Here is a 72089-nt window from a genome sequence, read left to right on the forward strand (position 1 = left end):
TCCTTTTCCTTTCAAACTAAAGACCAGCATTTTCTTTTTATTTCTTCTATAAGCCACGAGGGAAAGTTCTCTTAATCTTTTATTACTTTCAGTATGAGATTCAAGTGTTTTTTATGACACGACAGGAAGAGTTTTATCATTCATTTGAAATGTTACCCATTCAGGATCACATTCATATTTGAATCGTGTTCATGTAAAATTCCCTCACAAGCACTCCGAAGGAAATTCATGAAAAACACCGACAATCTGGCAGGCTTTTTATAACTTTTCAAAGACGCAACTCCGCCATATGAAAGAGTTCTGAAACTGCATGTGTTGTGTGTGTGTGTGTGTGTGTGTGTGTGTGTGTGTGTGTGTGTGTGTGTGTGTGTGTGTGTGTGTGTATATTTAAATGATATAGTTGCATTGGAAATGTTTTTTTCAGCTCCCCTCCAACATCTCTTGCAGGAAGAGATGAGAGGAGTTGCCACACAGAATTAAAAATACCTCTCAATAGCACTCCCACACACACACACACACACACACACACACACACACACTGCAACCCAAGAGGCCACACACACATTTACACATTCACAAACTTTAACACACAGCCGACTGCTGAAGACTCTTTTTGTGTCTCCCTCATCTTTTTCATTTCTCCTCTTGTGCATATGCGTGCATGCGTACAATCGGCTGGCTGTTGTACACACAAAGGTACAGAGGTGTCAAAGACTTTAAAGGAATTTAAAGGTTTTGTTCATTCGCGACTCCTTTTGACCCCCTATTGTAGTCTTTTTATGCATGCTAACATCATGTAAAACCTAGGAGTAAATCCATTTAGCTTTGCACAGTGATTATGTGGACAATGCAGTTCACAAGGTCTTTTAGCGGCTCTATACATATCAGTGTTTATGCATGAGAGCTGGTTTCTGTGTTCATCTATTCCTGTCTTCCACAGGAAAGGCATGGAGCTAATTGTGTTTGTATGAATGGCAGCAGGCAGGTTTATTCATGAATGCAAACAGCACTGCAGCAGCTTCCTCAGCCTCGACAGAGGGCTTCTATTCATGAATGTGCTGAAGAACCCAGTCTACTAAGGTGCCATTTATCTGTCTCTGTGTCTCCCTGCCAACTGGCTGCCATCACACACACACACACACACACACACACACACAGGTCGGGTCCATGAACAGGAAATCACCTGGCTATGATTACGAGAGCGGGACGCCTGACAAATTACAAAATCTCAGGGTCACCTCGTCTGAGGTGGTGCTAGACTTGGTCTGACGTTTTTAAAGTGTATCATAAATGTATGGATTTACTCGCTCTATACACAGTATGCGCACACACACACACACGTACCACACACACACACACAGCTACCATTGCATCTCACGACCTTCTGTGTTCTTACATGCTGGTGGGAAAGGGCTTCGTGGTTTTGTGGGGTTCGGTCGCCACCTCTGGATCTTTCATCTGCACACCGCCCCGTCCTTGATGTCGGAGCCTCAATTTGGAGAAATGTCAGTGAGCACAATGAGCCGGCAGGGCAGGGCGCTGTGTCACCGATAGAAACTCATTGGCTGCACTCATCATCTCAAACCACCTGAAAGAAAGTCAGAGAGACAAGAGAGGGAGAGAGAGAGAGAGAGAGAGAGAGAGAGAGAGAGAGAGAGAGAGAGAGAGAGAGAGAGAGAGAGCCAGGGTGTCAGATTGGGATACACCTCAGCAGCATATCAGTCACAACGGCTGGCCTTACTGCCTCTGTTGCCATGGCAACGGGGGACCGTCAAGGCATCCAGGAGGGAGGGATGGTCCGAAAAATCTGCAGCTGTCACTTACTTTCAGAAGAGGGAGAAATGGAGCCCGTGTGTTTGTGTTGCGCTGCCTGGCCGCTGCGCCCCGTCACGTCGCTTCACTTCACTGGTGAGACGCTCAACGGGAAAGATGAGACACTTTTGAATGGAGCCGGTGGGGATGTAAGATGGGAAATAATGCTGCAATCCAGGCTTCAAAACAACTTGAAGCTGCCAAAGGTGTGTTTGTATAGCGCCACATATACAAAAGGAATGTTTTTCACGATGACAAAATGTATGAGAGAGAAGCCAAACGGCACAGAACACATGTGGACCTAAAAAGATGAGTTCAATCTACAATTTACAAAAGTAATGAAAGCAAATTAGTTTTAAGATGTGCTTAAAAGTCTCAGTTGATGATTCTGTCCTCTTGATCATTTATATATGAAATAACTACTTAGAAATGCTAAATATTAATAAAGTGTTACCTTTAATTAATGTCAATCTCACACTCCAATAACTAACTATCTTGGCTGTTATTGGAATTTTAAACCAAATTCATTCATGTTTCCTCACATATTGCCCCACTGCGGGCCATCCCATTCTCTGAGGTTTTGGTACGGTGGGCAGCAGAAAGTGGACTCTATAAGAACCACATCTTTGCAGCTTATCGACTACATTTAAGTCCATGGAGAGATTTCTACAAGTTCGGAGTTTTAAATCTTCAGACCAATTGCACTGCATTCTGCATTCAGAGCTCTTCTCACCATGAGACGAAACCTTATTGGTCAGAAAGCCTTTCTTCTTGATCTCATCACCTTATTGGTTTAAGACACGCCGGACGCTAGTGGCTATTGACCACAGAGTAATTGACTGCACACATGTAGAGACTTTCTGCTACAGGGCGCTCAAAGTGCTTCACATTGACTTCTCCATCGATGACTTCCTCAGAGACCTTAGCGATCTGAGACACACGTGAATAAGTATTTCAGTATTTTTGACTTCCTGACAGATCAAACCATTAAAACTGATGTGACACTGGGATAAGAAGGCAAGTATCAAACACAAACTGACACAGGATTGTATTATTGTGTGAATTCTTGTCTATTTTTCTGTTCTATAAGGTCTATAAGGTCCTTACATAGAACTATTTCTGGATAGCAAATTGGGTAAAGTTGCCCTAAAAGAAGCTTTTGTGATGAGAGCCACGGTTTATTTGTTTATCTTATTGGATCCCCATAAGCTTCAGCTATAGCAGTTGATAGTCCAACTATTGAAAATGTTGAAATAAAACATTTATCAAATAATGAAAGCAAGGTCCAAACCTTCCAATCTATAGGCCCTGTCTTGAAAACCTTCCTTTGTCTACCTGAGAAAAGACACTCCGAGCTTCTCTGCTTTGTTTACATCTTGATCCCAGACATGCTTTTGCTGCATGTGAGTCTCTCTGTCGTCTACTGGCTCTTTGCCGGCACTCTGCACCGCTCTCATACAGTGATGATACTCCAGCACATATAATGGAGAGACAAGGGGTACTAGTCCAGCAATGCCCCGGGAACCCAAAGAGTGTCCATCAAACACATCTGCTATAAACATTACTAATTAGTTTACACAACAATGTTTGAGTGTTTTATTTTTGATATGTAATTCTTATTAATTTCACATTCTAATCTCATGCAGCCGATTCTTATAAGGTGCATTTATTGATCTTTCTGAATTATGTAACGCTGCTGCTGTAATTTCTGCCATTTTCTATATTGATTGTTTATATTCCTTCTATGAGTATTAATATGAGACAGTTATATTCTCACATAAATAAGCTTTTATTGTGTTACTGTTTGTTCTAAAACTTCTGATGTTTTACTTAAACTCACATTCAATAACCATGACAATGAACACTATTTCATATATGACTCATCTCCATTTTGATACAAGCCTATTTTTGGGATATCCTGAATATTCCTGCTCATTATGTTCTTACATAACATGATCTTTTTTCTTCACTTTTCTTCATGTCAATTATTGCACTCTTCTACTGCATCCTTCGTTTTTTCCCCATACTTTATTCCACAGTTCTTCTGAATGATTTGTGTTGAAATTGTCACTTGCATATTAATAACATCAGTATTTGTTCTGCAACGACCGGATTAAAATCCTCCTGGATGTTCAATTTTCAACTCAACGTCAAACCTACATAATGCAAAGCAATGCACACAGCCTATTATTTGCACAAATGCATGCACACACAATTAGAATATGCATAAAAAATGCCCTCAATCATAACAACGGTGCATCAATTGTCATTGTTAATTCGGGAAGAGAGCTATTTTTAGCCTCCGGCACGATTATATACCATCCATCTCCTACGTTTTTTCTGCTATACTTCTTTGCACGAAATGAGCACTTGACTGTGTAACAAAATATGTGAGGGGAAGAGATGCGGGAAAGACCAAATTGTTGCTATATTGGACCATCCACCGGTGCAGCTGTGCTATTTTTAGCGGGGAACTACATCAGCTCTGACTGCAGACACTGTGAGAGGAAATCACCAGCGCTGCTCTGCTGCTGCCTTCACCCAAACACTGACATTTCACTAAAGAGAATAACAGCAGGAGAAGGACACACAGCAGAACATAATATTTACTGTGTGTGTGTGTGTGTGTGTGTGTGTGTGTGTGTGTGTGTGTATGTGTGTGTGTGTGTGTGTGTGTGTGTGTGTATGTGTGTGTGTGTGTGTGTGTGTGTGTGTGTGTGTGTGTGTGTGTGTGTGTGTGTGTGTGTGTGTGTGTGTGTGTGTGTGAGAAGGAGAGAAAGTAAACCAGGAAACATGTTTGTCAAAGGATGTTTGAGCAGTGCTCGCCGAGTCTCGTGGTGTTTTGATTATCATCTCACGCGCACGTGATCCTTCCAATGAGTCCGGTTTAGACGCAGCATCACTGGTAACCCTGTGAGGCACCGCAGGTGGGCCGAGAGAGAGAGAGAGAGAGAGAGAGAGAGAGAGAAAGAGAGAGAGACAGACAGACAGACAGAGAGAGAGAGAGAGAGAGAGGAAAGGAGGGTGGGAGGGAGAGAGGGAGAGAGAGGCGTGCTGCACATTGGTCGGGATACTTTTCTGACGACAAACCAACAATCCTCAACCTGTGGATAGGACGCGCACGCGGTGCTCTGTTCCCTCCACTGCCACCCTCTCCCCTCTGACACCGAGCCCGACCCTCGGACATCCAGGACGCATGAACAGGGAGAGGGTGCCGGTTCGATTCCCGACCGGAGGAGAGGGACCGAAAAGTTGAGGGGGAGTCGTGCGCCATCCCCGCTTCATGAATGGCCGGAACATGGAGGAGATGCCATTCGAAAGAGTCAAGACCCGGCGGAGGAGGGGTCACTGCCCGGCCGGTGGACCCCTGGGCGCCATAACCTGCGAGGACGAGTTCACCAGCCAGGAGCTGGAGGCTCTCTTCCAGAACTACAACCTGAAGCTGGAGCAGACCGCCACCCTCAAAGCGCTGGCGGTGCTCATCGTGGCCGCGTCGTCGCTGTCCCTGGTGGAGCTGCTGTCCAGTCCGCATCTCACCTTGTCCAAGGGCTCCTACCCGGTGCACTGCGTGGTGTTCCTGTCGCTGTTCATCGTCACCAACGTCAAATACCTGCAGGTGACGCAGCTGCAGCAGATCGCGAAGCTGGCCCTGCTGTTCAGCTTCACCTTTGCGCTGCTCTGCTGCCCGTTCCCGCTGGCGCTCGGCACGTCGGAGCTGCTGAGCGCCGCTGCCCCTGAGCAAGGCGTGTGGCAGCTCATGCTGGTCACCCTCGTGGCTTACGTGCTGCTGCCGGTGCGGACGCTGCTGGCCGTTTTTTTTGGGCTGATGCTGGCTACGTCTCACTTTATTGTCATAGCGACGTCGTTCACGGGGAGGAAACAGAAGCTGTGGAGACCGGTAAGTGGTGCACCTCCAGCCTGGTCCTCCGAAGTCACTCAACCAACTCTGTCTTTCACTTAAGGCGCCCTCTTTGCAGTATCTTAAGTGAAAGACAGAATTGGTTCCTTCCCAAATTGCTTGGGGTCACATGTTCACTCAAAAACTACAGTCCAAGTGCCCTTGAGCAACTTCTCCAGACTAGTTTTAGTGGGAAGCTCCAAGCTCGGCGTAAATGTAGGAAGTGGTGATAATGACCAACATGCTTACGCATCCGACTTTCCCTGGAGAAGAAAAGGTTACAAAACAAACACCCTCAGTGATCGATATCAGCTGCAGGATACTGTGGGTGTAAAATTGGAAGCCAGCAGACAGTTTCACTTTAGCGCACCTCAGTAATAAAGCAGACGAGGAGCTGTCCAGCTGCCGGTGCTGAAACAGGATCCTGCAGAGCCACACACACACACACACACACACACACACACACACACACACACACACACACACACACAGCTTATTCTTGACTGCTCCTTGTGCCCCATATTGTAGGTTAAAGTAATCATTTTAGTATGTTTTTGTGGGGGGGGGGGGAGGCATATGTCTACTTGCTTCCTCTTCTCATGTTACAAATTGCTTTCTGCCAACGACTAATTATTCCTTCTCAAATTGCTTTGTTTGACATTTTGGTGTCTTAAAATGTAAAAAAAAATGCACTAAATCAGCGGTTCTGAAGCATCTAGTAACCACTGATCAACAAACGTGCCTAGTTCAACCAAAGGGTAATCCTTTTCTATATATTTCAGCTTTAGAGACCTTAAAACTGCAACATCCATCTGTGTAACAGACCCCCATGTTTATCCTTTCACGAGTCCTCGGGTTTATTCCGTAGGCTCTTTGCATAAATCCAGATCCTTTAGTTGGGAACGACTGCGCTGGAAGTGTTGGTTTTGCTCTAGTGTGAAGTGGAGTGAGGTCTTATTTAAGTTAATGAGGTGGTGTGTTGAGTCATCCATCTTGCTGTGATGGATTAACATGTGACCTTTCACCCCTGACCTTTTAGGAAACAACGCCACCGAAAGGTCACAGAGTTCATCCTCAAAATGAAGTGCTTGGCACGACCAATAGTTTCAAATCATTAACCAATAATGTGCTTTCTCTGCCAGCCATTTCCACTGTATGGCTTTTTTAAATTCTTTATTCCCACCCACAGTGTGATTCATGTTGTAACCAATCTGCTGAGTTGGAGTTTCACCATTTAATCCATCCTATGGATTAATCAAGGATTGGGAAATGTAATCCAGCCGGATATATGATTGCACACAGAAATGCACATATGGACATGTGTGTTCCCTCCGGCTCACACGCAGCATGTAGATGCTGCCAGCTTCATGTCTGTTCTTGTTTGCGTGCAGCTGGTGGCCAACGCGGTGCTGTTCACCAGCGTCAACTTGTCCGGGGTGTTTGTGAGGATCCTCACCGAGCGCACCCAGAGGAAAGTCTTCCTGCAAGCCCGCAACTCCATCGAGGAGAGGCTGACACTAGAGGACGAGAATGAGAAGCAGGTGAATTTTGCACAAACACAGAAACATGCACAGATAACCACGATTAACACGACCACACATTCAACCTCGCCTTGAGCGCATATGTTCACGCGATAAGAGTTATCATTTATATCTCTTTTAAGTTGTTTTTTTAAAGGTTTCAGCTGCCAATGTATTCTAACAACCTGCCCACAGGCACGCAGTAACTATGACAGCGGCTATTTAAGGAAGGAACAATTACGGTGGCACATGCACCAGCGCCACACGTTCCACCCCCTCTGTGCGCACCTACGTGGAGCGACTCGCAGTCGCAAAAGAACAATCAGGCAGCTTTAACACAGAAACACTTTGTTATGAGCCGCACCCTCCCCTCCTGCCACAAAACCAACCTACAGTTGCTACACAGTTGAATTAATTATCCGATGTATGTAATATGCCTCTACACATCTCACCTTCGTTCTACACAACACCGGTGAGCGCACACGCACACTTAGCAGCTGTGCTTTGGAGATTAGGTGATGATATGCTGTGTTTTCTGCAGCAGTAACAGGCTCCCTACTGACAGGTAATTACACAAGCAGATTGCTTTCTTGCCCTCCCTGCCCTACTCCAGTAAAGGTCACAGTTTATCTGGGTGAGTGGAACACACACACAGACTCCTGATTGGGATCCATCAACAGCCTGCAACTAGGCTGCAACCAGGCTGCTGCTCATGTGTCCACCAACAAACGGCTCGGATTTGAATTTACACTAATCCAACAGGTCTCTGGTTATCACTCGGCTGTTTGCTCGGGCTTGAGCCGGATCCATACGTTGATTCTTCAACATGTGTAGACTGCGCGCTGTGCGTCTGGGTGGTACATTGACTTATCAGTTCGATGGTAAACTCAGAATGCAGAGGCGATGCGTAGATTCCTCTTTACTCACGAGAAGTGTTCAGGAGCAGCACAACCACTGTTCCAAATGACATTCCTCAAAAAGGGATATTGTTTTACTTTTAGGACTTATCATTCATGTTCTCTTAAAATGTATGGCCACAAAAATAGTCCCATCTCAAGGTCCACTTCAGCAGCTATTGAGCTTGTACTCTGATGAAGATTGTGTGTTATGGAAAGAGGTAGTATGGCGTAACTTGACTTGTGCTTGGTTTGTCGACTATTTCCAAAAACAAGAATTACAATAGCAAAACTGATTAATACGAACATCCCCTGATCGGACACCTTATGTGACTAAAACTAGGATTATGGGAAAGTCAAAGGTCATGCCCATCCAGCCACCCCTATTCTCTGAGATGTTTTGCGGCACCATAACGTCATCCTTCCATCTTTGGTTTTGAGAGAGTACAGTCTATCTATAGATGACCAAAAAGTACTAAAAAGAAACTAAACATAGCTCCTTTGTGAAAAATATCTGAACCCAAGGTCCTGGCTATTTTTAGGACTTTGAAAAACATCTCGGAGTCTTTGTTTGGCTCAGTTGTCAGAAAGTGACTTCGGTTTGGATACCTTGTGCTTTTCTTCTGTGGTCTAGATTCTTCTTTGTGTTAATTTGGTCGTCTTGTGACAAGAGTAAAGAAAAACAAACTTCCACAACTTACCGACAAAGCATTTATTTCCCACGTTGGATTCCTTCAGTTCAGGGTTCATTTCAAAGATGCTGAGTTTTTGTGGGAATTCCTCTTGAATGGATCTGGAGGGCAGGGAAAAGGGAGAGAACGTGAGCCAGTGGTTCATTAATAAACCACTTTGAGGAGAGCCATAGTCAAACAGAGCACACAGTGAATTAAGCCGAGGGCAGATCAGAGGAATGGGAATTCTAACACGTTTAGGGAGGAGGAACGGAAGAGATTAATAAAGCAGAGATGAATTATTCCTTCCCTTCACACTATGGTTATCATGACTTTTACACCTGACACAAGTGTGTATAAGAGAAACACAAGTTCCATACACAGCCTCCAACAGGGAGTGTGATGGCTGTTTCTGGTTTAGTTTTTCATTCACGGTCAGAAGCAGCTGTGTGAATGGATGGATATTGTGAAACAGCTGGAGGGAGACACAGGAGAGCCCCGGCTGCTTTTATAGCCTGCCTCTCAGCAGCTATTCAACAGAGCCGGCGGATGATTCATTGTGCATTCACAATCATTTGACATCTTGCGGGAGTTTCAAGAGCAGTCTATATGCTGCTGCAACTAAGACGATTCACTCACACAAAACAACAACACGCTGATGCGTGAGCTGGAAAAAATAACCCTATCTCGCTACAGATCATCAAAATAGTTGATAGAAATAGAAATACATGTTCTGTTGATCAATTAATCGATCAATTGACGAATCACTCGCTCTATTTCAGTTTTTACAGTGTTATAAAAGAGATAATCCTCACATTCGAGATGCTGGAACCAATACATGTTTAGAAATGATGCATGTCTTTGGACTGTGGGCGGAAGCCGGAGAACCCACGCTGCCAGGAGCACAGAACATGCAAACTCCACAAGGAGGGACCGCCCGGGATCGGGGACCGAACCCCGGTCCCTCTCGGTGTGAGGTGACAGTGCTCGTCACTGCAGCCTGTCGCTGATTCATTTTCTGTTATGTCCTGTGTGTCATTTTGGAATTTTGTTTACGCCCGAGCGAAGAGCTAAATGTGTCTGCTTACAGCAGCGTCAATACAAACACACAGTACATACATGCATGTCCTCCCAGTTAAAAAGCCTTCTTCTGTTTTACTCCCGCTCTTATTACTCAGGAACGTCTGCTAATGAGTCTACTGCCCAGGAATGTTGCCATGGAGATGAAGGAGGACTTCCTGAAGCCGCCTGAACGGATCTTTCACAAGATCTACATCCAACGCCATGACAATGTCAGGTACGGGGGTGTCATGACAACTGTGGGCCGCAGAGGTGTGAGGAGCGGCCGAAAGTCGCTGTGGAGACCAATTAAAGTTCGCCAGTAATGCAGACGCAATCAAACCACGTAAAGGGTAGGAAGAGGAGAGGGACAGAGCACTGTTGCCCTCAGCGACCGATTAGAAAAAGCTCCTCAGCCATTGTGTGTTAACCGAAGCAGTGACTGCGATGGTATTTATTAATTGTTGTTTAATTAAAAGCTATTTACTTTACTCAAGGTTCACTTACTATCACTGTAATTAACTGAGATGACAAACTGACAAACTGATACGACGTCTGTCTACATCTGACCACAAAGCACACTGATGAAACAGGCTATATTGAGCAGAAGCAGCTTTGTGGCTGAACCAAAGTTAAATAACACATTTAAAGAGGATACAATTGATATTTATATTATAAAGGTATATGAAATGACAATGTGAAAGATCTCATGAAACTGGAAGCACTCGGAGAGCGCAGATCTCCGCCAAGACCCTCTTCGTCAGTAAAATGATGTGTGTATTCGTCCTGTGGTTCCGATCCAAAATGTAACGGGTTCGTCTTTGGCCCACGATACGCCCTTCCACCAAGTTTAACCTTTTAAGCCCCGTTAAGCCCCAAGGCATTTTTTAGGATTTAGCTCGAAATAGCATAGCCAAACTAAAAAGGGTGTATCTCTGCAACCACAAGGGCTATTTGAATAATTTTGGTGTTATAATAAAGGCAACCCTTGTGAGCTTTTGGCCAGATGTGTAAATATTAGTATATATGTTGCTGGCTAAGAGTAAGTAAAGATTGAAACACAGAACAAATAGAAGTTCCAGGTCCGCCTATAGAAAAAAGCACTTTCAGGATGATTATCTCCTTGAAATGATGCTTCACTAAGCCCTGAGGCTCTCCCAAATCATAGCACAATATGTGAACAGTCTCTCTGCACTGTTTTCACTTGAAAAAGTGAAGCAGAGCAAAGTCAGATTGGGTAAAGTACAGAGAGAATTCAGGCGAGGTTTCCAAAATTTGCATTTCGGCACATTTGCGCATATTTTCGCGCATCTGTGACATTTGAATTTTTTCATGTAGCAAACCTTATATTTCACTTTCATATGACTTATGGTGTTAAATAAACTTGTATCAGTGTGGATTTACTGGGGGAAATGCATTTTTTCAACAAAAAAAATAAAGTTTCAAAATGTGCTGACTCAGCGATTTATGTTGCTGTGTTCTTTGGTTCGTATCTCGGTGATGCTTTGCAGCAGAGGGATTTGGTAAATAGATTTGGAATCTGTGTGGAATTGTCTTGCTTTTTGCTATTTGTCTTTTTCTGATAGCACCAAGCTACGGGCTGCTAGTTCCGGAAACCTGCAGAGTGGGCTGACTCGTGACAAAATTATAACTATTTTATTTTAATAATTATTTTAGTTGGTGTTTGAGTTGTGTTGAAATGGCTGACTAATTATTGTAGCCCAGGTTCTCTTGTTTAATTTGATGTGTAGCATCAATATATTTGTACATGATTATTGTAATGTTTTACACAGTTTAATTAAAATGTTAAAAAAAAGAACCTATATAGGTCCATGCGGGGCTTAATTAATGAATCTACCCAGTCGTCTTTCTGTAATGACAATCAGACAAACACAACCAACAAACCGAGCCGGAAACATAACCTTCTTGGCGGCGGTACCGTGGTCTGAATGGAGCTTTTGGTTTCAGCTCACTGCTCAGCAGGTCGGTAACTTAACACTTCTGCTTCACTCGCTTTCAAGGCATTTTGGTTGCAAGGTCTTATTACTGCTTCTCTGCGTTTTATCCTATTGTTGAAAGAAGGTTTTGGACTGTCAGACAAAACATTTCATTTGAAGATGCTACGTTTGGCTCTGGGAGACTTTGATCAGCATTTTTTACTATTTTCTAACATTTTAATGATTGAATAATCGTAAACTCATTGACCAGTTGCTGAAAAAACATTCACCTTGTCTAGTGTTTTGATGATTGATCCCAGTTTTGTACCACCGTCCAGTAAGTTGAATCTCTTTGGGTTTTTGATGGCTAAATGCACAAAAAAAGCAATGTGAAGACATTCCTTTTGGTTCTGAGAACTAGTGATGGCCATCTTTTAAAAGCATTTGATATAAGAGACAATACATGAATTAGTAGTCGTTGAAACAATCATTGCTGCTGCCCTATCCCTGTAAATTCCATCAGCCTCTTCAGCAGCCACCTCTATTGAACTTGTAATGAGGAGAATATTACAGAGCGTGAGAACCCTGCCCGACTTTGAGCTGATTAGGTTCCAACGGGCCGGGAGAGAGAAATGGAGAGCGGTCTCAGTGCTGCTGAGTGTGGGAGTGGAGGGCTACGTAGCATGTCAACAGCTCTCCTGTCAAGAGACGGTCCTCTCCACTCTCCGTCTCTCTCTCTGTCTACCCGCTCGGCTCCCACACAGCTCGGGAACATCGTTCACCCGCCTTGCTTCTGAACCGGCATACGGCCAAACATCACGCTGCTGCTGCAGCCAGCTCCCGCCCGTCTTCAGGGAGCCGCTTCAAACACAGACACACACAAGCAGCCGTTAACACGTGGAGGTGGGGGGAAAACAACAAAAACATCACCATTAGTTCGCTGAGCAGGGGCATCACATCTCCCTGATCTGGCCCTCCTTTGATGTGGCCCCGAGAACGTTTGATCCGTACCTATTGAGCTCTGCCGCCGCTCTGCTCTCCCCCGCCACCGCCTCCCCTCCCCTGCCCTCCTCTCGCCTCCCCTTCCTCACCCACCAGCACGACCTGCAGAACGGCGCCATTCAAAGACAAATCACACAACAGAGCTCTTCTGTCGAGCAGCTGCTGTGATCCCGGCTTTGCATACATCAGGATCCTGAGCAACTATACTGCCAAAAAGAGCATAGCAACTCATTCACAATCCAGAGGAAACCAGCCCTTGTTATGCTACGAGGGCTGGTTATCGAATATCAGAAAGTATTGGGTTTCTCTTAACAACGAGTATCAAAAGTACAGCTACATCTTGTGTGCTTATTCTTCGAGGTTCCCAATTTAAAGTAATTTTGTGTCCATGTGTTGACGATATTGTTGAGACAAACTTCATGTACGGTTGCTGGGTTTGGACAACATTTAGTGAGACTGTTCTCACAAGAATACACAAGCATGTATGTTAGCATGCTAACATTTGCTAACTGGCACTAAACCAGAGGTATAGTTACAGAAGTGCTGATGGGAATGCTATTAGCTTGCCATTGCAAGTATTCGGTCCTAAACTAACCAAAGTACTGGACAAATTCATATTTTGACTTGATGGCATTAGATGAAAAGTTAATGGATCACCGAAATGATTACAATTGATCCTTTGAAGGACATAAATGTCTGTAGAAAATGTTGTGGTTTTCTTTCATATTCTTGTTGAGGCATTCCCAGCCCCCACCTTCAGCCAAGGCAGAAGCGTCTTAAAACTTGCATTTGCTCTTCTGACCTGCAGGGGGCGACTCTTCTTCTTGTATGGAAGTCTCTAAGAAAAGGACCCGACTTCTCTCTTGATTTATTACCTCATTACACATTGTAAACACGATGGTCTCAATTGTTAGTTTCAACTCTTCTTCAATAAGCATGATGTTCATTGAGTAAATTACGGTCCAGTTTAGAGTAAAATAGACCATAAAGCAAAATATGCTTCAGGGCAGGCTTCCTGTCCAATTAAAAGGACATTTAAATCTGTCTAAAACAGGATTTTTGTATGTATTGAATGTCGCAGATGAACTGATACACTATCGTTAAAACATTCTCGCGATAGTAAGCTGTATCGAAAAATCATAGGCTATATATTTTTGTAGCGGTCATTTGTTCACACATTTTGTGTATTTTCTATTAGATCAACTTTTTTTGCTAAATCAAATTAACAGTTTTCTATGGAAATTATCTGAGTAAGACATTCAAAAAATGTTGTTTTGGTCTCATATCAGCCATAGTATGACATATTTGTTCATCATGCTCTCTACACAGCTCTAGCTCTGTTGCCTTTTCTCCACTGGAGGCAGTGATATTTTTCTTGGGACTGAGAGTCAATAAGATCCATAACACGTCGTTGCCATCTGGCCTCTCAGCAAATGAATGAGGGGCTAAGTAGCTTTCAACACCTTATTCATCCCCATTAGTGCAGCTAGCCAGCAGCAGGCATTTCAGCTCAGTAGCTGATTTAGTGGTTGGCCTAAAAGATGCTTTTACTTATCCAGGATTGGATTATGGTGTTGTTGCTTCACGTGTGATCGCTATTAGACAATTTCTCTGCTGCGGTGTGATCTGTGGGTATTTAAAATACTTGTTTGTGTAGTCAATATACCCTGTCTGCTTCTGTAGCGTGTAATTGCTGAGTGTTCTGAGAGGTGCAAAGTGTTTCCTTCCTGGAGAACAAAAGGAAATCAGCTGCAGGACAAATTGAGCTTCACATCAGATTATAATTTGTCTTTCTCTCTCCTGACAGCATCCTGTTTGCAGACATTGTGGGTTTCACCAGCTTGGCTTCTCAGTGTACTGCTCAGGAACTGGTCAAACTGCTCAACGAACTCTTTGGGAAGTTTGATGAGCTGGCGACGGTAAGTGCTCTCCCTTACTGCTTACTGCTACCCCTCAGTGGATGTGCTTCATCAGGAAAATTATGGAATGAATAAATGATCCTCAGGAGCAATTGTTGGATCTCCTATAATTAGTGATTATTTACACTTGTATACAGGTGGTCATCACAACACAGTCACGTTTAAATGAGACATATAATGAAAAACACATTTTTTTTCAATGCTTTTGCACAGATATTTTGTGGGCTACTCAGATCAGAAAACATTTTAGATTGGGCTCGTCTTCCTATGTCGCATGCAGGTTTGTTAGGATGAATCCGACAATCAAAGTATCTCCAACCAAAACCAAAACCACCTTTGCAAAGAGGGACCATATTTTTATGGCTAGCCAATCAGAGCAGACTAGGCTATTTCAGGAGGGGGGCTTAAAGCGACAGGCGTTAATGCAAAGCTTTTCAGACAGAGGTTGAATACAGATATATTCAGACAGACAGTATGAGAAGTAATGTTCTGGTAGAAACCAAAATGACAAGCATGAACCTGAAAATGACCATGGGATGTTAAGTTTATATAGCAAAAAAATAGAAAATGATTGCCTATTTACATATTCGGCAGACACTGTGACATTATTCTCCTTTTAGCTCAGTGTTTGTAGGGAAATATCTGTTTTTTTAACCTCTATGTTCACCAGATAGTACCAGACATGTAGCGCACAGTGGGTCTAGAGTACATATTTATAATGAAACAGCCGCCTGCTGCTAGAGAGGAGAATGCTGACAGCGATAAGACTGAACCGAAGCTGTAGATGTGCAACAGTGAGCTGAAGTGGACTGCAGAGTTTAGCAAGGAACCCTTTCACATTACACAGAGCCGTTCTGTCGTGGGTTTACATCCAAAAATACAGTTAATATCAGCTTTAAATGTGGGTGTTAAAGAATTATGACATAACCTTTCAGTGTTCTTTGATGAACACAGAATGTCATAATGTTAACATACTTTGTCAGGGATCTAAAACATATTTTTTGGGCATTACTGCATTGTCCTGATCCTCATTTTTGCTTCTATGATTTTCATTTTGTATATATTTGCTGGAAGGAGCCTGAGATCTAAGATTTCCATTGCCAATGATGGCTTTTCTGCAATTGTTGTGCATACAATAAATAACGTATCAGCTGATGAATATGCTGATACTGATATATATGTTTGATAGAAAAATGTACTCGACACCTGGTGGTAAAATCATTGATCAGGACATTTAATCTTTGCAAAGAGGAGCAGAGTCAGAAACACAACATGATATGTCAATTGCGTATCCTGGACTGCTCCATGAATGAGCAGAGAGTTACCTCTTAAATACATTAATGACACAATCACAGAAGCTCCCATGACGTCTTCAGATTCGCTTGCATCGGCATGGTCATATGATGACAAGGAACACCACGTTCTTCACACAGAGACATGTAGGCATCCACAGTCTCAAGACTATCAGAAGGTCACTGTTAAAGCATACGTATGTTTTAACAAGAGAGTAGGTCAAATGAGAAGCCACAAGCCTTTACACATTATATGATTAATAATATAACTGTAAAACAGTACTTGATTAAGAGTAAATAAGTTTTTCTTCTAACAATGTTTTATCGGCGATTTCTAGTGTATTCGGTCTTGGTTTCAGTGAGTTTAGTGTTCAACAGCTTACAAAGAAAATAAGTACATTTAAATCATACCTTCTGTTAATGATGTCATTGAGCCGTCACAGTGAGGAGGCAGGCTGGCAGCAAGTGACACCAAACAGTTGGTCAGCCTGTTGTTTCTCGAAAAGCCTCCAAGAAAATGAAATGTATTATTTAGTCTTGGAGCTTATTTATTATGCAAAGGCATATACAGTATTGGTCCAATAGTCAAATTAAAGCTGGAGAGGTTGACTGGTGAGGAGGAGGAGGAGGAGGAGGAGGAGGAGGAGGAGGAAGAGATGAAGGTCAAGAAGAGGAACTGGAAGAGCGGGAGAGATGAGTGAACTGATTTTTAGACAGAGGAGAGATAAGGGCTGAGAACAAGTGTTTCTGTGTTTCTGTGTGTGTGTGTGTGTGTGTGTGTGTGTGTGTGTGTGTGTGTGTGTGTGTGTGTGTGTGTGTGTGTGTGTGTCATGCAGTATTAATGTTACAGTAACCTATCACCTATCGTCTTTCCCGGAGAACAACGCTACACAGGCTTACTGACAGAAAGTGCACTCTCTCTCTGTCAAGTGTAGACTTGACATACCCCCCCCCCCCCCCCATACACACACACACACACACACACACACACGCACACACACACACACACACACACATTTTAATATACTTTCCACCATATCTCACGGTCTTCATCAGCCGATGGTGTTGGATCAGCTTTAATCATCGGGTGACCGACAGTCAAGTGTGTAAACGTGGTCATAACATGTTGTCAAATGTTCAAAGATGATCTCTATATTTCTCTGAGCAAACTCCACGTATGAAGACCGTGAGATATGGTTGAAAGCCCTGGAAAAAGCAAGTATACGCAGTCCTTGAGCTAAAGGGACAGTGTGTAAAATTATGGGGCAGAGATTGAATATAATATTCATAACTATTGTAATCACTGTTTAATCACCCGAGACTAAGAACCATGATGTTTTCGTTAGGTTGAAGAGAACCAGGTGAAGTGAAGATTACTCAAGTTGACGGCAACTATGCTTGCTACTGCTACTTAATCAATACACCTGTGAACATGTAAAACATTTTTTTCATAGCAATATCTAAATTATAAATAACCTTTTTTTAATCGGAAATATATATATTTTTAATAATTATTTAGTTGCACTAAATAATTACCTGTAGGCCACCAAAGTTCTCTGACACGCTTAGAAAGGGAGGGTCTGAGAATTATTATGAATACTGCAGCTATACAGAGCATTTTTAGCATCTAAATGATACTAAAAATGCTCTTTATAGCTGCCTCACATTTCGGTTTTACTGCACATATATGCTCTCAGCTATCTTGTTCCCAGCATCAGCAGTCAACCAGCTCTTACAGTAATTGTTTGCTAGCATGTTAACCACAAGAACCTTTTTAAGTAATTGTATGTCAGGGAGGTGTGATTTCCGCTGGTTGTGGAGTTCTTCTGCCCCCTATTGGCCAAAACAGTACTGACACAGCAGAAATTGCTATCACTTTACCTTTTTTGAAAAAACAGACTTACTGTGTTTTCCTTTCTTTTGTTTTCTACAACAGTTGTGGAGTTTGAGTTGTTCGTTAAATTAGATTTTTATTCAATGAAAATACATTTTAAGGATACATTCCTAATGTTAAGCAACTTTAAAACATCTTTTAACAGTTTGAACACGACAGTGTTTCAATAAATTTGCAAGGTTACATTTAAACACAACACATTTAAGGTACAGTGTATAACGCATATATTTATTATCCTAAAATCTTGCCAACAAGATTCAAGCATTTCGCTGCCACCCAGCAGCTACACTTATCAAGTGCAGCCCACACTTAACCTCTCTATGACACACGGCAGTAGAGAGTGTCAACTGAAATGAGAACATTTTGCTTTCAATCATTTTAGTCATTATACAGGGATTTTAATGATTTTTAAATTATTATGTTGCGACCATCGGGTAGATCTCATCAGGATTGCCGTTTTAGATGATCAACTATTGCCCAATAATTGATCATCACATTCGCTATCAACGCTCAGCATGCCACTCGTCTCTCCTCATCTTCTACCAGGCCAAGAGATGTCTTCACACACTTTACTCTCTCCTCCTACATGCACACACACATACACATATGCACACACACAAAAGTCACATGGTCAGCAGGATTATCCCTCTTGAGTTCATTCTGCATCTCAGCAATCAGTCATGGCTTAACATGGGGGAGAGACAGAAGGGGGAGGGGGAGGAAAATCAAGATACAAGGTGATATGTGGCTCTCTATCAGTGTGCCAGCACTCAGAAAGCCATTATATGGAACTCATGTGATGAGGATATATTGTGTGTGTGTGTGTGTGTGTGTGTGTGTGTGTGTGTGTGTGTGTGTGTGTGTGTGTGTGTGTGTAGCTGCAGCTGCATCCTAATTGAGATTTATACCCTGTCCTGTTAGCGAGGGATAAATTCACTTTCAAACCGGCTCTGTCACAGCGACTGAACCCGTCTGACTGCTGTATGCGACACAACACATTTATTCCCAGGAGGCTCGCCCTAACTCAACCACAACAGGCAGACACCTAACTTAACCCTCACCTTCAACGTACCATGATGAATTGAATCAACCCAAATTGATGACACAGATTTTGCCCCCAATTAGACAAAAGTCAACTATCAGCTGGTTCAAAATCCAAAATATGTCTCCAAAAATGCAAACGGAGACCTTTCTCCTGAGACATGGCTTGCAGTCAGCTGATCTGTTCTCTCTCATTTCTGTTCTCTCACACACACACACACACACACACACACACACACACACACACACACACACACACACACACACACACACACACACACACACACACACACACATTTCTTTTCCTAGCACTGGGATAATCATCCACGTTCTGAATTCTCATATCCTCCCACGCCAGCATCTTTCTGCTCCCATGAGCAGAGAACCAGAGCACCCCGTCTCCTCTCTTCTCATCTCCGCCTCTAACCCTGCAGTTGTCATGAATTATCTGTATTTGTTTGTGTGTGCATGTGTGTGTCTGTGTGTGTGTTTGTGTTTGTCACTCAGAGGCTGCCTGCAGGCTAAGATTTGTAGGGTCTACCATTACGATTTTCTGATGACTGTGAGTGATACAGCGCCAAATGGAAACCCTGTGCGCGTGTGTGTGTGTGTGTGTGTGTGTGTGTGTGTGTGTGTATGTGTGCGTGCAACAAGACCAAAGTACCTGTACTGTAAGTCTGCATGTTTGGGATTTTTCCACAGGTATGCTTGTTTGTGTGTTCATGTGTCATAAAGGTGTGTGCGTGTGTGTATGTGTGTGTGTGTGTGTGTGTGTGTGTGTGTGTGTGTTTGTGTTTTTGTCATCGTCGCTGAGTTTGTGCACAATGTGCACAATGACAAATAGCTGATCTGTCTGGGAATGTGTGGGCGGGATTCTACTTCAAGAGCATGTCAGAGCAATTAGAGTTAGCCTCAACTACAAACATACACATGGCTGCACAAGCACACACATCTGATTTGCATGAGCAGCGATGTATCCACGCACGGTCTGTACAGTTTGATCTCATGTAACAGGAGTAAAAGTACACTTTTTCTCAACATCGAGTGTGACCGACTTTCAGCTGGGACATGAAAAAAATGGCCGACGTTATAATTTCAAACCTTTGCTTCTTTCCCAAGAGAAACTATTTGGAGTCATCAAGTGCTTTTCATCAGCAGCATGGGTTTCAAATAGCGATGGTCCTGTTATAATAAGTAACTTTTGGCGAGGCATTAAAACTATGTCAAAATTTTGATCCAGATCCAAATCCAGAAAATTGGATCCTACAATCTATGTTGGGCTATTAGTTCTACTGTTTAAGACCAGACTTAGAAGTCTACAGCTATGCTAGTGGCACAGTGATGCTCTCAGCTAAATGCTAATGGAATATTGCTGACATGCTCACAATGTCCATGGTAACATGTTTCTGTCATGCAGGTATACTTTTTAAACATGTCCGACAACTTAGTTTTGTGTGTTTGCATGCTAATTAGCAATTTGTTTTTTGCAGGTATTTAATGATCTTTAAACCACAGTGTTGATATAAATTGTAATTATGACCTGATGATGCTTGAGGGACATCCATTGAATTAGTTGTTGAGATATCTCAGTCTGGACTAAAGCGATGGACCAACCGGCCGACTCACATTGCTATCTGAGCCATTAGCGTAGCTAAAAACCAGTGGCTATCACTTTAGTTTCCTCATTCAAACTAACATTTTCCACCTGGTGGACTCCAGTACGTTGTTTCAAATAATCATCTGTCCGTCTCTTTCTTTGTGTCCGTCTGCAGGAGAATCACTGCAGGCGGATAAAGATCCTGGGGGACTGTTACTACTGTGTGTCAGGCCTGACCCAACCCAAGGCAGACCACGCCCACTGCTGTGTGGAGATGGGTCTGGACATGATTGACACAATTGCGTGAGTCACGCACACCAACACAAAAACACACACACACACACACATACACACACACACACCTACGTCTTCTCTGCATCTGGGCGCTCACACATCTGTTCAAGGAACACACATGGTTTAATTTGATTGACTGCTGTTACCTCCAATAAGACATATGTGTTTTCAGTCCACCATGTTTGGTTGGCTGTTGGTCGCAGAATATGAGAACATTCATCGAACTCTTGTAACTGTTTTCACACTAAACGCCTATCAGTTATTGCTGACTTCTCCTGCAACGGTCAGTGCTGGAAGATGTACTCTATTGCCTCCACACGGCTCTCAACATGGTAGCGGCTAAGTTGGTGGTTCTCAGCTAATAAAAGCTCTAACAGTGTTGACCTGGGGGGAAACAGAAGGGTGGGCGCTACGCTTCTGTGATGGGACGCTGTTAGGAGCCGTATAAATGAGAGCAGTGCTGAGCGGCGGCCTGGAGGGAGCCAGCGGGGCACGCTCACATGCACTAAAAGGCACGTGCAGCCGGCCCAGCATATTGAGGAGCTTGGATTACAACACACTGAGGGGGAGAGCGACTTCATTCTCTGCTCAGGTAGACATGACTCCACTCTATCTTTATAATACCGGCAGCTGTTTGATGCTCTAATAATGCTCTGAGAACCTGCACCTTGAAGTAAAAGAGTTGGGTAGAAACACTCTGTTAGAAGTAAAGGTCCTGCATACAAATGTTTGCTTAAGGAAAAGCATCAAAGTACTGGCATTGAAATACTGTATACTTCAAGTGATGTACACGTTCCACATAATGTACTTTTACTTTGGGGACTTTAATGTTGCAGCTGGTAACGATGGAGCTAATTTCAAGTCCTATACTTTTGGGGAGTAACCTCAAATGTGTACAGTACTTGAATAAATGTACTTAGTTGCTTTCCAACACTGGCAATTATTAGTGAACAAAAACGATCTATGTTCAAAAAGTGAAACTGGTGAAATCAGTGCAGTGGACGTCTACTTCATACTGAATTGATCGCGACAACAGTTAAACATGGAGGAAGTTTTGAGTTTGCATGAAACATAATTCGGAATAAAAGCCTCTGTCAATTATAACACTGCAAATAAAGGTCTGATTCTCTCTGCCACATGTACATTTAACCGTATTTACCATATGTAAATGTAAAAAAGTAGGTGGTTTATAGTCATGAATCAAATATATTTGTTTGTGTTTCCAGTCTAAGAGATATTTTGATCAGCTTAAAGTAAATTGAGCATTCTTCTCCCAGTTTTCTCTCACACTGTCACAGAGTAAACAACTCCATATAAATGCAAGAGGTACATTAAGTATTAAAATTGACAACAGATATTCTACAAGCTGAGACAAATTCCACTTGTGACAAATTTGCAATCACAAGGACACACATGCTCACCCTAACCCCCCAGCTGCATGTTGACTCACACACTCACACACACACACACACACACACACACACACACACACACACACACACACACACACACACACACACACACACACACACGCACGCCTTCACCTCATTTCCTTGTATGAGTCCTCGCCTGTCATGTTCTTTCCCTGCTGCTCTGTCTGAGTGGATGGATACTGCTGTAGGAGTCCTTTATCTCAGGTGCTGCCATACACACTCTTCCACCTGTCTCTATGTGTGTGTGTGTGTGTGTGTGTGTGTGTGTGTGTGTGTGTGTGTGTGTGTGTGTGTGTGTGTGTGTGTGTGTGTATAACATTCCTCATACACACAAACATTGTGGCTGACCTTTCACTGGCGATGCAGAGCTTTGTGTAGGATTCACTGCAGAGGAGGCGTCCCGCTCTACCCCCTGTGCATTATAGAGTTATATAATGATAAGTCAGCAGGCGACCAGATCTGCTACCTTGACTGAACAAATTGTGTTTGTTTTGTTCAAAATGGAGAGCGTTTATCCCACATAGTAGTTCAAAGAGTTTAAGGCCTTTTGAAGAAGAAAAGGAAACCAGAAACTACTTAGAGAGAGCTTATCTCCAGCTAGGCGTTAAAAAAAGTTTTACAATTCTTTGTATATACATTTGGATCCAGCGCAGCATAAAAGCAAGCAAAGTGAAAACAACTCATCAGATAACTGTCAGAATATCCTAAGAAAGAGCAACAATGTTAATACCGCCATGATAGCGGCCCTGTGAGGCTGTTAGGCTGCTTTGAGATAAATGACATGCTCACTCGCACAACACTAACATGCTGGTGTTTAGCCGGTATGGGGTATACTATGTTAACCATCTTTGTTTAGTGTGTAAGCATGTGAATTTGTTTTAAATAGTACGAAATATTAAGTACAATTGAGGCTGGTGGATGTGTCATTAGGTTTGTATTAAAAACAACGTGATCTGACATAAATAAGTGAAATGACCACGACCTTTTAACAGGTTTTGGCACGTAATATGTTAAAATGACGTGTCGGCAGAACTGCAAAATAATGGAACTTTAGGTTTAGGCAACAAAACCACTTAGTTAGGTCCAAGAAAAACGTATAATTACGATAACTAAACAACCCTTTGGGACTCAAACACCGGTCTAGTGGTTAAACGTCCTGCGCTCACTGTTTATACGACGTCACTAACTCTCGATATATTTCAGTCTGGTCCAAGGCAGAGGACCCGCCACCTGACGGTGACCTGGATTCTCACACATGCCTGGATGCACACCTGGTATCAGAGCAGCACCCTTAACCCATGAGAACCCGGACCCATTTCTCCTTCAAGGAACATGATGGGGGAGATAATACAGACTAAATAAACCACATAGAACACATTTCTGACAATGTTTTCTAAATAGTGTCAAATATTTGAATTGTTACATTCTTAGATTCTTTAGTTTACATTTGTTTTAATACGCTTTGGATTGAACAATATATTTTCTTTTTAGCTAAATATCATTGAATCCTAATTATTTTTCGTACCACAGGAGACATACATGTTTTGTGAAATGTTTAGGTTAAACTCCAGATGTGATGTTTCAGTTTCTTCAGGTTGTGACAGTTTCTTCTGTCACAACCTGGATCAGCCATCTTGGAAAGGTTGTTATGGGAACACAAAATCACAGGACCTGTCACATGACCCACCAAGATGTTCAGTAGGTGTCACTCAGGGACTTCATGAGTTAAAATCAAGGATAAAACTGTACATGGAATTTTCCAGAACATTTAAAGGACGTGTGACACGTGTGTTATTGTGGGTCCTTATGGGTTTATTACTTTTCTCTGATCCATTGCCTGAACGTCTACCAAGAACATGGAAACGTGCAACGGTTTTCAACAACCTGCTGACAAACAACCAAACATGAATAAACCATTTATTTATTCATATGATGAATAAACCAAAAGGTTCAATTCTCTTGGCCTTGTTTCCATTTTAGAGACTTCTAACCTCCTCGGCCCCCTCTGCAGGTCGGTGGTGGAGGCGACCGAGGTGGATCTGAACATGCGTGTTGGTCTGCACACGGGACGGGTGCTGTGTGGCGTTCTGGGCCTCAGGAAATGGCAGTATGACGTCTGGTCAAACGATGTCACACTGGCAAATGTGATGGAGGCTGGAGGGCTGCCTGGGTCAGTGCTGACTCCTACACCCACTGGAACTGGACTCTTAGCAGTCACAGTGCTGACGCACACACACACACGCACACACACACACACACACACACACACACACACACACACACACACACACACACACACACGGTATCCCAGCAACTGAGATAGAGACTTATACAGACTTATAATGTATGCATCCAATCACAGTAGTAACGGATGGGAAAATGCAGTCTTTCTGCATTTGTATGTACACCATGTTTTCTTTTTGACCTGTCACTATGTCCATCATATAGTATAAGCCTTTATTATTATTATTATTATTATTATTATTATTATTAATTCAACAAATATATATTAAATCTACTGAAAAGACAAACAACTGAAATGAGTTGAGCCACCTGACAGGTATTGTTCATTTAGCCACAGCCTGAAGTACTTTAAAAAAAAAAAAATGCTTTACAGAAGTACATTGCATTTACCAAAGGAAGAAAAACTGGATACATTATCTTGTAATTATGAAGCTGTCTTATGATATAGCATCTCCATTATGATTTCATAATCACTAGATCTCTATCTAAGACTGATGAGATCTGTATCATATAATTATGAGCTGGTTTAAGAGCTGGAAGAGTAAAGATGTAGTAAGGATATCATAATTACGACATGAGATAATTATGAGATCTTTTCACCTAATTATGACAAAAATCGCAAAAATAGCAGTATATCGGAAAGTAGATATATTTGAGCTTTGGCTAAATTTTTTTATGTCATTTTTTACAGAAGGAGGACTGTGGATTTTGTCTCTTACTTTGGAACCTCATTATGAAGGGATCTATCTACGGACATTTCTGGACCACAATTTCTTGTTGTCATCTGATACTGAATTATATCTGCAATACGCTAATGATCATTAGTGAGAGAGAGCACTTGCCATGCAAAGAGGAATATGTTTTCCAAATGCAGTGCCATCGGTTTCTAATAGTCTTTGCACAACGATGAAGTTTAATGACAGAGACATAAGCTGCATTAGGCTTTAGCTACATATGCAATTTGTGTTATGGGATGAATTCACTGTTGGCTTTGCTCTTCTTATGTGGTTTGTGAATAATAAATAAGGATAAAATAATCACCTTATCTCATATTCAGTCTTAAAAGGTTATGTGCTTATGATTTTTTTTATTGCATTTTTGAAAGGACAGTAGCTTAAAATAAAACAGACCCTGAGTATTAAATTAATACCTCATTCAAGAAAACCCATGTCCCGTAACGAGCTGATTTGCATTTAAGTAGAAGCAGTGAAATGAGGTCACCTCATTGGCTCACTTTGGTCTTGTTTCAATGGAAGTTTAGGACTCGCTATCAGATTAAATGAGTCATTGGGATGAAAATGTCTTTGCAGTGAAGGATTTTGAGCCAGCCGAGGGCCTATTAGGCCGCGGAAAATAATGAGGGTGATAATGAGACTTTAGTGTCGGACTTTTCTCACAAACTGGCCTGCATGTGTCCTCTGCTCTGCTTGTGCTCTCAGCAAGGTGCACATCACAAAGACCACCCTGGAGTGCTTGAACGGAGACTACGAGGTGGAGCCGGGCTTCGGAAACGAGAGACACGCCTTCCTTCAGAAACATCACATCGAGACCTTTTTCATCGTGCCATCACACAGACGCAAAGTACGCCGCTATCTTCTTCTTCTTCTTCTTCTTCTTCTTCTTCTTCTTCTTCTTCTTCTTCTTCTTCTTCTTTTTTTGCATTCTCTCTCTTACTCCAGAGGCGACACATCTACCAGTGTTATAATAGTTAATCCTCTGATGCAGAGAGGGAGGCCGGACCAATGCGTTAAGCTGACGTACACATAGCAAGGATCACTATCGCTCACCACTTACTGTACATGTGCACGAGAGCCAAGTGTGTGTGCGTGTGTGTGTGTCTACGGGTGGCATTTTAAATCCGCAGCTGCAGTATTTGTGTGGCCACACACGCACGCACACACACAGATATGCACAAATAAACACTCGACATATTCAGGTCTTCTAACGATGCACACTCACGTTTTACTGTAAAAATCACACTCAAGCCTACTATTTCCATCAATGAGAAAATTCTCCAAAAGCACGTTCAAGTGTGTGCTCAAGGTTGTTGGTAAAAGAGAGAAACATTAGTTTTAAGGTTAAATTTAGTGAAAATCAAGACAGCGTTAATATAGTTTTAGACATAGGCAATTTTGTATGTTATAATATCTTTTTTTAAAGTGTAAAATACTAATCTAAGCAATCCTACATGCAAACATGCTCAACACTAGCTACATAAAAGTATCTTGTGATGCTAAATGCTAAAAACATGGTGTTCCACCCAGGTGTGCGTGGTGTTACAGGACCTAGCAGTGTGAGCCGTGCAACCTCTCAGCCAATCTATTATATAAAGACTCCAGGGTCTCAGCCCATGCTCAGTTTAGGCTTTTTATACGATTACATGCATTCACCTTTGAATGCATGTAATCATATAAAACAATTACATTTTATTTTATGGTTTGCTGAAAATAAGAAGTTGGACTGAGTGGCATTATGGGCCAGTTGTATATCTAAAGTTTGTAAAATTAGGCAAACCAGCAGAACACACATCAGTTTATTTAATTTGTTTAACAGTTTGTGTGTTTGTATATTCTGTCTATATTTTAGCACTATTAAGTTGTACATATTGTCCAGTATCACATTGTGATGGTCAATTTGAGGATGTATCATCTGTCAGTTAAAAGTCAATGGAAAATCTGCAGAGAAGTTACTGATGCGGCCATGTGAGCAGTACATCTATGTGTGTTTGTGTAGATCAATGATCACAAATAAATCATCCCTGTTTGAAGTCACAATTGTAGATTATAGGTCAAAGCAAGTTAGAAAAGTTTTATTTTTGAACATTGCACATACTCTAAACATGTGGGAGGCTGTTTCAGAGAGTGGAAAACACAGCCTGGTTATAGTTTGGTACCTTGAATGAAGAACTGTTAATAATATGTGAGGAGATCATATATGTTACCAGGAGCAAACTCAAACCTTAAAACGTTTTCCGTACCTCTCAATATCTGGTCGATCTTTTTTCTTCCTATTTATCTCATTATCTTCATCTCCTCTCTTCCAGATCTTTCCCGGTCTTATTCTGTCAGACATCAAACCCGCCAAGAGGATGAAGTTCAAGACGGTGTGCTACCTGCTGGTGCAGCTGATGCACTGTCGGAAGATGTTCAAGGCCGAGATCCCCTTCTCCAACGTCATGTCCTGCGATGATGACGACAAGGTATTTAACAGGCAGAGCCTGTATCTCATAGAAAAGCATCACTTTTGTTTAAAACTATTTGCATGCATGTGTGTACCACTACTGTGCAGGGTAGATATACATATATCTGGGTTACGTAGTAGGAGAATATTATTTTGCCCAAATAATTTTCACTGTCGTAAATCCATTACAAAATTCCACTGTGTCACAATGCTAGGATTTTGGCTACTCGGATAATCATGTAACAATGTGGCTAATGCTATTAGAGCAGATGATAGCAGGCTGTGGGTGATTACCAGCAGTCATCGTGAAACCTCATCAGAATCATGAAGTACTAAATGCATGGCTAAACTCACACAGTTGGGCGGATTATGGCTAGCAGGCTATTTCTGACAGGCAGACCCTGCGAGTCCACGTCACCAATCATGAACCACCGAACACCGATAGGTCGAGGAACAAACCAGCAGCACTGTGACTCACTCCATGCAAGCAAATATACCCACAAAGATGATGAGAAACACGTGAACAAGCTCAAATCAATGCTTATATTCACACATGCACACACAGACACACATATCAGTTCCACGTGTGCACACACACTCAGCCAGTTTAAAAGAAGTGACTTGACGTCATAATAACTATTGCACTGATTTTTTTCAACAAGTAGTTGTAATGCAGGCATACTGAAGGATTTATGATGCTGCAACGTCTAGAAATCCAGATTACTGTGTGTGTGTGTGTGTGTGTGTGTGTGTGTGTGTGTGTGTGTGTGTGTTTGTGTGCGTGTAGCAGATTAGGAATCCAAGCAGGATTTCCCTCACAAATGGACACACAAACCCATTAAAAGGATATATATATATATATATATATATATATATATATATATATATATATATATATATATATATTTACGACAGTGAAAATTATTTGGGCAAAAAGAATATTCTCATATATAGATATTACTATTGCTTTACTTTATTACTTTATTCTGTCCCGTTTCAAAGCTAATGACAATTCCTGAAACAAGGAAAACTGCACCGGGAACATTAGCATTTTTACGAGAATCACATTCCGCTTTGAAAGATGAAAATTAGACAATGTCTTGTCAAGATTGATGTGCAGCATGTAAGATCAGAGAACAGTAATTATGGTACAACCTCTGTACCACTTGCAGTGCAGCTGGATGACTAAATGAGCTGTTTTCAATTTCACTCCGTAGTAGCGGATGTAAATTTGAAGAAAACTTCACACTCTATTTATGAAACTGCACTGCAGCTGTCAAACGCTTATAAGTGAGACAGAGAACTGACTGGCAACCGCTCTAATAATAGCTACAGTAACGACTATAAATAACTACAGCGTACAAATAAGTGCCTGTTTTATGACAGATAAGGCACATTTAATAACATGCTGTGTATTTAAAAAGGCTAACAGTTGCATCCCATTTTTGATGTTTTTTTGTTCATCTAAAAGGAGTCTCTGTCTGTCTGTCCTTTGAGTTTCTCACCAAGCGTTCATCCGATACACTTCACACTTGCCGTGTGTGTTGCTGAGGAGCCGAGGAAGTGCAGCGTGGAGTGTTAACTTGTTTGGATGAGCGGTTCTCTGCAAAGCTGCAAGCAGCAATACCAGAAGTCAAGCAATCAGCAGAAAGGGCACTGCACGAGTTTTGAAATACTGTAAAAGCAAACATCCACGAAAAGAAAACCTTCCTCCCGTCCCAAATAACACAACATTCTCGATAAAAAGAGAAACTTATGAAGATTGACAAACAAAACATTGAATATGATTGACAAGCAAGACATTGTAGATATGGGTCATTTAAAAACTAAACTAAACACGCCCATACAGACGAAAACGTGATATTATTATTGTAAAAGGATAATTAATGCATATATGTTTGTATACTGCTTGTGTGCGATGTGACTTATGACAGTTTGTTACAGATGATTATGGTTTTTTTCAACTTGGGCCTTATTTTATTAGTTTCATGCATCTGACAGCTGAGATTAATGAAAGGCATCTCCACATGACTTATGCCAACTCCATCAAGCCCAAAAGGCAATTACTGTAAAACGCACAATAACAATCAAACCACAGTGGAATATGTCTACATCTTCTGAATAATTACTGCCTGGAACTTCACTTTGTTGTGGCATTAGTATTACATGTAATTAGCAGCTGGCGAAAAGTCCATACTTCATATCATCAGATTGTAAATTAGACCTTTTAAACTGAGAAATGTAATATAAAATGTCCTCTTGTTCATGAATTCATTCTAATTTTATAACACGCTACCAGGTTAGTGTGACATTCTAAATTTGCCAACGTTAAAATAATTGTCTTTATCTTACTGGAGCATGGTGACACGCCAACTAAAAAAAAATTACACGTGCTATCTAAGCCAGGGGTGTCAAATTCATTTTAGTTAAGGGGCCTGACCAGTACAATCATAGCATAATAACGCATACATAATAACAATATTTCTCTATGTTTAAATCATTGGTGAAGGTTTTTGGATGATAAACCCTATTTGAAGGTCTTTCTACAATAAACTAGAAACATAAAGACCAAACATTCAGACATCAGCTCACTGTTTATCTGCCTGGACTCTCCTCTGCAGATTCCCTCACAGTTGGGCAATATGATTAGTAAAGTCAATGCTCCAACTAATTGTGACTGTAGCTCAATGGTTAGCATGCCTGTCTAACAATCAGAGGATCAGTGGTTTGAGCCCCAACTCGGCTTTTTTTTCTGCAATTTTAACAATTATCCCGCGGGCCGGACTGGACCCCCTGGCGGGCCGGATCCGGCCTGCGGACCGTATGTTTGACACCCCTGATCTAAACATTAGCATTAGACTAGACTCAAATGGTACATGGTAAATGCTACATGCTACAATGCTAACTGTAGGCATGTTGACATATGATCAGAATAAAGAATACAGGTACTGTATACCAACATACTGTGGAGAAAAGGATCCAGAAATATGATAGTAAACAATCAACAAAGGTGAAAATAGTTGTTCGTTGCAGTGGCTTCCTTCAGAGACCTCTCAGCTGGACTGAGCCCCCACACACAGGTGAATTGTGACTGCTTTCTATTTAGGGTTAGCAGTCAGGGCTCTGGTCATGCTGGCTGCTTACTGGGACACATAAACAGCACAGAACCATCGTCAATGTGATTAATTACAGATGCACTTTTGATTTAAGACTCTGTGTCTGAGCCATTTGGGCTGCGGTGCCGATTTTAGGTAAATTATAACTTCATTCATAGCTAGGACGTCTGTATCCGCTTCCAAAGGAAAGTTGTCCATGCGATTATCCTGATAACAGAAATGTGCTGCGATTTTCCCAGAATGCAATTCGTGCTGGATGATACTTTTAAACATCTATGCAGACTTAAGGAAAGACACCATGCAAACGCACATTCTTGCCTCTTTGCACTGGCTCCCTGTCCGCTATCAAATCTAATTGAAAATCGTATCAGTTGTTATGGCTGATTAGATCTTCCAACTATGGTGAGTTAACTACTGGATCACATGATTCAGTCTGAAGTTCCTTTTGCTTTTGCTTTTTTCACCTGAAGACATCAGATTGACTGAGCCTGTAATTAGTTTTGTCATTTGAACATATTTTTATATTTTCGCTTTACAGATTGGATTGATTTGGTCTCTTTTATTAGGCTTCCTCTTTTTCATCATGTAATTACAGGCTTATGTTTTATATTTAATACCTGACTGCAGCCAGCAATTAGTCACCCTTAATTTACATCTATGCTTTTCTTACTGTGTCAAAATGTCTTTGGTGAAAAAGGCATATATATTATTTATACTGTATATAATATATATATATATGTGTGTGTGTGTGTGTGTGTGTGTGTGTGTGTATATATGTTTCCATGAGTGTATTTGCATATAGCAAACTGATGCTATTTGTGTTTTTTAAAGCGCTATATGAATAAACTTGAACCAAGCCAACAGTTTAAATCACAATCCACCAAAGATAAACGTGACATTTGCACAGCATGGCTGCAGGCTTTTCATCGTGTTCCCTCTGATGTCTGTAAAGTTATGACAGCATCTTACAGCGGTAAAACGCTGACCTCACAACAGATTGGTATCGGTAAGCCGGACAGGCCTTGTCTCTGCAGAGACTTATTGGGTTGCCTTCTCGCTGTGTCTGACAGCGGAGAGCCATGCGGAACGCGTCAGAGAAGCTGAGGAGCCGGACGTCCTTCTCCGCCACGGCCGTGCAGAACTCCCCGGGATCACGAGTCAACCGCTACATTGGGCGGCTCATCGAGGCGCGGCAGACCGAGTCCGAGACAACAGACCTCAACTACATCACCCTGTTCTACAGGAGCAGAGACCGGGAGCGCAGGGTGAGGACACGCGCTGGCCATCTGCAGAGTAGCCGGCAACATGGATTCATGTTTACAAAATGCAACAAATATGTACTTTCCTCATCACACAGAGCGTAACCTGCTTCGTGACTGCACTCCCTTCTTCTCTCGCAAACACCCAACACTGTCTCTAATTCCTCCCCTTTCTCCCTCTCTCCCACGCCTGTTGTCTGTGATGTATGTGTGTGTGTGTTTGTGTGTGTGTGTGTGTGTGTGTGTGTGTGTGTGTGTGTGTGTGTGTGTGTGTGTGTGTATGAAGAATCCACCCACCTTCTCAGGAGGGGGTGCAGATAATGATTTGGGAACGTCTGAGCGGGACACGTGATATCTTTCTCCTGTGTGTGCGTGGGAAGAGCCATAAAGGAGACGCAGAAGAGGGATGGGTTTGTGTGTGTGTGTGTGTGTGTGTGTGTGTGTGTGTGTGAGTTAGAGAGAGAGAGAGAAAGAGAGAGAGAGAGAGAGAGAGAGAGAGAGAGAGAGAGCATGTCTTTGTCTCTGTGTAATCTCGACGTTTAAACTGGTAGCAGACAAATTAAATCCCTACACAGTAAAAACTATTTTTTTAACAGATTTTAAAAGTCTCTCCCTTCAGGAAAAAATGCCACCAGTGGAAACCAATTAAGACTCAAATTAGTGTTCATTTGTTGCCACGCAACTACGATGAAGACTTCTTTCATATACTCATATTTCAGGAGACGTTTCGTTGTCCCAGAAACATAGATCATTTCATATCCAGCTGATTAATGTAGATTCATTAAAAGCAATTTGCTGCGATAAAAGCTTTAATCTCATGCACGAATAACGAACCCCTTCCAGGGTCGTGTGGTGAGATCTGAACTTGCGCAAGATTAAAAAAACAATAACCCTAATGTCATGTTCGATCCAGCGCAACACGTGCGTGGGCCGGCCGGCTTTATCCTTTCTCATTTCCCAGCACATGAAAGCACAGGAAGGTCATTCTTTAGTCAATTGGTCGGTCAGTTGCTACGACTCTTTGGTCAAAATTATCTTGACAACCAAGGGAGGGATTAATTGCCGTGAAATCTAAGACCATTTAAAACAGTCATGGTTGCTGTTAACTTTTATGCAAATGTATCCCAAAGACCCCTCATAACGCAAATGCCCTGGAGAGCACAACCACACTCTACATCTGAAAAGATTTGCTCTTCCACAATGTCACACTTCATCGTGGAAAAGGATATTATTTGCTCCTGCTTTTACCGAGACATAAACAAACATCTGACAGGATGGATATGGCGAATGCTTCTCAAGTTGACACTTTCTCTCCGTTTTGCCCTTCAGTACCACGAGGTGAACGACGACCATTTCATCAGTGCGGTGGTTCTCTCTCTGATCCTCGCTGCTCTGTTTGGCCTTATCTATTTGCTAATGATCCCACAGTACGTACACACACACACACACACACACACGCACACACACACACACACACAGTTTTTCCATTCCTGTAGCGTAATTGGATGGATCTCGCTAGGGTGTAGTGAGACAATAAAACAAGGGAAGGTGTTTTCACTGCAGTCAGTGGAAATGTGGGAAAGCCCTTCTCACTCCGATCTCTCCTCTCCTCTCTCAGGGGGATGCTGGTGCTATTGCTGCTGCTGCTCTGTGTGTGTTTCCACGTGGCCTGTGTCATGTACCTGCATCTCTCCAGTGTTCAGGTAAGACCGGTCTTTGATGGCACAAAACAGATGCCCTGAACGGTTTAAGCGGCGCTTTGGGAGAGAAAATGAACGAAGATGCCAGTCAGTGCATCAGTAGTGGATGTTGCCAAAAAAGTTCTTTACTCACACATGAATGAGTGTTGTAGCATTATTGTATGTAAAGCAGTAATAAAACAGTAGTAAAATTAGCTTCTCCTTCACCAGCCTCAATTAAAGGGATGTACATATTAATGCATCAATAATAATAGTCTAAAATACTTTATTATGAAATTAGCGATCATGCACTATAAGTACTTTTACTTTTGATAAATATAATGAATAAATGCAGAAATTTTACTTATAACAGAGTATTTCTACACTGTATACTTGCCAGTCAGGTTGGAGCGACTGTGACGTCTTCTATATGCGTTGACTTCACGCCCATGTTTTCCATATGACAATGTGGTATCATGCTGCATTGAACTGTCATCATATCCTTTAAGCGCCTCCTCTAATGGGCCTGCACATAATCAGCCACACCACAAAATGCACTCATTTCATTTCCACTCCTGGCTAATGATGTGTCCAAAATGCTATTGAGGCAGATAAACAGGTGCTTCATTACCTCTTTCCTCTCTCCTCTGGTTTTAGTGCCAACCGGGCTGCCTCACCATCCAGATCCGAACAGTGCTGTGTGTCTTCCTCGCTCTGCTCACCTACTCTGTTACACAGGCCTGTGTGGTAAGATTGTACTTTTTATATGTACAGTATATAATAATTAGTTCTTTGTGAAAAACAACATATTTCAAAATCAATTTAAAGTGCTCTACAGCGACAAGACAATAAAAAAAGATAAAAACAAAATAAGAATATAGTGTGAAAGTTCATTACTGACCTCAATTCAAGTTAGATTTCACTTTTTCTGTGGCTTTCAGGCCTTCCTGAGTGGATGCCGTTCGCTCAGTTGCCTTTATGTGCACTCAGTTATATGATGTCAAATGCAAGTCTCTGAGGAAGACCACGAGATACAGTCGAAAGCTCCAGAAAATGTAACTGTGTGGATCTTAGGTCATGGCTTTTTTGTGTCAGACTGAAAATATATCAGTGTGCATGTCAACCCGTTACAAATAATTCATGAATTGCTTATAAATGATTAACATAGAGGTGAACAATACCAATACAATGGCTTAAAGGCCTGTATGAAAAATAATAGTAATAAAACAATTGAGTACATGATGTAGAACCAAGCTTTTGAGGAACAGTTGGAAACAGTGCCATCATTTCATTGTCAGTTCAAGTCTCTGCAGTACGTGAGCTGGCAGAGTCACAGCCGAGCAGATGTTGCTGTCTCAGAGTCTCAGAAGAATAAAACATGCAGTGTTCAAGTGTAAAATAACCATTTCAATATTTCAAAAGCAAACTGGTTGGTGTCAGCGACGGCTCCAAAACTCGGTCAGGCTCAGTCTTTGTGTGGATGTGCGACTACTAGATGTAAAATTACATAAAGCAAAGGATGTCGAAAGGGAAACGGCCCCACAGCCTTTTTATAATGTTCATTATCAGTTCATCTAATCATTGCATGTTTTTTCTTTGATGTATACAAAATGACATGAGCCTGTTTTGTGAAAGAAACGGTCAAAACCCCAAAGCAGCGCATGCCGGGCTGCAGCTCTGTGAGCCTCCAGCCATACGATGCAGAAACAAGTCCCCTGTCACCGTTATACTATTGGAGACGAGATTATATCAGTTGATTATTATTTCTCATGCATTCATGTAAAAGCTGGGTTTTTTGTGTTGTAGTTGGTTGAGGTCGAGCTTATTTCTCAGAAAGTAATGATTATTTCCATTATAGCTTAATCTGCTGATTATTTTCAGTTTGGACACATTAAATCCACCTGTCCATGCAGTGCTGTGTATCTTTATCACGTTATTGCATCATCATAAATAGTGTCCGGCTGTTTATAGTTTGCACATAACCGTGGTTGTTTCTCCTTTGTCACGTGCACCCTTGTCATCCCGCCCCCCAGGTGGGATGCGTTCCTTGGGGAAGAGTCGGGACCAACGCCAGCCTCTCGCTGGAGGACTTCCCTGCAGACGGCAACAGCACAGCAGCGGACAGAGCTTGCACCAACATGGCATACTCCCTGCTGTCCTGCGTGGCCGGCACCCTCACTCTGGTCCCCTACCTCCGTGTCTCCTCGGTCCTCAAGATCCTCCTGCTCCTCCTCCTCTCGGTCACCTACACCGTCGTCATGGAGACCAGCGGCTATCGCCAAGCCGTGGGGTACGACTGAGCCGCACGTGACGTGTAGTTTGATGTGGAAAAGATGTGTGTTTGTGGTCCAATGTTGTTCATATATAGCGTATTTATGTGTCTTCTTCTCTTGTCATTTGCCCGAAAGGGAATTGAAAGAAGCAAACAGCACATTTTGTTTCTCTGTGTCTTTCAGAGGAGGGTTCCTCCACTCACGGGGTTATGATCCCGTGTTGGCGGCCGTGCTCTTTTCTGGAGCTCTCGCTCTGCATTCAAGACAGCTGGACCTGAAGCTGCGGCTCGACTATCTCTGGGCGACTCAGGTGCGGTTGCATGAACACGTGGCAAACACCTGTTACGGCTTCGTATGTGCACATGTTCTTATCAAGTCTGCCTGTAAATGGGTGGATAAGCAATATTCAGAAGATGGCAGTATCTCAGGTCGTAGGGCAGGTTGGCTGTTTATAAGTGTAGAGTTGTTGATTTTCAGCGCTTCCTGGCAACAGCTTACAGCTCAAGTGTCATTGTTCTTTATTCTCTTGTTTCAAGACACAGACAAAAATGTCGACCAAGAAAATTAAACCAAAGAAATTCACCAAGACAAAGGTTCAGACACAACAATAACCACGTTGTTTTGTGATGATAACGGTTGGGGACCTTTGTCACTGTACTGTCAGCTTTTCAAAACAAAGGTTTTGAGATTCAATGTTTAATGTGTGTGTGTGTGTGTGTGTGTGTGTGTGTGTGTGTGTGTTTGCATGCACAGCCTTGTGTGGATCATGTCAGTGAGGATGTTTCTATTTTAAGAATGACAGTGAACATTTGCCTTGTTTGCAAATCAGTATCTCCCTCTAGTGATAAGGATAAGCAATTGCATCTAGCTTCTGAGCTGTGAGACAAGAAAGGTCCATTGTATGTGGACACTATAGCATCAGTTTCATTTTGACACTCTGTCAGGACTCACCTCTCCTTCTCCACTTGTGTGTGTGTGTGTTGTGTAAATTGCGGATCCAGGCGGAGGAGGACAGATGCGACATGGAGAAGGTGAAGCTGGACAACAAGCGGATCCTGTTCAACCTCCTGCCGGCTCATGTGGCTCAGCACTTCCTCATGTCAAACCCCAGGAACATGGTGAGCATCCACAGACATGTTCCGGCTCGTCCCACATGGATCATCACACTAAAAGACAGTTAAGGATCCTGGAACCAGCAACGACTTTCCAGTGTTTTCTGATACACCCAGGAAGTGAAAAGACACACCCAGGTTAAAGCTGGGGGCCAAATTTGATGAAATGTTCTTTTGACATCAACATCAGTTACTTGAGCGATGTGCTGGAGCGAGGAGTTACGCACAAGAAGAAAAACACAGCTAAGGGAAAAGTCTAAAAACTTGATTTTACTATGACTCATCTCATGACCCATTGTGAGATCCTGGCTCCACAATGGAAACACTGGTTTATGTTACCGACAGTATTGTTTCAGCATTAAAATCTCAATATTTCAATTTGACGCATGCCCCACATATTGAAACATTCAGACTACTTCTGTTGTTTCAACAGTTATGTGTAATTCAGGGCATCTGATTTCACGATCAAAATAAAAAAAAGTACAATATTTATTATACTAGTATATAAGTAGCTTCCCCTGATTTTATGTCACTGTATGATTGATTAAGAAAAATAACTAAAATAAATATGCACAAAATTAAACATTCAAATATATTATAGCAATATTCTAATATTTTATAATAATGACGTCAGAAATGACAAACTAGAATCCAAGTATGCTAAACTCACTGTCATGCACTAAACCCGACCAGAAGAAATATGAATATTATGAAGGGCCTAATAAAGTTACTCAGTCCTGCTGGATGATATAATACATATCCTGCTCCCTACATGAAATATATAAAGCATATTCAATAACACATTTCTTCAGGCAGACACAGCTGGATATAAGGAAATTACCCTCTTCGTGAAATGAGATGGAGCAAGTGTTTCTCCTCAAGCTTCTGTCCGCAGCTGCAGTTAAAAATGTAGTTTCCTTGGATCTCAGGGATGATTACGTTCTGCAAACAGTAATGACATGCATGAGTAAATCCGCTGCGGACATGACTGTTACAGGGACAAGCCATGCAGATCATTATTTTTAATTAGTCCCACCTTTTCAGTCTCATTACCGCGGGTTTTGTACATGCTGCCGCTGGTTTTAAAGCCAACTTATACTGCCACGACATACCACTTTGACATTCAGAGGTCTTTGAACCCATAAATCCCCACTTGGCTAGTAGATTTAAAACCATCTAATGAGCTACATGGTTCAGGTCTTTTAGGTAATGATGCAGAGGGATAAGTAGATATTTTGCTGATTAAAACTGGAGCAGCTTACAAGCTTCATGTTTGCACTTTCCATATCCCAAAGCAAGTGTGGAGGTCGTAACATGGGAACTACCCCAGCTGTTGAGGAGAGCAGTACTGCTGCAGCGGACCATGTGTTGCGCTGTTGAAGTGTGAGCTGACAGCTCTGTGTGTCTGAGTCCATTGATTGATGAACATCCCCTCCACTGATCTCTGTTCCTTCCTCTCTTTCTCAGGAAGTGATGAAAACATACATCCTTTCAGGAAATGCATAGCCCCTCAATAGAACAAGTTTGGTTTATAAACACTAAACTGTTTCCATATTTGTTATGCTGCGCACTTATTGTAGCGACATTTAGTTAGTATCCAAATGTATTATGTAAAAGTCATGAGTATACAACATGGATGGACACATTAAGTATGGAGCTGATGGCCCATTACCAGTACATTTGTGCCAAATAAAATAGATAATTCCTTTCAGGAGACATTTTCAAATGAATATTAAAGGCAATAAAGTGGAAGCGAACTCACATTCTAAATGTTACAAGTTAAAATATGCAGGGTTTCCTTTAATTTCTCTTATTCTCAATCTACTATATGGTTTATATTCTCAAGTCTACTTTTCAAAATAGATACAAAAGCAGGAAATATTATCATGAAGGTTATATTAATTTGCAGGGAGACTGTGTAATTGTAATACTTTATATATGTTGTGTAAACAGATGAGAACTATTAGGACACAGCTTTGATGTGGCAAGCCAGAATTTATCCTGTTTAGCATATTCAAAACAAAGCATGGCGAAATCTTTGCATAATGAGCTCAAGATCTGCAAGAGTCTCTGATATGGGTCACGCTCCAAAAATACAGGATCCTACATTTGCCAAAATGATAAATGTCCATGTTCTTCAAACCCCATGCCCATATGTTTGTTATTCTTCTGTTAAAAATGTAAAGACTACAATCCCATACTAAAATAACCCTGATGACATCACAACGACATCATCCAGAGTTATTTTCTCACAACTGACTGGGACTCCTGCAGAGCCACAGATTATATTAACAAGTGCATCTGAGTCCTATGAGTCCCTTATTATTCAAAAACACATGACAGAGCAATACTTTATGCACTGGATGACATATTCCTCCATGGCAATGGACATGGCCAACGCAGTTTATTTTAAAAACATCTCCAGAGCTGCCTTTTTACACCTTGAGCAGACGTTACCGAGCCTGCTCTGAAACATGGTTCCATGTTAACACTGAAGAGCTGAGAGGAATACACTGCAATGGACACACTCATCATTATGACAGAATATAATGTTGCAGCAGTGTAGTTTATTTTTAACAGTGAAGCTCTTTAGCACGGAGGCATAAGCTATAAAGGCTTTGGCCACACAGACAGTTAGTAGGTTAAATTCATTGTTGATTTAGCTAAAAAATAATACAAATAAAAAAGCAACAGCGGTCTTATCCTTTAACAATCAGCGGGCTGTGCATCAGTTGGTGCTGGGATCATCTGAGGCGAACACTAGTAAACACTGGGAGCAGGAAGTCAGGAAGTATGTTCCCGGCACATCGGTGACCCCTCGGAGCTACAGTGTATAGAAAGGCTTCCTTTCTTTCCTCTGGGCTAAAGTTCACCCGTACACTGTATTCACAACACAGCACAGTGGGACTCTTCTGCCAGGAATTCAAAGTTTCACCGCTCCAACACAACGATTTAAAAATAGCTTTGCAGCATTGGGAACAACTCGGCCACACGCAAACATACTGGTTTTATTTGCCCTTTACGTACACAACCTCAGTCAGTATGTGACCTGCAACCCAAAAGGTTGTCTTTGGTTGCTTTATGTGCTGGTTTTGTATTTGCGAATGACTTGGCAATTTTGCTGTGAGAAATAACATAACAATGAAGCGCTCTTAAGTCTTGAATCACTTCAATTGTGCCACAGTTGGGTCTTAGGTATATAATAAAAATAATAATAATAATAATAATAATAATAATACAAGCGTTTGTATAACAAGATAATACACATATGTAAGTGTTATCTGTTTTTAAATGGACTATTTCCTCTGTGGAAAGTATAGTTCAAACGAGAACTGTTCACAGTGAGATCTGTGGATGACTCTTCATCTCCAATATCTCAGAACTACTTGTGATTCCCACAGTAGTGCAGTCCAGCTTGGTCAGACCAGTTTTGACTTAACGTCTCTGCCCTCCAGGACCTGTACTACCAGTCCTATGCTCAGGTTGGAGTGCTGTTCGCCTCCATCGCCAACTTCAACGACTTCTACATTGAGCTGGACGGGAACAACATGGGCGTCGAGTGCCTCCGGCTTCTCAATGAGATCATCGCTGACTTTGATGAGGTGAGTCAATTCTTTGTTGCGTCTTAAATCTGCAGTTTTCATATGTTTTCCTGCAGTTTTCATGTCTGCTTGCTCTGCCTTTGGAGAATTTGGGGGATGCTATGGTGCAACATGACTTCCACAATGTTCTTTTCAAAGATGACAGTGTAGCCATGGCTTTAAAAGACACTGTGTTTATTGATGCAATATAATAAGCAATGGTTGCGTTTGGGAAAGTTCTTCAAAATAAAGAATTACTTACAGATGACTTGGATCTATCATCAACAACATAAAGCATCAATTTACTCAAACACGCAAAAATAGTCTATTTTAAATTGCATTTGGATTTGTTGGCCAAACACAACCTATGATATATAGGAACTTAAACTGATAATTTACCCCAATTTGATTTGAAATTTGTATTAGTAGTAATGCCTTCCTCCTGTTTTCATCTCCTTTTTCCTATTTGTTTCACCCCTCCAGCTGATGGACAAAGAATGCTACAGGGATATTGAGAAAATCAAGACTATTGGGAGTACATACATGGCTGCAGTAGGGCTGGTTCCTACAACTGCCTCCAAGGTACACATGCAGCAGCTATACTTGATCCTGTGTGAGTTTGTGTGTGTGTGTTTGCAGGGTATTAGCACGCTTTGAAATTGTTCAGAATGGACACGGCAGTTTCGAGAGGCCTAATATTTGCAGGTAGCTATTTTCTGGGCGTTGATATTTAGAATGCTGTCACGTTTCACTCAACAAATCCTCTGCGAGGGATTAACAGCCTCTGTGGCTCAGCATATTTTGCATTCATAAAGTTTCTTTAAATCCTGCAAAGCTGACAAACAAAGGAGCCCATTCTGCAACTCCTGCAAAACTTCCCTCAAACTTAACAGTCAGTCACAAAGGTGGTTTGACTCTGGGGAAATACCCTGGGGGGTGTGCTTTTGTGGCGGTCGTAGATGATAAAATCACATCAGGAAAACGGAACTGAAGGGTAAAATAACTTCCTAACTTGTATGTAAGCATGCTTGGTTTGTGCATTAATCTGTGTTTTCCTGATATTTGTGTGTTTTTCTGATTCACAGGTGAAGAAGTCCATCACCTCACACTTATGCACAGTGTCAGATTTTGCCATCGATATGTTTGACGTCCTGGATGCCATCAACTACCAGTCGTACAACGACTTTGTCCTGAGAGTAGGCGAGTGACAGACACACACATGCACACACACACACACACACACACACACACACACACACACACACGCACAAACTGGTTTATGTAAACATTGACGTCGGAGCTTCTGACCTGTTGCACTGGACACCACTGACGCTCATTGCCGGTAAGTTTGGGAGGAAATGCATCACTGGGAGAGCGTTCCCTCCAGGAAGCTCGTCACAGCGAGGCCTGAAGTCCTGGGTTCCATTGTGTTGGGTATCCTGTGGGGAGCCTGCAGCAGGAGCCCTTGTTTAATCCCCGCGTAGCCTGGTGTACACAGGGCCATCCTGTCTGCAGACTGTGGGGCCTCCATGCGCTACCCCAGTTGCAGAAACGCAACTTTTGAGAATCTGCGTAACAATGGATTTCCAGTAAGTGCAGCAAAAAAGAAAAGAAAAAAAGTTTGGCCTAGTTTCACTTTGTCTGCATGTGCCATGCTGCTGTCCGACCTCCTAAACGTGTAGAGCTGTGCCTGTAAAGATGAAGCAACACCATTGATTTGCAATGACATGTCGTGACAGGGATGTCATCCTGTTCTGTTTTTAAGGACAACATAACCCCAAAAATATATGTTGGATGATTAGATGAGTGCACTGTGATCTCACTTAGAGACTCGGTAAAGTCATATTTTTAATTGTTTCAAAACTTGTTTAAGTCGTTATATGCGTACTTTGTCTCAAACACACGACTGACAGATTTGACAGGAGTTTTCAAATGTCATGTCATTTTAACTGTTAACACTAGGAGATCTTCCTGAGTGTAAACGTTATCCTAAACTGGTGCGTTGTGTTCATGTGTTCAGGTATCAATGTGGGACCAGTGGTGGCAGGAGTGATTGGAGCCAGAAGACCTCAGTATGACATCTGGGGAAACACAGTGAACGTAGCCAGCAGGATGGACAGCACTGGAGTACAAGGGAAGATACAGGTACAGTACAGCAGTCCACTGCAGGCTGCTTTGTATTCTTTAATAGAGATTCGAATCTGTTTCAAAAGAGACCTATAAACAGAAAAACAAGCCGTTTCCAGTCTTTATGCTAAGCTAACGTCTCATGGCTGTAGCTTTATATTCATCTTACTTGCAGAAATAAAATGTGTATCGTCGGCTATATGACAATTTCTTCTGTATATTATTTGAAATTACATCAATGCAGCTTATTTGAGTCTCCTAATATGAAGAACTGACATCTGTAAAACATCATGAGAAACCTCGTCCCTCCATGTTTCTTCTTCAGGTGACCGAAGACGTCCATCGTCTCATGGCAGACTACTACGACTTTGTGTGCCGAGGCCAGGTCAGCGTGAAGGGCAAAGGTCAGATGCTTACATACTTCCTGGAAGGGCGCAAGCAAGGCAGCAGGCTGTCTCAAATCCAGCACCAGTCCGGCAACGCCACCGAGCGCCGGTCCAGCGCGCTCGGCCAGGGCACCGTGTGCACCCGGCTAAGCCCCGCCCCCACCGTGACCACATACGCTAAAAGCAGGACCCCGAGCCCGAGCACAAGCACGGCCAAACCAACCACCTCCACCAGCACCATCAGGTACCTGCCCACTGTCCCCATAGCAACGGTGTGACGGATGCTGTCTCCATGGTGATTGTGGAAAACAAGACATAGACACAGAGAGTGGAGGTGGGGAAATAGTGGAGATGGCAACGGAGACAACAGGAGCAGAAAGTTTATTCCAAAAGGAAAAAGTAGAGCCGACCTCCACTCTTCTTCTACTGTCTGTGAGAGGCAGCTGAGACCCCGATCATCCGATGGGAGACCTGGACTCGGGCCTGGACTGCGTTTAGGACTGGAGTCTGAGGGGGCCCTCAATCGGACTCTCCCTCCACACTGGAGGCTTGTTGTTTCCCACCGCAGGGTGTTGTGAACAGGAGGCTTTAGCCACGTTGCTCTGTCGCCAATCAAAGGCCGAGGAGACTCCCAAATAACTAAATCAGCATAAATATGAAAACAATTGCACAATTCATAGTGTAGCACGCAACAACCACATCCAGAAATTCCTTTAACAACTTTAGCTCACCCTTTTCTCTCAGTATAAAACCAAATCAGTGCTGTTGCCTTAGCGACACTCCTCACAATGAGTTTATTGCCATCATTTTTGTTGCCTTTTAGATTATTTATTGATTTATTTATTGGACACCGATTCAGATGAATTACCTTACAGGGGCATTGTTGTTCCAGAGATATATGTTTTTACAGTGGATGAAGCCAAATGTATAATTGTAACTGACAGTTAACGGTGTAAACTTGCCACACTATGACAGGGCATTGCCTTCTATCACTACCTGGACGTTGATGCCCCTTCACTTTAACCCTCCAACGGCACATGAGGTATCTCTTGAATCCCTGAGCCAAGCCGCTCAGTGTCTTTAAGTGCATGATGCCACTGCTGCATTTCAGTCTCGTTTGCTGTCTGTTTCCCTGTGATGCTTGACTTCCAGATTCTTCCTCGTCAAAGTGTAGCAATAAAGCGGTTCGTCTTCTATCTCAGCCCCTTGCATGTAACCAGCTGGACCTTATTTTGACCTGATAGTGTATGTAGCCAATAGAGTGTGCATAGCTAGCCACACCAGTCTGTATCTCCGTGGAGTTGAAGCATGACTTAGAAAAAGTTATTTTCTGTAATCGTGCGAGTGTGATTCCTTCCTCGTGGAATTCTATTTAAAAAAAAAAAAAACGTTTTCTTTCTTTCTTTCTTTCTTTCTTTCTGTGTGCTTGTTTATTAAGAAATATGTTATATTGTTAAGATATTCTGTTGAACTAAAAGCTGCTTTGGTCGGGAGAAGAAAACTGGTGTTTATAAGGAGACACCCAAAACCTCCGTGTCTCGCTTCCTCATACAAAATCCGATGATTTATTTCATGGTATAGCATGCTACTCACAGTACGGCCATTAACTCTCCTCTAATCTATTCTAGCATGCACTGCCTGCAAGCCTGTGGCTCTTACATGCATGCTTTGATGAAACGTTGATACAGGCCGAGCAGCGGACACACAGTGACTCTTTTTTAATGTAGTCCTCATGCATGCGCTAACGGTAGCGGTCCTCTTGAATGTAAGGTGCTTTTTTGACCCGTGTCTTCTTCATGAGCTTGGCGTGTGAATCTTTGAGGACTTTTTCAGGACGGTTTGACATCAGGCCGGGGGTCCCTCCTCCTCCTCCCCGCTCCTGTTGTAGTCAACAGGTAGCAGGTTTTCAAATGTGCCAACCTATTTTCATAAACATATCAAACTTTTTGGTGTTGAGCTGTAGCACAACTGAATGTGTGGCTATGGTTTTTGTGGATTTCCTTTTGTTGAATGCCTGTATTTTTACTGTTTGAGCTGTTCTTAACAGTTTTGTAACTCAATGATCAAATGATGGCAAATATGGAGAGATTTATTTGGACACCATAACTGACTGAAATAATGTAGTTGTACTTCTTATCATATTCAACATTTATTTAAAGTCTATATAGTAGCTTGGATGCTTACTTTGAGCTTCTAAGAGATTAAAAATAAGGATTTTTATACACTTACTTTAAACAGTTAATGGAAAGTTGATGGGAAGGAGTTATGTACAATATTTTTTCGTGTAAATTGGATATTTTCATACTGTATGATACGGGTTTCAATTGTTATATGTAGGTACTACTTGCTATTATTGTACATTGTAGTCTTTTCTCAGAGCTATATTATGAAAGATCCGATATTTGTCAAGTTCTTTTGTTAAAGATGTATTTATTGAGTTTTATGTGAATGTACATTTTGTTAAAGACAATATTTTATACTAAGTGTTTGCACTGCGATGATATGGACGTATCATGATTATAAAAATAAAGCCAGCGGGGACGTGTCTCCTCGAGTAAAAAGAGATCTTCCTGTGCTCTTTTTCATCAACACACACACACACACACACACACACACACACACACACACACACACACACACACACACACACACACACACACAGTACATTTAGAGAGGCCATCAAACTCAGTTGTAACATTGCATAACAGTTGAAAAACAGGGTGGTTGATGTTCGAGGTTTGAAACAACATCGAGGTCAATGTCAGCCTGTTATTCACAAGGAGCCTCATGCTGGTGTTATGAACACATCTGCTACCAGAAAAACATGACGTGTGTGTGTGTGTGTGTGTGTGTGTGTGTGTGTGTGTGTGTGTGTGTGTGTGTGTGTGTGTGTATGTGTAGAGAGCAGATACTGTACTATATGTGCAGATAACAAAGACCACCAGTGTGACAACCTCCCATTTCTGATATTCAGAAGTTCGATAAATTCTGTTGTAAGAATGCTGTTTTGTTATTAAGTTTCGAAGAGTAGAAAAAAACACATGTAGCCTCCTTTAATAGGGTAATGGGAAGGATGTAAGTGAGGCACATGTTGTATTATCAATAAATCTTCAATTCATCATTTAGTAATAATACTAATACCAATAATACCTGTTCTTAATAAATTAAACAATTACATTAGTTTTCTACAATATAAAGTGGAAGTTAAAAGTGACATGCAACATTAAAAAAACTATTCATGCAGAAATGCAAATGTTATGAAAACACATTTTTAGTAGAGACAAATGTCCACTACGTAGTGAAAATGTGACACATTTATTAATTAAATAATAATAATAACATCATAAATCCAAGAGGAAGGGAAAGGTATAGTCTAAAATCATAAAATGTGTTATAAAACAGAGCAACGGACATTTGCTTGCCTGATAAACGACATACTGCGCACATTTCTCACAGATTTTGCATGTATCGTGTCATTTTCATGTTTCTACTACACTTGAAATTAAGGTTTTAAAAGTTTAAGCAAAGCTACACTGGTTTGTAAAGAGTCCAGCGTTTAAGACTCACCGTTTCAGCACTGAAGGATATGTCCATTAAAGTAAGTCAGCTGGCCCTTTTCACAGCAGACAGTTTGACGTTCAATAATTTCCCAGAAAAACCACAGGCGCAATCAATGACATTAATCATGGCTGCAGTTGTAATTAATTACACCTGTGGATTTCCTGCTCTGGACCCCCAGTTAATTGACGTCACCTGCTACATCCCTCTTATTGTCGGAGTGTGTGAGTTGGACAGGGCTCTGTGAAATACAGTATTTTGTGACCAGTTTAAAATGCCTGGTGATTGTACCCTGTTCATCAAGAAAACAGACTCCATCTGAGTTTTATTCATGCTTCATTTTTTTTTTTTTTACCACGTGGAGTTCCGCTGTCGTTGCTATTTTACAACACCTTCATATTGTGGTTTATTCCCCTGAGCAAAGCATGAGGAGTTGTAGACAAAACAGTGCATACGCTGCTCCAAAACTCAACCACAAAGCACTCCAACCCTTACAGCCCTTAAAGCTCATGTCCACGTTCAAGTCCCGAGGGAGGACGTCAGAACTGGATCGGTGTCTGGCATGACAAAGGCCTGATACAGCCCACATCTAACTGGAAAGCAAGGCATCTCTGTCTGTAGGGAGATGGGTGATGGATGGGGGGGGAAGGCAATATAAGACCCCCCCAAATAGTCATGGCTCAAGGTTACTGATCATTCCTCGTTCAGATACAGCTTTTAAAAGAAGCACAACAACACCGTAATATATCCTGGACCAGTACTAGACAACCTCGAAACAGTAGACCATGACTACCCCTGTTACCTGTTTGTTTATGTATTATCTATGTTTTTCTATGGACCAATGGGACAGCCATATATATCCTGAACTAGTTATTTTCTAAACTGAAACGAAAAAACACAAGATAAACACAATTAATGACCTTGTCCGATCCCTCTTTAAAAACGAGAAAACAGTGGTGAGGAGTCAGGAGTGTGGGAAAGGAGTCAGGACCTTGGTGGGTTTTACATGTTTCTGTCTCCATCCTCACCAACCCTCCTCTTCACCCAACATAGGTAACAATCTACAGGGGAGGTTAGAAGGAAAAAGAAAGCAAAACAAACGTGGGGCCTTATCATTGTGTCTGTTTGTGTGTCGAGCTGAGTGCCAAGGGATGTTTCAAGTCCTGTCGCAGGAAGAACCAACTTCCAAACATTCATCAGTTATGTGAACATGTTTATGTGTGTGTATGTGTGTGTGTGTGTGTGTGTGTGTGTGTTTTCTGCTGGTGTGTGTGCAGAGTGAAGCAACTGGAAGTGCTGTGACATGCAGTGCCTTATAATGAGTGACAGATTTCTCATGGCAACACAACTAGATCGTGCCCTGACGTGAAACCATCCGGGTCGTGTTTTTCAATGAGTAAATAATGAACCGGTCGGCCGACCTCCCCCTTCCTCTATTAGCTTTATGATTCACGCTGGTTGTGAGTAATCACTTCAGAGGACGTCAATGCTCCTCTTCATGTTGATAACTGTTGAGAAATGTGCAGCCAGCAGGTGGTTTACACACAATAGGAACAGACACGCCTGGCTCCGGGACGGCCAATGACGGGAGTGGAAACGGACCTTTTCTGGCCCGGTTTACAGCTGTGGTATCAGCAGCTGGAGTCAGGTGCTGCCGAGCAGTGACTCAGACTACCAGGCCGCTCATCAATTATTCTACAGCCCCCGTCCCGCCCTCACACTGCTTACCCAATGACCCTGTGTGTCATAACATCCTCTACTGTAAACCCTGGAAATTGGACCCCGGGAGCGTGGGAGGAAAAACACAACCCCACTGCTTGAAGAGCACTGCGTGTATATTACGTTATCTACGCTTCTCAGCTGCTGGATGTTTGTGTATCTCTGTTTGTGTCAGTGTTTAAGTGAGTGCACTTTGTGTTGAACTTTCAGGTTCAACATCAAACATGTACTACGTGTGCAGAATGTACCGTGCCTAAAAAACAAACAGGACTTTCTCGTCATTGAAAATAAAGAAGCCCTGAAGCCTTGGATCAGTGGTTCCCAAAATGGTGGTCAGGGCCCCCGAATGGATTGAAAGATAAATCTGATGGGTGATTGACAAGATAGGAAAGAGGAGGAGAAGACAATTCTGCCACTCAAAAGTTTAATTAGCTTTTTTTGTACTATTTTCAAACCAAACAAGCCTTATAATGGTAGACATGGTTGGGCATTGATCTTCGGTTGGCTGTTCCGTCTACATTTGGAGGCTTTGGTGGATTTTTTGGGGGGATTTCGAACCGGTCATACTTATTGGCCGGAGATGTTGGAAGGAGATATTGTGAAGTTTAGTGAAGCGTCAATTGAGGAATTAGAAACACCAGGATTGAACAGAAACATTGTTTTGGATCAGCTACGTGAGTTGTGTTCGTTGGGTTCTAAAGAGTGTGTCCAAAAATCCTGGGAGGTAGTGTGGGGAATAAAAAAATTATAATAAAAGTATATTTAATTAAAAATGATAGACAGACAGCTTATGCTTTGGATCGAGCTCTTTTGCTCCACCGCGAACTCCACAGACACGTAGGTCAGCAACGTGTTGTAGACGCGCTACAGCCGGAAAGAGAACGTTTTCACTTTGTGCAGTTAGTTTCTATACGGTCACGGAGCTTAAAGCCCTTCCTATTGGTTAATAACTTATATCACCTCTGGGTATAACCATGTTATTGGCCTGCAGCTTCATGGGCAGCTTCTTCTTCTTCTTCTTCTTCTTCTTCTTCTTCTTCTTCTTCTTCTTCTTCTTCTTCTTCTTCTTCCCCAAAAAGGGTAGAGTATATTGTCTCAAAAGTCAATGCTCAGCTCCGCCCCCTCAGGCGAACAAGATAACTACAATTCCTTAAAGCGGCAGTGCATGCGACATGCAGCATGCAATATTTGTCTAACATTCATTCAAACATTAATCATTCTGCAGTAATAAAAGTGACCTTCATTATAATATCCCTTATTAATTATCATATTTCATGCATTGTAATGTACACCTAAACAATTTATTTTACATAGATGTGCAAGTCCAAATGTGACAAACTAAGCTCAAAAAACACTACAGTTCGTTCAATTAGTTTGGGTTAGTTGGGACTTTTTGACAAAGTGACAACCAGAGTCTTTGAGCAAGACACTGAAATGACTCTCTCTCTCTCAATCTCTCTCTCTCTCTCTCTCTCTCTCTCTCTCTCTCTCTCTCTCTATATATATATCTATATATATATATATATATATAGATATATAGATAGATAGATATATATATATAGATATAAATATATATATATATATATATATAGATATATATAGTGTTTATATATATAGTGTGTGTGTATATATATATATATATATATATATATATATATATATATATATATAGAGAGAGAGAGAGAGAGAGAGAGAGAGAGTAATAGATATATGTACAGTAAACGTAGATAGAGATGAAGCCTGTTTGCTTGTTTCCACACGTGTTTACTGTTTATAGGTTTATAGGCACATTGTTATGGTCAACCATCAACTAAATGGCAACCTAAGTATATTTGCCAGTGTTCAATTGAAATACTACATACTGTCATACAGTAAAACATGTCCTGTATGTAAACTGATGTCAAAATATGTCACCATCCTATTAGGTTGCAGGTTATGGTAAACAGTCTCTGAAAGTTATCTCCTCAAGATGTGGAGGCTGTCGTGCTCACTTGTGTGTCCACTTGCCAAAGAAACAGTTTGTTCTAGTTTGTGTTTTGCGTGGTTCACCTGGAACACTTGGAGGTCAGGAGTTGGGAATTTTAACTGAAAAAAAGACCAGTTTTAGGCAAACAAATAATATTATGCTGAAGTGTTTTTCAAATCTGTGCTTTTTGGGGGGAATCTTGGATATTTAGAGTGGTTTTGAGTTACCAAAAGGCTGGAGCGGAGACTGAGTGTTCTTCCAATACTAGAAGCCAACTTCAGATGTACAGACTATTTATTTCACTTTTATTCTCTCAAGGCCATCCCACTGTCAGGCGCAGAGCACAATTTAGAGCTAATGCACATGATTCATCATGAAGGATCGCTTTCTAGATTTGATCAAATCCATATGCAAGGATTAAGTGCTTTGAGTGTACAGAACTGGACAAGTTCTTCCAAGAAATTTTGCGTCACAAGAGAGTTTCTGCAAAAGTGAAAAACAAAACGTCAGAGGTCTCCAACAAAAAGCCCCAAAACACAAACTGCTCCCTTCTGATTAGTTGAGAAAAAACATCCTCCCGTGAGATTGTTCCTCATCAAGGATTTCCCCAGTGCAAGAGTGTTATTCTCTGTCTTGTACGTTGTGTTTTCCCGGCAAACACACCAGCACAGATACACACTCAGGGTCAATGAACTCCATGTTGTGTAAGAACAGCAGTGACCCTTACTAACCTTCTGCTACAGCTCCTGCATGTTTGGTCCCTTCTGAACTTACACGCAGATGGAATGTGACGTGCTGAGCGAAAATACCTTAAAACACACAGAAAATGTCACAATAACCGAAAAAGAGCGGATCACGGTGACCTGACATAAACTGAATCCTGTGAAAAACAGATCTGGGGAAATATACTTTGACCTACGAACTGACATCTGCAGACAGATGTGCGATATCCCATTGCTACGATTACATAAATACATATTTTCACGCTTACTTTTGTTGGCATCTCGGCACACAGATTTATTTTTTATTTTTTCAGGTTTTCAGGTGGAATGTGTGGTACTCAGATCATTTAAAAATGACAAGCCAGTTCATTTTTGCTAAATGTCTGAGGAGCACACACAATATTCCATCCCTTCCATTACTCTCGGATGCACTTCATAAACTGCAGTATGCCTTTAATATTTTACAGTCTCAGCTCACTTGGTTCAAGCTTGTGTTGAATGCAGACGAAACAACGCTGATGTTATTTTCTAATGCAAGGAGGAAGCCTACAGACATTGTGGATATCCTGACAGGAGGACAATATACACTTCTTATAAATATTTGGAAATTATATAATTAATTCTTGCAACCCTGTACTCAGTACCGCCACGACCAACACCCGTCATCGCTAACCCTCAGGTAAACACTGTTAGCTCTGTCAGCACTGTTACCGTTGTTTTACCTGCTAGCCGCCGGCTCAGCCATTGAGCGGTTGAGAGCCGTGTGTTGGAGGAAATCCCTCATTCATAGATTTGCTCTTAATTCCCAATAGCAAATGTATCCTAAAGGTTATTCTTTCAAACAGGGTGTTGAACATCTTGTAAATAAACTGAGGAGTTAAGTGCTGCTAAGATTAATTCCAGGCATTTATTGAGCATGAATACGTGTATGAATTATAGCACGATGTGCCCAGATGTTGAACTTGTTTCATCACAGTGTGTTTAACATTAGCAAATGAACTTTGCTTTGTATTCCGGACTTGGCTGGCCATCTCTGTCCAGACTGTGCAGACTAAATTCCACGGTGAATGACTGCTTTCTTAATTCTCTCGGTCCTTATCTGATTTTAGCGGCCTTGATATTTTTCGTCTGATTTTATTATTGTTTCATCTGTTGCCATATTTTGTTTTGTCTTGTTTTATTTTGTCTGGCCAGGTCTCGCTTGCAGAAGAGATTTGACGTACAAATGAAATATTTTGGAAGGCGTCTCACATTTTAAGCACACACCAAAACTATCAACACAGCCAGAAACCATCATATGTGAGGGGACATTTGTGTAATTTCAGGGAACTGACTGTACATAGAGCATACTTTTTTTTTCTTCCTTCGTCGGGCCTCAAAAAGTTCATCTGAATCTCATCATGAACTTGTTATGATCTGTGAGAACATGTACTCTTCAGCAGAAAAAAATGCATTCCTTCTGCATGTACTGTAATTCAAGGCGGCACAATTATCTGGGACCTCTGGGGGACAATGAAGTTGACAGTGAAGTGGAGTCAATTCAGGCAACATTACAGAGTGGCGACTGTATCCTTCCCTGACTGTATTATGATCTTTCAACCTGTATTTACTGCAGAGCATCCTTTGATGTGGATGTTCAGGACATGCTGCTCTCTTGTAACTGAAGAAAGGACCTCAGACACACATCTGATGGAAGGAAAAGGGAGGAGGAGGAGGGAGAGAGTAAAGTAACAGTGAGTTTGGATGGAAAACATTCTCCTGCATGGGAACACAATAATGGTGAATCCTACCAACACAGCTCCCCTGACCCATTCACGGAATTGTTTCCAGTTAACTTTGCCAAGTGCAATCCTCTGGCTCGGACTTCCTTCTACCTCTCATTAGAGCCACAGCGAGAGAGGGAAGCAGTGCAGCTAAACACACACACACACTCAGAGAGAGAGAGAGAGAGGAGGAAACTACACACAATGGTTGCTGGCGCATGGGAGCCTGGATTTCCTGGGTTTCCCACACACAAGTGTACAATCACAAGCTCATAAACATATACACTTATTCGAAAACCCACCGAAGCGCACACACAAACACACATGTAAAACCATCATACGACATGCCAAGACGCTGCGGTCCGACATTAAATCCATATCCCCCCATTCACTCTATTAAAGCAGCGAGAGTGTCCCGAGACTCCTGGGCCATTAATGACCCCCGCTCTGTTTTAGTGTTTTTCTCCCAGACCTCGTTCTATGATCTGCGCTGCCTGTTTGAATAAGACATGGATTATCCGATTAAGGAAATCTTGTGAGAAGGAGAGGAGAAGAAAAAGAACAACTTTGCGGAGGATTAGCGTCATTGTGCCAACTCACATCACATTCCTGGCTGCTGATTTCTCAGCCCTGGGAGAGGACACTGGTGAGCCAAACCACGCCGCGGACGTGTCCTGGGACGAGATACGGCACACAGTCACTCACGTAGACCAGAGCTCCCGTCTGCACCACTACGTCAGCTTTAAATATTCATCTCACTCGACATGATGGGTTTTTAATTGAAATACAATCCTAAAACAAAACATGTAGTGGGTCATGTTGCCCAATTAAGCCTCGCTTTCCCTTCCTAACCCATAAACCTGACAGTGGTACCACGGTTGGCACCACACGGTTTACGGTAGACAGTGTTATTTATGCTTTATAGATCACTTACAAACTACTGGCATACTCTGCTCTTTGATTGACCAGTAGTTCAATCACTCAGACCAAAGTCCATTTATTGACAACTAATTACTAATTAGAATGAATCATGATTTGATATATTATATATCTTATTTATACATGCTAGATTATGAAGTGAGAAACCTCTGAACTTTTTTGTGCATTATTTACCTTCATGTGAAATGGCTGACAGTCTTCTTCTTCACACACTATGTTTACTGCCACCAGCTGTGGATCAGCAGAAGAGCATAAAAAAAGGCAGTACAAACTAAATGGAGACCCACTCATATAACGCATGCATCTACATCTACAGCATTTCCACTTGATTACCATTCTCTACCTGTGGCACATCCAGCCACTCTCTGCTGCTCTGCATTCACCTCTTGTCCCGCCATTCCCTTAACCTGCTCTCTCTCCTGCTCACCTGTTCTCCATTTCCCTTTATTAGTCAGTACAATACATGCCAACCCGTTTCCTTCAGTCAGATTGTTATGGTTGTTTCATGCAGATTCTGTACCTGTACCGGAACCTGGACATGTACCCGCAACCTGCACCTTCACCCGCACCCGTGCCTGTAACTGTACCTGTACTTGTACTTGAACCTGTACTTGTACCTGCAACTGTGACTGTACCTGCACCTGTAACTGTACCTGTACCTGTACTTGAACCTGTACTTGTACCTGCAACTGTGACTGTATCTGCACCTGTACCTGTACCGGAACCTGAACATTTACTTGCAACCTGCACCTGCACCCGCACCCGTGCCTGTAACTGTACCTGTACTTGTACCTGCACCCGTGCCTGTAACTGTACCTGTACCTGCACCTGTATCTGTGCCTGAAGCCTTGACCCTGGACTTGTATCTAGTCAGATTGTTACTGTTGTTTCATGCAGCCTTTGCTTTCAAGCCACCTGGACCTGGACCTGAACCTGAACCTGAACCTGAACATGGACATGGACCTGAACCTGAAACCTTGACCCTGGAACCTGCAAGTTTCTATGTGTTCACTTTAGTCAATAACTCCCTGAACGTTTCCTGTACTGTCTACGTCTGCGCGTAGACCCGTCCCTCTGTTGCCTCTGTCCCGGCTTTGTGACGTGTTTAATAACCTTTAGTATTACACCTGAGGGCGTGGAGTAAGGTGTAATACTAGAAGTTGAACCTCTCCTTCCAAGTGACGGAGGTACATATAAACGTTAACCCCAGAGAGCCTCTGGGTGTTGGCCTGTGTAGTATTCAAACAGATATGCATTCTTTCTGTGGGTGTGATTTCAAACAACTCTTTTTTTCTGTCGAAGATCCCCCCTTTTACCTTAAGGGCAAAGTTTAGATCACCATAAATTTCACCTGGAGGGTGTGTGTGTACGTGTGCGTGTGTGTGTGTGTGTGTGTGTGTGTGTGTGTGTGTGTGCGTGTGTGGGTGTGAGCAGCTCCTGAGACAACAAGACTGTTTTTCCCGGTGCTCTTGTCAAAGGTAAACATTCCAGTCTTGGGACGTTCAATGCCAAGTGCTGTTTGATCTTCATCATGTGACATCTGAAAGAGATGGAACCCCTCCCACCATCCCACCCTTATCATCGCTCTCCCAAACTCAAACCCTGCAGCTGCCATTAGAAGGCTTTGTGGTTTCTGTGCTGGGGTATTGGCACTCTGATTGATCCCGCTGTGTACATGTGTTTTAAAAGAAGTAGATCTGTCCCTGACCTAAGTAAACTGTGTTATGTTTGCCCACTCTGCCTCTCTGATTTGACCGCTTAAAAAAACTGCCAGATACCACATGTGGCTCTTCCATGAGAATACTTCACATGTTTAATCCCTCATGCCTCTCCGTCTTTACATCAACCTGCTAATTCCCAGACGATCCCATGCTGTGCTTTACAACAGCAGCCAGTCAGCCATATGAGGTCATATCATAATATATCACAGGCTTTACATGGGAGTGGAGGCCTTACAAAAGATGTAAGGAGTTCAATCTATATAAAATAGAACATCTGAGTGAAATGAGAACAAAATGTACTGTCCAAGGTTTCAGCTCCTAGCGGCCCCGGGGTTCACTTTCACAGTTCAACTGAGGACAGACTGAGACAGATATACTGCATATACATCAGGAAACGTTTGAACGTTGTAAAACTGAAACTTGTAACACTTTATTGGTCATCTATTATTTTGGCAGATGAATAAGCAGCGGTGCCACAATGCAAAAGTGCTTCTTTACAGGAAAAGGTAATTCGATGTTTTACTTGTGGGAAAGAAAAGAATGCATTAACATCAATATACATTTAACTATTACGTACAATTACAAACATGCAGACTACAAAGCGTAGTGGTGGAAAGTAATTAAACTACATTTACTACATTTACTACTTTACTTTAAGTACTGTTGTTATCCGAAATAGGACTTAAAGGGACTTGTACTTTAATTGAGCATTTCCATTGTACTTCCACAATATTTCAGAGGAAAAATAATATGCTGTTTACTCAACTACATTTATTTGACAGCTGTAGTTATTCGCTGAACAATATTTATGATATAACGGTTTAGCTACCCATCTATTCACATTGATGCATCATTAATGACATAATAACATCATCTGCCATACTATAACACTTACAGTGGCTCTATTCTGCTGCATTACAAGTACTTCTACTTTTAAATATTTATATACATTTAGCTGACTTAAATACTTTTACTTCAGGAATATTTTGAATGCAGTTTTGGGTATTTTAACATTGATGTATTGCTGCTTTTACTCCAGTACAGTATTGAATACTTCCTGCGTCACTGTCTGAGTTTCATATCGTTATAGTGTATAAATATAGTGGAGTAAAAGTACAATATTTCTACCCTTTTTAAAATGTAATGGAGTATTTAAGTGAAATACAAGTACCTCTTCCTCCCGCAGTTGTCATGATGAGAATGGGGACGTTGAGTTATACATTAAAAGACTTCCTGTTCAGTGAGAGTGAGAAAAAACAAACACTGAAACATCCTGTAGGACATGCTGTATTTAGTCGCACATGTGCACACATCACATGAGTTACTGAAAGAATGGACGAAATAAATCCCTGAAACCTCAGTGTCTTTTAGGCCAGTCTTCACAAACGTTACATGCTGTGAAGCCAAACCGTGTTCAAACCAACACAAATGTATTCTACATCTAAGTGGCAAAGGCTACATCCGACAACTACTTTGTGGGAAATGGCAATAAAACAATACATCCAATAGTTCCATTTGATGGGAACCAATACCAACTAAAAATGTGATATGTTTTCTGCAGACTTTTAAACTTTTACACTAGAAATGTTTGTAACTGATCTGTAGTTGATATGGTATATATATATATATATATATATATATATATATATATATATATATATATATATATATATATATATATATATATATATATATATATATATATATATATATGAATGAACTTGTTGGGGGCAGTACAACAGGCACTAACAATACAACAATACAACAGGCACTAACAATATATATATATATATATATATATATATATATATATATATATATATAGATATATGTTGTATTGTTAGTGCCTGTTGTACTGCCCCCAACAAGTTCATTCAAGTACTGTGCTTAAGGGCAATTTTAAGGGACTTTTACTCAAGTTGAGTATTTCCATTTTATACATCTATGTTTTATCAACTGATAAGATCTTGAATGAATCTAGAAAGTAACCAGTAACCCAACTGGTACTGTCACAGTACACGTGATGTCCCTAATTGTACTGAAATAAAAGTACAAAGTGGCAGAAAATGGGAATATTCAAATGAATTAAGTACCTGTACTTAATTACTCTTCAGCACTGTTTGCAATCGTCCGTAATCAGATTGAACACAACATAATGAAGGTCCCAGCATGCGCATGGGGGGCAGCAGAAAACGCTCTCACGACACATCACATTCCACTATATCGATATTTGGCCCGCGGGGGCTTTGACGAGTCCACGTCTGAGCGTCACGTGACAGGGGCCGTTAACGGCAGTTGACAGATGATGCAATACTATAACGCAATTGCATGGAGCCGATCACACAGCGCAGCCCGTTGCATCAGAAAGAAAGTCGAGGTAATTGATGAAAATGTGAAAATTGATTCCATGGGTAATGCAGAGGAGGGATTTGCTGAGTTTTTGAAGCCCTTTTTTGTCAAATAATGGGAACATTACAACACGCCCCGTCATGGGTGCAGCAGTGACAGGGCACCAAATGCCGTGAAAACACGCAGGGAAGCAAAGCCCCCCAGCCCCCCAAGAGAGAGCGAGGCAGAGGGACGTGTCCGTGGCAATGTCTGCGCAGCCCCCGTTCAAAGCCTTGGCCCTTATCCCAGGAAACGGGTGATTGCAACTGGACATCTCCTGGACTGAGCCCAAAGCCGGCTTCAGTGCGCGCGCGAGGGATCACGTGCCAGAGTCCCCAGCCCCTGCCTCAGTGGCGTAAACGGCGACCCCTATTTGCGTAGATATATATATATTTATAAAAAAATAGAAGTTGGTTTATTATCCCTCTGCAATGCACGGATGCTTTCCCATGTCAACTCGGAACCGTTGGTTCTTGGACCCACGCTCCTTCGCGCGCAGCGTGGGCGCGCGTAATGTGCGCTCATTACTAGTTTACCTCAAAGTTGTGTAAGAAGTGCGGGGAGGACAATGAATGGGGGAATCCGTCATGAATAGACAGCGTTGTTCGGGTGGTTTGCGTCAGCACGGGAAACACGGAACAGTTTCACCTTTTTGAAAAATCGATTAAATCAGCTGCGGAGTGACGTCACGTTGGATTATTTTTCATTTCACACTGAAACAAAACGATAAGAAAAAAAGCGCACTGTCTCCGCGGTTATGCTGCTGTGGCAGTGTGGGGGCAAAAAGTAGTTAAGTGTGGCACCCGCGTGAGAAAAGAGTGGGTGGGGGTGTGGGGGGGTCCTTGATTGCAACATCAAACACTGGTGTCGTCACTCACCCAGCGATACGTGCAAGCTCTGCCTGCTCCAAAATAAATATTGACGTGATTGTTGTATTCAAATGAGCTGCAATGACCGGACGTTGGCGGGCCAATCGGAGCCCATCGTATCATCACACCTTCTTTCCAGAAATCATTCATAACGCCGATGCGTCAAACACTCACAAGAGGACCCGGCTATAAATACGGCTGCGCGCAACGCACAGTTAGACATTTTCCCCAAAATCAAACGAAAGACACAACTGAGCAAGAGCCGTGTGTGAATCCGGCTTCTACCTTTTTTTTATTATCCTCTCTGCCTTTTTTTGCTCTACATTTTTATATTCTATATTTCGTATCCAGCTCACTATGTTGGCCACGGGTGGATTATATCTGAAGCACGTCGCGGTGGCCGCGCTGTGCTCCGTGCTGACCACCGGCACGCTGGGCTCCCCGGTGCTGGCGGGACCGGAGCCGATCCGATGCGCGGCGTGTTCTGCGGAGAAACTGAGCCAGTGTCCGGTGGTGGCGCCCGGATGCGCCGAGGTGCTGCGGGAGCCCGGCTGTGGATGCTGCCTCGCCTGCGCCCTGAAGGCTGAGGACCTGTGCGGGATCTACACGGCGCCGTGCGGCTCTGGACTGAGGTGCAGCCCGAGACCCGGAGACCCCCGCCCGCTGCACTCCCTCACCCGGGGACAAGCCGTGTGCACGGAGACCCCTGAGCCCGAGTCCACCCCCGAGCCCCAGGCACAAGGTAGGCCTATTAAAGGCTGCACATTTACACACATCCAGCAAAATGCTCATTCTTGCAACCCCCCTCCCCCCCAAGAAAACTCCTGGCTGCTCTAATTGCAGTTATTCAGTCAGCTCCCGCTTTACATTCATTCAATGTCTCTCTCCAGATCAGGAAGAGCTAGAGGCCGAGATGGAGAACGCAGCCATCGTCTCGGACCCCGGCTCCAGCCTCTACCTACCCGGCCACAGTAAGCCTTACGACCCAAGGGCTGCCGCCGACGCGCAGGAGAGCATGAAAGCCAAACTCATCGCCATCCGCAGGAAACTGGTCGAGCAGGTGAGACCCCCAAAAACCGCTGCACCTCCATTGCGGGAAATCTGTGAAATCCCCCGTGTGTAATATGTTACTAAAAGTTTTTTCGGGGAGGTGTGGGGAAGGGGACTCGGTCACCACAAGGGGGCGCTCGTGCGTCGTTAGAGGAGATGATGGGGGAGACACAGAGAATGCGGGGTCGCGTGTTGTTATAAGTTTTTATATTGATGTCAGCCCACGTGGTCGTTATGCATTCCTGTGTGTTGGCCACAGAGCTCAGTTAACCCTCCTTTCCTCCCGTGTCCTCTCCGCAGGGGCCCTGTCACGTGGAGCTGCAGAGAGCCTTGGACAAGATTGCCAAATCCCAGCAGAAGTTAGGGGACAAGTTAACCAGATTCTACCTCCCCAACTGTGACAAGCACGGGCTGTACAAACCCAAACAGGTGATTATCCTCAGCTCAATGTGCTCCAAGTGTGTGTTGGATTCATAACTCCAATCAGCATGAGAGAATCTCACCAACGTGTGTGTGTGTGTGTGTGTACGATTATATCAACCACAGCTTTACAAGTGTGTGAGGGTGTGTTGCAGGCAGGGTGTTAGACTGTGTGTTTTGTTTGAGTGTGATGTTACATAGCTGCATGGCCGTGTGTGTGTGTGTGTGTGTGTGTGTGTGTGTGTGTGTGTGTGTGTGTGTGTGTGTGTGTGTGTGTGTGACAAATGGAATGTAAATCCAAGCAGTTGAATTAAAGGGTGCCCTGCTTCTTTCCCCCCCTGCAGTGCGAGTCCTCTCTGGACGGACAGAGGGGTCGATGCTGGTGTGTGAACCCCTGGAACGGCAAGAAGATTTTAGGTTCGACTGACCTGCCTGCAGATGCCGAGTGCCCTTAAAGAGATCAACCACAGAGTCAGATCTCATTAAAAAAAAAGAGAACAAAAAGAAGAAGTAAGCCACTGATTTTTCTTTTTTTTTGATAGCTGTTTATTTATTGATCTTGTCCATGGTGGTGTTTAATTCAGGTACACTGTCATTGCGGGGCTTCGGGTCCCAGCTACCCTGACCCCCTCCCTCCCTCACCTTCAAACACACGTCCCAAAGAGAAAAAATATATCTATTTTTGTTTTTCTGAAAAGAAGATTTTAATATTGATGCATTTACTTCTACTCTTCAGCCTTATTTATTTCAACTTTATTTCATTTGTATTTGTTGTTTGTAATTATTTTATGAGTATTTATATCATTTTTTTTTGCCTTATTGTTATTATTATATTGTTATTTGTATGGGTGTATAAAGTGTACATATGTATCTTGGCCCTGAGTAACTCCACTAATGAGTTGAGCTCGCTCTACCCTTAAGGAGTTGTCTGGAGGTTTGGTTTGTGACAAACCAAGCAAGAACAAAAGCACTGAGTTACCAAATGTCATTTAGAAGTGTTTCTAAATGTGTTTTTTATGATTCATTTTCACCTTGTTGCCATTCTTATGTCTTTTATTTTATTTTTATTTTATTTTCACATGATCAGCTCTTGTCAGTGAATGCAAAACTCTCAGTCGGGAATCCTTAAACAGTACACTCAGAAAACATTTTCCATGGTTCCATGGGGTTGCAGTTAGCATGACAGGCAGTGCCTCCCTGCGCCGCCTCTCAGACGGGTATTTCTACATTAACCTACCTCCAATATTTATGTGTCTGCTGTAAGTTGTGTTGATGTATCTGTCAAAAAAAAGAAGAAGACTTGCTAGTTTATTTTACATGTTGCTGTTCTCTCTGACCGGGAACACATGACCACAAAGAGCGAGTCCCCGCCTCTGCTCTTCATCTACATGCTGCTGTTGGAGAGAGAATTATTGTTTGTGTGAGTCTATTCCAAAGTGACAAACTGCTCACATATGTGTATGTATACTTTTGTAATTGAGATGTAATGTAAGAAGAAAAAAAGGTGATATATTTAATAAAAACATTAACCTCAGCTATGCGCTCCTGGCCTCTCTTTCACCTCAGGCAGGTTTACTTTGTGCACAAACATCCATAGGTGCAAAACATCAGAATCATAACAGCCTCATCCGGACATGATTATGAAAGTCTCTGTGTAGATGCACTCCTGCACCACATTTTCTATATTCGGCGTGCTTGTGTGCAGTGTTATCACGGGGATCTAAAGTGGAGGTCCTTGTCTAACTTTAGGCAGTTCGCAGCTCCACGCTGCCTTTTGACCCGCTCTCTGTTTGCCTTGGTCGGGCACAGGAATTCGCCTCAACCTCTCGTGCCCACTGCCAGCCTGCCTGGCACCACCGGATTTATTTTTATTCTTTACAAATTGAACCTTTTCTTTATCCTTATTGACACATTCCAAGACTGAGGGGAGCCCGATTGCGTTCAAGGACTTTCAACGGGAGCGAATGTGAGTCCCGATTGCCTTCAGAAACGAAGCTGAAATGATCGGCCTATTGGTGACAACACAGGCCTCATTCTTCCCAGTGTTTTTTATTTATTTAAGTCTCGGGAGACACAAAAACAAACATCAGAGACAGCATCTTAAAATGTGTTCACTTTTTATTTAAAAAAAAAAAAAGACATTAAATACAAATTATATTTTGAATCAAAATCATTTCATTTCTCAGAGAAAACAATAGCGGTGTGATTTCTAGTTACGTGTCATGAACAGTTTGAATAATAATGAGAAAAAAAAATGAAAACCTCTTTGAAGGATAAACTTGAAAAACAAAATACATTGACCCGTGAACAGAGAGATTCTTAGCGTGACCAGCAGGGAAGAAATAATGATCGAAAATAAAAAAGTGACATTACAGAAGTGTGACCTTGGCTCTGCACTAACCGACTGGGGCGGGATGGCTGGGTGTGCATGGGAAGAAGTGACTTATTGAGGGGTGAGAGGTTCACCGGCCTGAAGAGGCCGGGAACTAAGATGACCAGAGACCTGAGTGCCTGACTGACACAAAGAGGCTGAAACTCGCCTGCTGGGCACGGAGCTTACGAATGACCCTGCTGAGCAACAGAAAGTAACGGTTCATTAAAAAAAAAACATTCATTAGTGATTATATTCCCAAAAATACACTGAATCAAATACACTTTGCTGTGCAATCGCCGAGTCACTGAATTGTTCATAAGAAAACCTAGTTTGGATCAGCTTATAATTCTTTCTTAGATAAATAATTTTATTTTTATGTACTGTACATGATGTCTAGTCAGACACATAGCTGGCCAGGAAATAATAATAATAATATATAAAAAGACACACTTACAAATATGAGGGAGGGAATAGCTTAAACATATTTGTATGTATGTTCCTCCCCGTACATCAAGTCTTTGAATAGATGGGATAAAGCACCAACAGGTTGGTTGTAAGTTGCTGCTCTCTATTAAAGGAAGTGTACAGCCGATTTCATGCTACCAAGCTACTGGGCGAGCATTCTTCATCGGCACTCTCTCCACTGTTCAAGTCTTTACACAGGATGTGGGAGAGCATCGGGCAGGAAGCTCCTCGGGGAGGACTCCGCCTCCTCCCTCAGACCCCCGACCACTTGTTTGAATGCATATTTGGTGCTGTGTCCACCTTGTGGAGATTTGTTGGCATGTGATCATACAAGCATTTTTTTTCTTCTTCAAAGAAACAAAAACAACAACAACAAAAAAAAGAAAATAGTTGCATTGAATGGAAAAATGTCTGAGGGCTAAGTTGGCTAAGTTGGCTGTCAGAAGTCCTGGTGTCGCTTCGTTGTTGTGTTTTTTTCGGCTGTGTTTTTTCCTCTCCGATCTTTATTTTCCCCTCCTCCCTGGGTTATTATTGTTTTCTTACAGTATCACACTGTTTCATCTGACATTACCTCGAAGGAAAGGTATGCAGATGCAGATAGGTCCAATTGTCTTTAACTGCATGCATTGATGAGTAGCGGCGCAGCTAAAGTGCTTTAAGTGCTTGTGCTTGGGCTTGAAGCATAGGGGCAGCTGGCACCTGCGGCGGGGCGGGCCGGTCACAACGGGCTCGTCCCATTCAAACAAGCCTACACCAGGTTGCACCACTGACAGGAAAAGGACCGGAGGCTGGGAAGGGCGCCGGAGTGGGGACTAACAGAGTGGGTTTGGAGACGGGGGACGGGGATCAGGGACACAGACGAGGACAACGTTTTAGACGGGGGGGGGGGGTAAAGACATGTAGGAGTGGAGCGCACTGGAGCGGGCAAGGATGGGGATTGGAGTGGGACAAGGGATGTGGACAGGGACAAGGGACAGTACGTGGTGGGAAAGAGATGGAAGAGGCGAATCTCACAATAATACTCCACCAGCAATCTACCCTTTGAGTTTTAAATACTGGATATTCACTGCAGTTACAGTGGACTCCATTGGAAACCAGGGGTATCACAAAAGCATAGAAATGTCCATGGAAACTTCTCAAACCACATGCAGCAGCAATAATCCACCTCTAAATACACGACTTCTCTTTGTTGCCAGCACAGTTAGCGCTACGCTACAAACATAAACAGCCGACCGTTCTAGCGACAATGAAAGCCTTCAGCCAGATTTTCGGAGGCCCGATAGTCTGACTGAATTGCCATTTCGTGTTTGCCTCGTTCTCCAATCGGCTGCGTTTGGCTGTTACTTGGGGTCGTTTTGCACCAACCGATGAGAAGGAAGACTTTTCGGTCAGCGGCAAAACTGAAACGCGAAACTGCGGTAGCAGAGTAACGCAACGTTTTATCAGATTGATACAAAAAGAAGTCGTTTTTACAGTCATCAATGAAACAAGGCTCATATGTTGGCACATTTTCTTCCTTCCGTGAACACGTCTGCTGCGTGTAGCGTACCTCGGTGGAGGAGTGGTTTCATAAGTTTCTACGGATATTTTGAGCCATTTTTGCAGGATCATCCTTCAAACCTATTGTAGATGTTGTGTGGCAAAGCTAACTGCAGCTGCTTGTCCTCCAATTTGTCAGAGCCACATTTCAAGCCTGCAGGAAACAAGTATTTGATACTCAAAAGGTAGATTTTCGGTGAAGTATTCCTTTATTGGCGGACTACAGGGGGTGAAGGGGAGGCATGGAAAGGTCTGTTTTTTTTAAGGCACTGTAACTGCATGGTTCGCCTCCATCCCTTCCCTATAGCAGGACGAGGGACAAGCCAGAGGCAGCAGGGAGGCCCTTTGGAGCTAGATAAGAAGCCAAAGCCCTGCCATCCCATAATCCTTCCCTTCAAAATGGACCCTGAGCCAGAGAGCGTTTACTTTTTCTGCATTGTTTGTAATGGAGCAGTGGCTGGGGATGGGCAGTCTGACATCTCTAAACTGAGCTTAGTGACTTACGGTATTCACACAAATAAACACTTTTGGGAAAGTGCACACTCGCTCGCCATCTTGCACAGACATGCAGCTGTGCACACGTATGTTATGCAAGTACTCACGCATTAGGACACACACACAGACTCTCGGTTACACACTCACAGACAGACACGCACACAATAGAAACGGTGGTGGTGCGTTTTTTCTTCTTCTTCGGGGTCACAGTCACAAACAAGTCTTCTTTAAAGTGAGTGGAAAAGTCCCTCCTTCCTCTCTCTCTAAAAAGAATAGTGCAGATGGTAGGATTCTCTTTTTCTTCCCCACCTCTCTCAGCTTTCAGCTTAATTATTTTTGTTTTAAAGAAAGGATAAAGGTTGCCTAAGCACAGGGACAGATGTGACGGACAGGAGACTTGGCCGGCCGCTGAGGCCCCTCCCCATCAGACCTGAAATCAAAAGGCCCAGAGCCCCTTCAAATGTTTACATAAAACTACATGCAAGGGCAAAGTAGTCTCGCTCTCTCTCTCTCTCTCTCTCTCTCTCTCTCTCTCTCTCTCTCCCTCCCTCTCTCCCCACCCATTCTCTGTCTTCCTCTCTCCGTCCATTCATCATCCCTCCATCCTCTCATTTGCTCTCCAGGTTGTAGCACTGCGTCTCGCCCCGCTCTTTGCCGTCGTAGCCGGGCAGAGGCTGCCCGTATTTGTCCACACACCAGCAGTAGCCCCGCCTCCTGCCTTTGGATGGACGGCACTGCGAAAACAGGTCGGGAAAAAAAAAAGAATTAGCACGCCGCTTGTTTGCGTTTCCAAAACACTTTGCAGAGATGAGCATGCACAGCCTTCAAAGGGAAGGTTTGCAACAGACAGTTCCTGGACAGACATCGCTCAGCACGCTCTGACTTCTTTAGGTTCGAGGCCGAAGGAAGAAAAGACTGGAAAGTAGTGGAGGACTTTGAAAACAGATTAGCATTTCCAAGGTGAGGAGTTTCCCGCATCCCTTATCAACACAACCCTCAACGTGCATGTGTTTATTATAATAAGACTCCGTCTCTCTTTGTTGTCTTTTTTCAAATTTTGAATCGCCAAGTCACGCCTCAGCAGAACTCTCATGAGACAAAACACCGTTGATCACGGTGAGGAATGCCCTGCTGTCTGGAGCTGCCGCCCGTCTTTTATGTGCCGTAACTATCAGAGAGAAACACGACAGATGATGCAGCTGCTCGTCTGGCGAAGGACGATAATGAATGTACCAAGATCAGAGCGGGAGAGTATCGCACAGGCGTCCACGTGCAACCAGCATGCCGTTCGTTGAGTTTGTCCCCTCTGTGAGCTGTTTATTTATCAGGCGAACGGGCTCCTGACCGACGGGGGCAAGCGATGAAAAAGCAGATTATTTTTGATAGAGAGGGGCATGGAATGAGGAACTCACTGAGTGAGTGAGAGTGAAGGAGTGTGAAGGTAAACATGGAGTTGCTAAAGTATTTGCCAAGGCCAAGGTTGGAGGGCTGCAAGGAAACCAGCGCTGCTATTCTGGGAAACTGGCAGAAACTAAAAAATCATCTGGAGGTGATTATGGCCTGAGCGTGCACGAGCACACATCAGCAAACATGTAGGCGCACACATACAAGAGTTGCATCTACTGTACATATACATACCCCCCACCAGCACACAACCGCAGTAACATCATATTTCCCACAGGGGGCAGTCCATAAGTATATATATATATATATATATATATATATATATATATATATATATATATATATATATATATATATATATATATAGTTCTCTGTACAGCAGGACACTGGATTTAAATTGAAACAATGGCTCTGTGGTTCAGCTGCTTACTTTGAGGATGAAAGGACCAAACCAGTGGATTTGCATTTTTTAGCCAATTTAGTACTAACCGATTGCCTTACCAGGTAGCCACTGGTCACCATCCATTTGAATGGATGACTCTTGAATCTACAATCTTCAATCGATAGAACCCTCTCGCGGTCTACACACATTGTTTGTGTAAGTTACAGCCTTTTCACATGAATGTTATCTTCATCATTACCACACAAAGACAATCTAACCCCGACTGAACTAATGCAAACTGGATGTTAAATGTGATGGATTAAAGTTTCATGAGAGGACTTCATTCTCACATCCTATACAGAAACAAAGGGAAACCAATGGCTGCCAGGGTATTCAGAAGGAGTGCACATCAATGTCCAATCAAGACTGTCGGTGGCCAACTCCACTGGTCCTTCGGTAAAAGGAGTGTAGGATCTAGTGGTGAGGTTGCCGATTGCATCCAACTGAATACTTCTCTTCTCACCAGTCCCTTTCCAAGGATGTCGGAGAACTACAGTGGCCTTCAGGTAGTGTAAAAAACGCAAAAGACTATTGCAAGTGTTTGGCTTGTCTGTTCTGGGCTACAGTAGAAACAAGGCGGTGCAACAGGGTGGACTCCATGAAGAGGACCCATTCTCCACGTAAATATAAAGGGCTTGGCCTCACGAAAACACAACGACTCTTAGTTCCAGGTGAATATACACCAATGAAGACATGGCTATAAGTTTGATATTCCGATTTCTGCCACTAAATCCCCCTAAATGTCACACACTGTACCTTTAAAAGCTTAAAACAACCTATATTCATGTGTTGCTGACAAAGCAACCCCTTGAGGTTCATTGCCTTAATTAGTTAAGATGCTTTTGTCCACAGTGCATTATTTATATTTACATACATTGAAGAATCATTGAGAATCCAGTGAGGAGCAGTGAATCAGATCACAAACCAGCTCGGAAGTAGCGCGACAATATTTGTGCAAAACACACAGGCAGCGTTGCATCAGTTAACACCAACCTAGATGTGATGGGTTGAGGAGCAAATGTGACGAAATAGCGGCTTGAACCATGTCTCTGGAAAATAGGACATTGGTTTAAACCGGCACGTGCCAACCCGCGGTTACGTGTCAAGACGCCACTGGTGTGTTGGCTTACATTGATAACATGTATGACTCCAACATTGGACACTGCGACTGGGTCGCGTCTTCAACCGACAGTCAACATCGATTTCTATAGTTTATTCCCATTCTTTCCCAGAGTTGCATAAGAAGATCGATACCCCTCCCGTGTCTGTACGTTAACTATGGAGCTGGAGCCGGGAGACTACTAGCCTAGCTTAGCATGAAGACTGGAATCGACGGGTTACGTTTGAATATCACCACTGCAGTCACGATACACCATCAGGTAGAGGCCAACTTGTTTTGCTATCTTTGGCTATCTTATGTTCCCGCAGGCACAAAAAGGGACGTCTTTCCAAGGCGGACTCCCCGAAGAGGACCCACCTTCTATGTATATATGAAAGGCTTGTTCTAGGCTTGTTGTGAGGGAAGGAAATATTAATACATTCTGTTTTTATTCATAAAGGCAGTGACAGGTGACGGTAAGCATACTATTTGTCTTGGTCAGCTGGCTAAGAAGTGGGCCTTAAGTTATAAAAAGGCGGTTGTTGCACGTTGTCCTCCCTCTAACTATCTTTGGGGATATTTCCCAAAATGCTAAAACAAAACAACCTTGCAGAGTTGCGGTACTGCATTGCAGGCGGCTGCAGAGACGCAGAGGCAGACAGACCGACAGAATTTAGAGTGTGACCAGGTGTCTGTTTCCGGCGTCTTCAACATCCACGTGCAGCCTGAGTGCATGATCAAAGGCAGCTTTATAGAGACAGAGGCCTATTAAAATACCTCGCCAACAACTACTGCAGCAGTCTAGGGGCAAGTACGCAGCCCAACACGCCCCATTCTCACACGCTAACATCATCGAGAGATTCTTTTTGGTTTTTCCTCCTTCCTCTTTTCCTCCTCCTCTTGTGTTTTACTCTGTTTTCTCTCTCACTCTCTCTCTCCTCCCTCAATTCCCCCTCAGGGTGCCATAGTCTGAGTCTGCAGCCAACTTCTATTTTAGCCCTGACCCAGTGGACGAGACTGCGGAGAGGAGCTTAACATTGTGTTCCTCTGCTCTGGTTAATGATGATGGAGTCTTGTTTGTGCTTGGTGTGTGTGTGTGTGTGTGTGTGTGTGTGTGTGTGTGTGTGTGTGTGTGAGGGTTGAAAAGCCAAAGGAGAGGCGGAAGGGAGAGGAAGAGCAAAATGTGCATGTGTGCATTCCCCTGTTGCTTGGCTACCTTTGAATTTCCGTTCAGTCTCTCTTTCATCTGAGAACTATTAGCAGTCATCTCAAGCAATCCTTTTCCTTTATGGCTTAAATCTACACGAACACACACACACACACACACACACACACACACACACACACACACACTGACACACACGCACGCCCGCGCAGTCGGAGAATGTCAAAGTCAAACGTTTGCTGAGGACTGGATGTCACTTGACAAAGACTGACAAAGACTCTACCCTTTGTTGTAAACATTACTCGTTTCTTTAAAAATACAAACTAATCCTAAAGGACTACTGGACCAACAATCTACCGACACTCACCACCTGTTGCTTTGCTTCATGGCGATAAACAGAACATTTTCTATGGATATTTTATTTTCTTTTTTCGAAATATACTCAGCTTTTGGAGGAGTATTCCCTCACGGTGCTCAATAATCCAAGCATTGGTCCCATGGCCGTCACTAAAAAAGCCCATTTCATCCACCCCACACACAAACTCACACACACACATAATGCCACCTTTATGGGGTGTGTATGCGCGTGTGTTGTCTGTATGAATGTGTGCTCTCAGTCTTTATAACTAATAGCAGCGCCGCAGGGCTCTATGGACGTTTAAAAGAGCCGAGTCTGACCACAGGATAAACACAAGCTCATAAAATGCAATGTGTGTGTGTGTGTGTGTGTGTGTGTGTGTGTATAGGGGTGCACGTGTATGTATTGGTGTAAGAGGGTGCATCTGTGTGTGTGTGTGTGTGTATGTGTGTGTGTGTGTGTGTGTGCGTGTGTGTGCATGTAAGGGCATTGGGGGCAGCAGCAGTATATGGCGTTTACTGATAAATAGTTTAATGAGAAGCCCAGTGAATAGTTTTAGAAGAATGGAGGCCACACAAACTTGAAAAAAGAAGCCCAAAAAAATCCATAGATGTGGACATTGTCAGATTACGATATTTACAATACATGAATCCTCGCCGCCGCAAAGTATAAACTGGAGTCAAATATCAGTCAATAATGAAAAGTGATTATTTTCTAAAGCCTTAAAACAAATCAAGAAGGTGCATCAAACTGTAATACTGTCTGTATATGTCTGTACAATCAGGCAATGCACAATATCACAAGGTGACATTGAATCTTTGGCTTTTACTTACCATAACCTTTATTTTTTAATTTGCCTGTGTTCAATCATTGGTGCATTGGAATTTGCTAAATGACAAAAAGGGTTTGGTAGAAAACATATTTATATTCTCAAACTACCGTATTGTCAAGGAATAGTTTCAGCAGTACTGTAGCTCAGTTACCGCCTTGGCATTGTAAAAGATGACTATTATGCAACAGCCTTGGCACCAAAAAAAAAGACATCCCCAAGTGAGAAGGAAGGCGAGGTGGATTAGAAACCCAGGGAGGGAACGGAACGAAAGAGAGAGAGAGAGAGAGACAGAGTGAAAATAGATGTCTGGGTCCCCGAAGGTTGGCCAGTTATTATAAAGCCATTGTGGTCGGTGTGTACGTTTCCACAGATCCTTCTGAGTCACGCTCAATAAGTCAGTCCTTATGGGCCTGGCAGTCGGGACACAGTGAGGGAGGAGGGATCAGGGTACGCAGGCACCTGGCTCACATCCTTAACCCACTGACTTTTCCTCCTCCTCCTCTTCCTCTCTCTCTCACACACACACACACACACACACACACACACACACACACACACACATTTAACTCTGAAAGAGCACAGAGAGAGATGCAGACACTGTCGTCCCATTCACAACCCTTGTGGGGTGATTCCTGGCCAAACAAGGAAGGAAAAGCCAGGTGGGCGGAAGGGCAGGATGGACCGAATGATGGAGCGGGCAGGCAGAACAAAAGACGGGTGGATGACTGTAGGGCAAGGCACAATGGGGGTAATGATGGGTGGGTGAAATGATGAATAAAAGAGAGAGACAGACAGACAGACAGAGTGACAGGGAGGAAGAGTGCGCGAGAGAGAGAGAGAGAGAGAGAGAGAGAGAGAGAGAGAGGAAAAGTGAGTGTGAGACTTTGAGGGGTGTAATGAGTGGGTCAGTGTTGGGCATGCGTGACCTGAACTGGGATACTGGGCTAATTCATATAACTGCTGCTAAAAATAGGTTTCTCCGTAGGCGAGGTAGGGCTTACACTGCTGAACCTTCTCCTACACTGCTGGGGCACTCATATTACCAGCAACATGTACACTGGAAACCACACACATGCATGCCTGTGACTTTCCCCTTGTGATAGCTGACCCGTAGCCCAATATTCAACCCTCTATTTAATCCTTCTAGTATCAAAACTCAGTCTTCAAAAAAAGTCCTTCATGTCGAATATAATGGATTTCAACAGTGAGTAGTATTCTGAATGGAAAAGCATCAGACAATTTGCTTTAACTTTCCAAACCCGCCAATCACGCCATTAAAAGCGATTGATCAGGTGTGCGGCGCTCAGAAGGTCTGCAGAACGTCACAGCGGTTCCTTTCAGAGCGCCTTCGCGTGCGGTCGCTCTGAACAGCTGGAAACACTCCAGGCATGGTAAGACGACACATTGTACAACAAACTATGACATTGTGAGTCTCCCGTTTGCTCAGTACATTCAAATAGTCACAAGCGCCAAATGTGAAGAGTGACAAATGACAGTGGTGTGTGTACAGCCATACTTTGGCAGAGCTCAGTATGTTTGCAGCATACTGATGACTATGAGCAGACAGTCAGGGGAAAAA

The 72089-nt window shown here is 42.7% G+C and overlaps 3 protein-coding genes across 4 annotated transcripts in view; 2 read left to right on the plus strand and 1 right to left on the minus strand.

Moving 5' to 3' along the window:
* Window positions 1-5095: 5095 nt before the first annotated feature.
* Window positions 5096-43500, plus strand: LOC306738607 (adenylate cyclase type 1-like; the record flags this gene model as incomplete). 2 transcript variants are annotated; one of them, XM_079220483.1, is made up of 20 exons in its annotated part: window positions 5096-5710; window positions 7102-7251; window positions 9976-10094; window positions 14603-14714; window positions 20714-20841; window positions 24277-24439; window positions 25953-26090; window positions 27553-27708; window positions 31876-32070; window positions 33394-33491; window positions 33683-33767; window positions 34401-34490; window positions 35777-36033; window positions 36200-36326; window positions 37018-37134; window positions 40584-40730; window positions 41193-41291; window positions 41795-41909; window positions 42730-42854; window positions 43162-43500. In XM_079220483.1, the coding sequence occupies 20 exons, from the start codon at window positions 5096-5098 to the stop codon at window positions 43498-43500; spliced, it is 3375 nt and encodes a 1124-aa protein (XP_079076609.1). The 2 variants fall into 2 exon arrangements, with proteins under 2 accessions (XP_079076609.1, XP_079076610.1); XM_079220484.1 differs by lacking the exon at window positions 37018-37134.
* Window positions 43501-59224: 15724 nt separating this feature from the next.
* On the plus strand, window positions 59225-61871 carry LOC306738994 (insulin-like growth factor-binding protein 1; the record flags this gene model as incomplete). Its single annotated transcript, XM_079220931.1, has 4 exons — window positions 59225-59609; window positions 59758-59927; window positions 60218-60346; window positions 60682-61871. 4 exons carry the CDS (start codon window positions 59225-59227, stop codon window positions 60790-60792), a joined length of 795 nt encoding a protein of 264 aa, XP_079077057.1. The 3' UTR covers window positions 60793-61871.
* Window positions 61872-65788: 3917 nt separating this feature from the next.
* The window catches only part of igfbp3 (insulin-like growth factor binding protein 3), a gene marked incomplete at its 5' end in the record, with an annotated part of 15127 nt that continues 8826 nt past the window's right edge, over window positions 65789-72089 (minus strand). Inside the window, one exon of the mRNA XM_079220972.1 lies at window positions 65789-65944. Coding sequence (XP_079077098.1) covers window positions 65819-65944 — 126 coding nt within the window. The 3' untranslated portion in view covers window positions 65789-65818. The remainder of the gene's footprint in view (window positions 65945-72089) is intronic.

The sequence above is a fragment of the Taurulus bubalis genome (genome assembly GCF_910589615.1).
Source record: "Taurulus bubalis genome assembly, chromosome: 7".
Lineage (NCBI taxonomy): Eukaryota > Metazoa > Chordata > Actinopteri > Perciformes > Cottidae > Taurulus > Taurulus bubalis.